The sequence below is a fragment of the Pinus tabuliformis genome, chromosome 3_2 (genome assembly GCF_031772625.1).
Source record: "Pinus tabuliformis cultivar Carrire ecotype Pingquan chromosome 3_2, CPIR1, whole genome shotgun sequence".
Classification (NCBI taxonomy): Eukaryota; Viridiplantae; Streptophyta; class Pinopsida; order Pinales; family Pinaceae; genus Pinus; species Pinus tabuliformis.
In genome coordinates this window covers 214,241,141-214,313,229 of record NC_142302.1, presented here as the reverse complement: position 1 = coordinate 214,313,229, position 72,089 = coordinate 214,241,141, and positions in this window count along the sequence as shown.

Sequence of the window (72,089 nt, the reverse complement as noted above, 5' to 3'; positions counted from 1 at the left end):
CAGCCAAGTATATCAAAGGAGAAAACCAAAAAGAAGGACGTTCCAGCGAAAGAGGTAGAGAAAACTTCAGTTTTTAACTTAGAAAATGAAATTGCTAAGTTAAAAGTATCCATTCCTTTGACTTAGTTGATGAAGAACAACAACTATAAAGGTCAAGTATCTAAGATTTTGAACTCAAATCCACTATATGATATGGTGAACATGGAAGATGATAGACCTGAGTTGATCTTTGGTCTAGCATTGGAAGGTCAGTCTCAAGATAGTGATGTAGCTCCTTTTTATATCAGCCTTAGGGTGCATGACTATGTATTACACAATGCTATGTTCGATTCCGGAGCTTCTCATAATCTTATGCCTAAGGCAATCATGGAGAAATTGGGATTGGATATCACCAGAAAGTATCATGACCTTTACTCTTTCAATTATGGTAGAGTAAGATGCATTGGTCTTATCAAAGATTTGGTGATCATTTTGGATCAGATTCCGGCTAAAAATGTTTTGATGGATGTGGTTGTGGCAGATATTCCTCCTAGATTTGGCATGCTTCTTTCCAGATCTTGGGGAGCAAAACTTAAAGGGACATTGTAGCTTGATTTCTCCTATGCTACTATTCCCGTGTTCGGTTAGATGAGGAAATTATACCGGGAGCAAAATATGAAGTACATGATCACTAGTAAGGAGAAACTGGTAAATCATCTAATCAACTATGTACATACTAATTTAGAATCATTTGTTTTGTATTCAAATAGTTTTAATGATGTAAATAACCAAGTAGCTGAAGTAGAAAACATTTTAGAGATCACTGAAAATTTCAGAGAGGTATTAAAGTAAGAAAGACAAAGACTTGATAATACCGTTGAGCAATTAGCCTTCCGACAGCAGCAACATATTGATGGACAACAAGGAAAAGTGATAGAGCAAACAGAATTTCAGCATTTGGAGGAGGATGAAGCCGGCCTGTGGAGCATGGATTTTGATGGTGCGGTAGGAATGGAAGGTGCTAGAATTGGCATTTGGATATGCAACCCTGTTTTCACCCCAAAAAAAGTGCCAAGAAATGTAAGGGTCTCTTCTTATAAATTGGCTTTTGACTATTCAAACAATGAGGGTGAATATGAGGCTTTGATTGTTGGTTTGAAAATTCTTAGAAAGTTGAATGCTAAAAGGATTTCACGACTCCAAGTTGGTTATCAAGTAAGTAAAAGGGGAGTATCAAGCTAAGCATCCTCGAATGTGGGCCTACCACAATGCGGTATTAGATATCTTGAGAGTATTTCAGATTACACTTTGACATGTGTCCCTCGTGTTCAGAATTTCATTGCAGATTCATGATGAGCCCCAATTTTTGGTACAATTTGGGCTCATTTGGCCTACTTGCTCTGCTCAAACCATTCATTTTTTATTGCTTATGCATTCATTTCTTGGTTTATTCGTGTTGTTTGTAGGAAGAAGGGTAGGCATTCTATCTACGTGACTAATGCATGATGATTTCAGGTTTTTGGCATTAAAAGGGAGAAAAGACCATGAGAAAGGAGACAAGGAGACAATAAGGTGGCACTGCTGGTTTTTAGGAGAGGATGTCCAAAGTCTTGGGGACCTTCCTCGTGATTCCCACCATAGCTCCGAGCTCCAACCAATCTCCCCACCGAGCTTAGAGGCAGCCAACCGTTCTACAGGAACCGCAGTTACAACTGTTCTACAGGAACAGCAGTTATAACTATTCTACAGGATCAGCAGTTTAACCTTCAGTTGGACAGCCGAGCTCCACAAATCAAGGACACCTGTTGGATGATCATTTTGCATAAATACTGAGGTTGTAGCCTTGGATAGAAGCTTTTTGAACTTTTGTATTGCTCTTGTAATTTGGAAGTACGAGCTACAGCTCGGTGTTTGTTCCTTTTGTAAGCCAGTTTTGGCATGACATCAGATTTTTGGTTATGAATAAAGGCAGGCAAATTTTGATCTCATTCTGAGTTTATAAGGGAGCTATAGCTCTCAGGTTCGGGCCCAACTTGAGAGCAATAGATCTCCTCGGTGTTGTAATGTTATTTGCATTTCGTTCCAGCACTTTGAGTCTTTACTTTGACATGCAATTTCAATTTACAGTCTGTTAATTTAGTCTTTTTCAAGAGGATGAATAGGATTAGTTTATGGTGAATTTGCATTCAGTTGCTTAGACTCAATAGGAGGATAGTTATAATTTATTGGAGCTCCAGAAAAAGGTTGTTAAGGCTCACTGCCATCTCTGTTAGGGATTGGGGTGCAGTCCATATCAACCACCAAAAAGAAACACAGTTCTTCTCACTTCCATGCAAGCTGCAACATAGTCATTTTCGTTGAAGATCCGTCCATGCACTTTTGATATTGAACCATACTTCTATATTCCACTTCCATGCACGAGTTTCTTTTCTTGGTTTTCCATTGCTGTTCATAGGTTTAATGGTACAGGTATCATAGGTTAATGAATTCTCGTTGTTGATGCAAGACATAAGACATTTGTTTCATTTACGCTGCTCCATATCATTCCACTTCCTTCTTCTTCTTCTTAACCTCTCCTCAAGCCACCTACTCGGCCTCTGTCCAGCTCATTTACCCTCCAACTCATCCATTGCCACGTAGCTTCATTTACTTGACCTTTCGTGATCCCATCCTTCCAACCATCAACCCACTGCATGCACTCTTCCTCCATCTGATTTCTCTGCTCCTGATCCATCTCCATCTCACCTATCCTCCCACACCACTCCAACACTTCACCATCTCCCAAAACTTCCGCGGTCAAACATCCTGTAGAATTGCACAGACTTCCTGTAGAAATCCCTGAGTTTCCTGTAGGATCCCCTGCAGACTTCCTGTAGAAGCCTGCAAACTCGGTTGCTGAGCATCCGAACGTGGTAGACTTCTGTGGACTGATGCTAGAGACCCTCTGGGACCTCCCCTAGCCATCCTAACCTTGCCCATGCTTTCCTTCCATTCAAACCGCTCCTGCACAACCAAACCCTAATCAAAAGCATCATCACAATAAATCCAACCACTTAATGAAAAAATACAAAAACATGTCTTTTCAGATGCAAGTAGCTTAGATGCATGTATTTCAGTTCACTGCAAGTAACGGCATCATTGGTAGAAGTTTCATTCACAGTTTTGCATCGTAAGGTTCTAGCTAGTCAAATTAGGGTTTACTAGGGTTTTCATGCTTTGTTGACTTTCAGTTTCTTTTTGCAAATAGACTAGTCTCCTTTGAGTTAGCTTTCGTCCATCATTCATAAAGCTTCTTCTGTGAGCATATAGAAGTTGGCTTGAGCCCTAGCGGACTTGTGCCAGCTGACCAAGTGACAGCTGCGACAAGAGCTAGTACTTGTGCATACAGCACTGTCGCTTCCAAGTTTGTACGAACTACCGTGTTGATAAAATTAGAGATAGGAAGCTCCAGGAGTTGTAGCATCATTGCTACAATACTGGAGCCCACCATCTTTTTGGCGTCGTTGCCGGGGAAGCGTCAGAGTATTAGTCATTGTTGCTTTTCTTCTACTTTCTTACTCTTGCCTTCTACTAAGTAGTTTACTTCATTTCCATTCTGCAAAAGTAGCATAGACATTTCCTTTCATAGATTAGCATTTCCTGCTTTCATAGATTAGCATTTCCTGCTTTCATAGATTAGCATTTCCTTTCTGCAAGCGTAGACTAGCATTTCCATTCTTGCAATTTCATTTGAGCAAAGTAGATTAGTTCTTTCCTGCTTTCAGTTTAATTCTGCATCTTTCACAGTTAGTGTAGATCAATCTGTCTCAGTTTTGTAGGTACCAAAAGAAAAGCAAAGAAAAAACAATCAAAAGAAAAAGAAAGTCTTTTCCATTTCATGCCTCATAGGAACCGAGATAGATCAGGCAAATTCCTACCAAACACCCCCACCACATCACTGAGTCACCCTTCTCTCTTCTTTGGTGACAGTGACCCAGAAGAACCTATAGGTGAACATCCTGAGATATACAAAGATCCTATAGTAGAAGAAGAGTTAGAGACCACTCCATCTGAAGCTATGGCTGACAATAGAAGAGAACATGAGAGAATAGAAGGTGCCTTCCCCATCCGAGAGACCAATGGAGAGATGAAAATGAAGAACATTAGCCCCTCCGCCTTACCTCACTTCCATGGGCTGACTACTGAAGATCCGGATACCTTCCTGTTTGAGTTTGCTGTCCTTTGTAGAACCTATGACTATACTGAAGATGAGCAAAAGCTGAAACTTTTCCCTTCCACTCTTAAGGATGCAGCACTACGCTGGTTCATGGGCTTACCTGGGAATAGTATCACCACTTGGGCTCAGATGCAGCAAGCTTTCAATACCAAGTACCGGGATTACTGTAGGTCCAAGGAAACAAAGGGGGAAATCTTTCGGATGACCATGGGAAATGATGAGTCCTTAGAGGATTATGAGGAGAGGTTCCAACTAAGCTATAAGCGGGCCAGGTGCACACTTGACCCTGAATCCCTCAAGTTGGTCCTGCTCCGAGGAGTCCCTGAAGACCTCTTAGATACCCTTCACATGTTAGCTGGGGGGGACATTTACCAACTGCCTTATGAGGACATCAAGACTGTGTTTAGAAACCACTCCAGGGCAGCTCGGAAACGAGGTAGAGGAAACCACCTCTCAACTAGTGTCCCTTTCTCCAAACATGAGCTCGCAAATCAATTAGAAGATCTTAAGAGTGAGGTGAGACAAACCATTGCCATGCAGCTTGACACATTCAGGATTCAGCAAAAGAAAGAAGAAGCTAAGAGAGCCTTGGCTATCTTCTGCCCTAGGTGCACAAGGAGACACCCTAAGAACGAATGTCCATTGCATTCGGTTGAAGTGTGTTTCGTTTGTGAGGAGGACCATCCCACAAATCAGTGTCCAACCTTACCTGGGTTTAAAGCCATGTACCAAGGGACAGAAGCTCCCACAAAGCCTCTCTATTACCTCAACCAAAGGAGGCCACAAGGATCTAGACCTTATTAGCAGGGGATGCAAGGGGCATCTCAAGCTTATTACAGCCCCAACCAATCGACTCCTATGCCTTCCTGGGCCCCCCCTGCTCATCCTTCATGGTCCATGCCTCCTCCATGGTCTTATCCACCTCAGTACACCACTCAACCTACTTCTCATTCATATCACTCACATGCCCAGCCACAGCCTCAATGGAATGCACCTCAGTCGGGGTGGAGGCCCCAATACAGCACTCCTCCTGCCATCTTGCCTCCACCACCAGTTCAACCTCAGCCATTACCTCCTGCTCCTCCAAGGCAACCTCAAATGCCTGCTCAACCGAACCCGAACCCCAACAATAGACAGGCCCAGCAGGTATACACTGGGGAGACCTCATGTCCTACCTATGCTGTGGAGATCCAGGAGATCAATCTTCGATCTGGAAAGACTCTACCAGATCGCCAACCTCCTCCCCCAGAGGATGAGGAAGATAAATAGGAAAGTGAACCAAAGGCTATTCCACCCTTTCCTGAGAGACTAACAGCCACCACACAACCCAACCCAGAGGAGGATGAGCTTCTGGGTGAGCTCAAGCAGTTGTGTGTAAAAATTCCACTTCTCCAAGCCATCAAGGATGTGCCAATATACAACAAACTGGTTAAGGAGAAGTGTTTCAAACACCCAGCCATACGAAAGAAAGATGCCTCAACTATCAATGTCATAGGACAACTGTCTGACCTTATGTTAGGACAAGTCATCTGCCCAAAGTACCTAGATCCTGGAAGCCCTGTAGTAGATGTTCACATCAATGGCACCATTATACCTCACACTTTGATTGATCTGGGGGCTGCCATTAATGTGATGACCAGGGATACCATGCTTAAACTTAATCTTCAGGGTTCCTTGAGGAAGACCTCGACAGTACTGCAATTAGCAGACCGCTCCACCGTGACTCCCGAAGGGATTGTGGAGGATGTCTTGGTCTCTATTGACTCTTGGGAATACCCTGCAGACTTCCTGGTTCTGCAACCAAAGGCCAAGCTTACTGGATATCCTCTCATTTTGGGAAGGCCTTGGTTAGCTACTGCAGATGCTTACATAAGTTGTCGTGCAGGAAACATGACCATTAAAAATTGTCCCATGTCCAGGCAGCTAGTCCTATACCCTCCTGCCCAACCCTCCTTAGAGCATGACTTACCACTCTGGTTGGAAGAAGGAGAGGAAGACGAGGTGTACTCAACACCTCTGTGCACCTTAGATACTACTAGAAGAGACCCCCCAACCGAGGATGACTTGATCAAGACCTTGATCCAGAATCCACCTTCCAGTGCACTACCCTTAGAGAGATTGGTGGAGGATGCCCAAGCCAGCACCTTAGTGGATCTTTGTACAACCAACCCTGTTACTCCCAAAGTCAAGAATGTGCAGTTCGGCCCTGAGAAAGCATTGAAGATCAGCCCCTCCCTATCTCCTTCCCAAGAAAAGGAGCTGTGTAGTCTGTTGGCGAATCACTTAGATGCTTTTGCTTGGAGCTATAAGGAAATGAAAGGAGTCCATCCTTCGGTCTGTACCCATCATATATACATCAAAGAGGATTGTAAACCTGTTAGGCAACCTCAGAGGAGAATGAATCCAGCCCTTAAGGACATTGTCAAGGAAGAATTGCAAAAACTGTTGGATGCCGGATTCATCTACCCCATCTCAGATAGTGAATGGGTGTCCCCTCTAGTGTTGGTTCCCAAGAAAAATGGGAAATGGAGAATCTGTGTGGACTACCGAGAACTGAACAAAGCTACCAAGAAGGACCATTTCCCTCTACCTTTCATAGATCAAGTGTTGGATGGACTGGCAGGAAAGAAGTTCTTCTCTTTCCTGGATGGGTTTAGCGGGTACAACCAAATCCAAATCAGCCCAGAAGACCAAGATAAGACCACCTTCACTTGTCCTTGGGGTACCTTTGCCTACCGAGTCCTTCCCTTTGGGCTATGCAATGCTCCTGCTACCTTCCAGAGAGCTGTCTTGAGCATCTTCTCGGAGCTGGTCCATGATGCAGTAGAAATCTATATGGACGACTTTACTCCTTATGGGGCCAACTTCCAGGAAGCATTGTCCAACCTGGGAAAAGTCCTAACCAAATGCACCAAGATGAACTTGTCCCTTAGTCTTGAAAAATGTGAATTCCTAATGACTGAAGGGACCGTGCTAGGCCATACCATTTCTTGCCAAGGGTTGCAGGTGAATCCTAACAAAATTGCTCTCATCAAGAGGGTTCCACCTCCTCAAAAGGTAAGAGATGTCCGGAGTTTCTTGGGATTATCAGGATACTACCAGAGATTCATTAAAGATTTCAGCAAGCTAGCCTCGCCATTGTTTGGCCTATTGGCAAAAGATGTGGAGTTTAATTGGACTGACGACTGTCAGAGGGCTTTAAATGAATTAAAGGACAAATTGGTGTCAGCCCCAATCCTGAGAGGTCCAAACTAGGCCCTACCTTTCCACATCCACACTGATGCCTCTAACAAAGCCATAGGTGCAGCTTTATGACAAGTTGAGCAAAAACTTCCATATGCCATTTACTTTGTTAGCAAAAACTTGTCCAAAGCTGAGCTGAATTACACTGTAACCGAGAAAGAATTCTTGGCTGTGGTCCATGCACTGAACAAGTTCCGACACTATATTACTGGTTACCAGACCTTTGTACATACTGACCATGCTGCAATTAGATATTTGATGAATAAAACTGATGTGAATGCTCGTATTATTAGATGGTTACTTTTATTGCAGCAGTTTGATTTGACCATTGTTGACAAACCAGGTAGAGAAAATGTTGTTGCTGACTTTTTATCTAGATTGGATTTTTCTGTAGATGAGGATGGAACAGTGGATGACCAGATGCCCGATGAACATCTGTTTGCTATTTCAGTACTCTCTCCATGGTTTGCTGATATAGCAAACTATCTTGTTTCAGCACAGTTCCCTCCACACCTATCTTCCAGAGAGAAGAGCAGAATCATCAGAAAAAGTTCCTCATTTACTTGGATCGGGGGCAATCTATTCAAGCTTGGCCCCGATCAGATCTTAAGGCGTTGTGTAAGGGAGGAGGAAGTCTTTGATATCCTCCTCACTTGTCATGATGGGCCTTGTGGAGGACATTTTGCAGCAAAGAGAACTGCCTTCAAAATCCTACAGGCAGGCTACTATTGGCCCACACTTCATCAAGATGTCAGAAGATATGTCAGTCAGTGTGACCAATGCCAAAGAATGGGGAAACCGACCCAAAGGGATGAGATGCCTCTCCAACCTCAAGTGACTCTTGAGCCATTTGAGAAGTGGGGCATGGACTTTGTGGGCCCAATCAACCCCTCTTCGAGGCAAAGGACGTACATCATTGTGTGTACTGACTATTTGACAAAGTGGGCAGAGACCAAAGCAATCAAAGCAGCAACAGAAGAAAAGGTGGCCGAGTTCCTAAGAGAAAACATCTTCTATAAGTTTGGCTATCCAAGAGAGCTGGTCACCGATCAAGGGAGCCAGTTCACCTCCAACCTGGTTGAAGATCTACTAGCTCATCACAAGATCAAGCATAGGACTTCCACCCCTCATCACCCTCAAGCAAATGGGTAGGTGGAAGTCACCAATAGAGCATTAGAAGGGATCTTGACTAAGGTGGTGAGCAACAGCAGAAAGGACTGGGCAGATCGCCTGGTTGAAGCCACATGGGCTTACAACACCACTTGGAAGACCACCACCGGCTTCACACCGTATGAGCTGGTCTATGGGAAGAAGGCTTTGCTGTCCATTGAGTTTGAATACAACACTTTGAGGATGGCAGCTCAGCTGGACCTAGATCTCAGCCATGCACAACAAGAAAGGCTACTGCAGCTGAATGGCCTGGATGAGCACCGAATGCAGGCCCTCCTTCACTCAAAGTGGTTCAACTTCAGAGAAAGGTGTGGCATGACCAACATCTCCATGACAAGCAATTTCAGCCAGGAGATTGGGCTTTGTTGTATGACTCCAGATACAAAGACTTCAAGGGGAAGCTGAGAACCAGATGGCTAGGACCATATGCAGTGGAAAAATGCCATGACAATGGATCTGTCCTCATTCGAACCATTGATGAGGAAGCCATTCCCATGCTTGTCAATGGGCATCGTTTGAAGATCTACAGGAGACCTCTCTCAAGACAAGAGTTCATCAAAACTATGGAGAAATCTGTATTGGTCATAGAGAAGGGTTCTGCCTCTGCTTTTGGCATACCCTGAAGGATATAAAAAAAAAAAGGGAGAAAAAAAAAGAGAGAAAAAATAATAAATAAAGATCCTTGGGTGAAAACCTCTCTGAGGCGCCCAAGGCAGGTAGTAGGGGTGAAAACCTCATTGAAGCGCCCCTATTGTCTCTAAAAAGAAAAAAGAAAAAAAAAAAAAAAAAGGTTTGAAAAAGATCCTTGAGTGAAAACCTCTCTGAGGCACTCAGGGCAGATGGCACGGGTGAAAACCTCTTTGAGGCGCCCATGTTATCTTTCAAAAAAAAAAGAGAAAAAAGAAAAAAAAAAGGAAAAAAACAATAAGCAAAATATGGTAAAATTGCATGCAGGTTGTAGATGTTCTATGGAGGAGAGGAAGCCTTCAACTCAAAGCCAAGGGTCTTTATCATGCTGTCAAGGGACCTTACCAGCACCTCCTCCAAGGGTACCCATGTTTTTTTCAAGGTATGTGAAATTTTATCATGGTTTGAATCCTCTACAGGAAGATGCAGTCTTTCTACAGGAAGATGCAGTCTTTCTACAAGAAGGCGCGGATTTTCTACAGGCAAGTACAGACTTTCTACAGGAAGGCCGAACTTTCTACAGGAAGCTCTGTGTTCTACAGGAAACTTCCTGTAGAAGTTTGGGACGGCCCAGAATTCATCTTAAAAGGAGATTTAGCGACTATGGATTGGTTTGGATGCATGCAAGCCTCTGTTGGCACCCTTGCACATTGCTGTCACCTTGCTCCACCATCCTTGTCGACATGCAACCAAGTTCCCTGCACCAACAAAGAAGATCGATGAGTTCTCGCGGGAAAAGCCATTTTCGAAGATAAACAAATGCTGAGATCTCATACCACAGGCATCAGAAGCTCCGGGAACGTGATTGAAAGGCCAGATCCTCCGTCGTGCAGCATGCACCCAAGGAGGAAGAACTGTTACGAGACACCTCGCGTGAATCCTGTAACAGTTCAACCTGCTCGAGTGGATACCATTCACAGCACCGCCATCTGAAATGAAACGCGGGCGCATGCAACCAAAACATCCACTCCATCATTGGCAGCCTGTAACCACGAGCCTCCGGGTCTGTGTAAGTCGCATGCAGCAGGTAGATCCACTCACCATCGTCCAAAGACTGGAAAAGTCGTGTGCAGCCACGCAGGTAAGTGTCTCAACCCTTCCTTCCATCAAATCGCATGAATTTTACTTTGAATTGTTTGTATGGCGTAAAAGTGAATGGTTGAGCGGCCGTATGGCCAGTCGACTGGCCACGTCGGCTAGTTATGGTGTAATTGGATGTTTGGGTGGCGGCCACGACAAAGAGAATGTGCAGCACGCACGTGAGAACACTCCTGCCGGAAGCAAGAGTTTAACAGGAAAAGGCGGCGGCAAATCTGTGGGAATGGATGCGGCAGCAAGTGAATACGCAGGCGAATGATGGATGACGTCGCCCAACGGTCCGGCGGGGACAGCTCACCCCCCGCGCCACGGATTGCGCCGATTCAAAATCTAATCGGCTAGATCATGCGCATGCATTTATCAACCACCACTTCAAACTCGAGTGGCTATTCTGATCTCCTCTGCGCTTTGATACGCCGAGCTGTTGGCTACCAGAACACCGGTGAAGCACACCTCGAGCGTAGGCCGACTACAGTCCTCCCCGAAAATTGTGCACTGCTTCTACAGGAACGCAGTTCTACAGGAATGCAGTTCTACAGGAACGCAGTTCTACAGGAACGCAGTTCTACAGGAACGCAGTTCTACAGGAATGCAGTTCTACAGGAACGCAGTCTCTACAGGAACGCAGTCTTCTACAGGGAAGCGGGTGCCTCACGGAAAAAAGGTGGCCAATTAAAGAGGTAACCCTGAACTCTTCATGCAACTGGTTAGTAAGAGTGGCAAGACCATCGTCCACAGTCTGGTCATAAAGATATCGGTGAAATTGTTGTTTGCTGTGCCTATGCTGTCGTTCTACAGGATGTCAGTATAAGTAGACTGTGTTGAATTTTGTGGATTATGTGCATGCTCTGTCTTAATAGACCAAATCTCTTTCGCATTTGCCACCTTTAATTAAAACAACCGTGTTCATCATGCCGGGTGGATTTATAAGACGGGAACCCACTGATTTAGCCAAATTAAGGGAAAACCTGGCAGTGGTAGAGCTCTTTACACGAGCAAAGTGGATGTCTTTTTGTGATAAGCTGCAGGGTTACGATGATGAAGTGGCCGAAGAATACTTGCAGGCTCTGAAGCCTAAATCTCAGACACTGGCCACAGTGAACTTCAGAGGTCTAAGCCTCAAGCTCACCCCGCAACATATCAGCCGGATCACAGAACTTCCTATGGGTTTGCCGTGGGATAAGGAGGAAAGAAGGCTGAGCCAGCAGGCAAAGAAGGAATTCTTCCCACCTGAGGAAGAATTCTCGGAGGACAAAAATGGGGTGCGAAGAACGAGCCTGTTGCCACCTTGGAATGAAGTCAGTTTGCAAATCATGAAATATATCACTTGTGAAGGCCGTTTTAGCATCGTGTATGCATATCACTTTCGACTGCTCACCGAATTGAGGCACTGAATTGATCTTCCTGTAGAACAAAAACTGAGCATCCCTTATTACCTACTGCAGTCTCTAATGGAGTGTGCCACAAAGCTGAAAGAGGGCATACCAGATCAGATAGCCCACCATGGGTTGATCAAGCTTCTTGTGGAGGATGCACTGCACTCATATAAGGTCCCCCTCTCATGGGAATCCTTCCGGAATTTAACAAAAGATGGAGACATTAAAATGTTGATCGAAGAAACGGGTTCCTCCAGTAGTGAGGAACAAGAAGCAGTGGCCGAGGGACAGAGAGAAGAAGGCCAGAAGACCCCGACCACAGTACAGAAGAAAGAGCAAAGGAAGAAGAATGAGGAAAAGGAGGACAAAGAAAAAGGTGGCACACCTATCTTGTGAGCAAGAGAAAAGAGGATGAAGAGTAGAATGGACAAAGCTGAGGTGGTCCACGTCAGCCCAAGTACCTCAATAGCACCTGCAACCAAAGCAAAAAGCAAAACTCAGGCAGGCAAGCAAGCAGAGGTGGAGACACCTGTGTCTACAGGGAAGCAGAAACAGGCTTTTACAGGAAGCCCAAAAACAAAGACAAAGGCTTCTACAGGAAGCCCGAAAATCATTGAGAAACAGGCTTCTACAAGAAGCCCAAAAACAGAGACAAAGGCTTCTACAGGAAGCCCGAAATTGGAAAAAGGGGCTTCTACAGGAATCCTAAGAGTCATTGAGAAACAGGCTCCTACAGGAAGCCTGAAGACAGAGAAAGGGCCTTCTACAGGAAGCCCGAAGACTACCAAAGCAGGGGCTTCTACAGGAAGCCCGGGAGTGGCTAAAGCCGGGTCTTCTACAGGAAGCCCAAAATTGGGAAAGAAAGAATCTTCTACAGGAAGCCTGAAATCTGAAAAGGAGGGGCCCACTACAAGGAGCTCTGAGAGAGCAAAACTCAAGAAAGAGAAGGCTGGTATTCTAGAAAAGGAGGCAGCAGTGGCGCTGGCCACCCTCAGTACACCTCCAAAGCCAAAGGAGAAGAGAGAGAGGGAGACCCCTCTACCATCTGAAGCCAGAAGAAGCAAGAGGATAAACACGGGCAAGCCACAACCTCCACCCAGCAGCCAAACCATTTCAGGGGATGCCCCTACTTCACCCAGTGCAAGAACCCCCTCTAAAACATCAGCCACCCCCGAGAAGGGAAGCCCAAAAATAACTTCATGGACACGAAAAATAGGCCAATCGCCTTCCAAAGCCCGGCTCAAGGAAATGGGAAAGGCGAAGAAGCACCACCTTCGTCACCACCAGGGGCAGAAAAGGCAGGGCCGCCAAAAACAGGAAAGGAAAAACATGCTCCGGGCTCTAGTTCTCGGCCAAAGACGAGGAGCTAGAGCAAAGTTGCTCAAGGATGAGCAAATAGTTTAGCTGGGGGGTGATGATGAGCCCCAATTTTTGGTACAATTTGGGCTCATTTGGCCTACTTGCTCTGCTCAAACCATTCATTTTTTATTGCTTATGCATTCATTTCTTGGTTTATTCGTGTTGTTTGTAGGAAGAAGGGTAGGCATTCTATCTACGTGACTAATGCATGATGCTTTCAGGTTTTTGGCATTAAAAGGGAGAAAAGACCACGAGAAAGGAGACAAGGAGACAATAAGGTGGCACTGCTGGTTTTTAGGAGAGGATGTCCACAGTCTTGGGGACCTTCCTCGTGATTCCCACCATAGCTCCGAGCTCCAACCAATCTCCCCACTGAGCTTAGAGGCAGCCAACCGTTCTACAAGAACCACAGTTACAACTGTTCTACAGGAACAACAGTTATAACTGTTCTACAGGATCAACAGTTTAACCTTCAGTTGGAAAGCCGAGCTCCACAAATCAAGGACACCTGTTGGATGATCATTTTGCATAAATACTGAGGCCGTAGCCTTGGATAGAAGCTTTTTGAACTTTTGTATTGCTCTTGTAATTTGGAAGTACGAGCTACAGCTCGGTGTTTGTTCCTTTTGTAAGCCAGTTTTGGCATGACATCAGATTTTTGGTTATGAATAAAGGCAGGCAGATTTTGATCTCATTCTGAGTTTCTAAGGGAGATATATCTCTTAGGTTAGGGCCCAACCTGAGAGCAATAGATCTCCTCGGTGTTGTAATGTTATTTGCATTTCGTTCCAGCACTTTGAGTCTTTACTTTGACATGCAATTTGAATTTACAGTCTGTTAATTTAGTCTTTTTCACGAGGATGAATAGGATTAGTTTATGGTGAGTTTGCTTTCAGTTGCTTAGACTCGATAGGAGGATAGTTATAATTTATTGGAGCTCTAGAAAAAGGTTGTTAAGGCTCACTGCCATCTCTGTTAGGGATTGGGGTGCAGTCCACATCAACCACCAAAAAGAAACGCAGTTCTTCTCACTTCCATGCAAGCTGCAACATAGTCATTTTCGTTGAAGATCCGTCCATGCACTTTTGATATTGAACCATACTTCTATATTCCACTTCCATGCACGAGTTTCTTTTCTTGGTTTTCCATTGATGTTCATAGGTTTAATGGTACAGGTATCAGAGGTTAATGAATTCTCGTTGTTGATGCAAGACATAAGTCATTTGTTTTATTTACGCTGCTCCATATCATTCCACTTCCTTCTTCTTCTTCTTAACCTCTCCTCAAGCCACGTACTCGGCCTCTGTCCAGCTCATTTACCCTCCAACTCATCCATTGCCACGTAGCTTCATTTACTTGACCTTTCGTGATCCCATCCTTCCAGCCATGAACCCACTACATGCACTCTTCCTCCATCTGATTTCTCTGCTCCTGATCCATCACCAGCTCCATCTCCATCTCACCTATCCTCCCACACCACTCCAACACTTCACCATCTCCCAAAACTTCCGCGGTCAAACATCCTGTAGAATTGCACAGACTTCCTGTAGAAATCCCTGAGTTTCCTGTAGGATCCCCTGCAGACTTCCTGTAGAAGTCTGCAAACTCGGTTGCCGAGCATCCGAACGTGGTAGACTTCTGTGGCCTGATGCTAGAGACCCTCTGGGACCTCCCCTAGCCATCCTGACCTTGCCCATGCTTTCCTTCCATTCAAACCGCTCCTACACAACCAAACCCTAATCAAAAGCATCATCACAATAAATCCAACCACTTAATGAAAAAATACAAAAACATGTCTTTTCAGATGCAAGTAGCTTAGATGCATGTATTTCAGTTCACTGCAAGTAATGGCATCATTGGTAGAAGTTTCATTCACAGTTTTGCATTGTAAGGGTCTAGCTAGTCAAATTAGGGTTTACTAGGGTTTTCATGCTTTGTTGGCTTTCAGTTTCTTTTTGCAAATAGACTAGTCTCCTTTGAGTTAGCTTTCGTCCATCATTCATAAAGCTTCTTCTGTGAGCATATAGAAGTTGGCTTGAGCCCTAGCGGACTTGTGCCAGCTGACCAAGTGACAGCTGCGACAAGAGCTAGTACTTGTGCATACAGCACCGTCGCTTCCAAGTTTGTACGAACTACCGGGTTGATAAAATTAGAGATAGGAAGCTCCAGGAGTTGTAGCATCATTGCTACAATACTGGAGCCCACCAATTCACTTGCAACAGCAACAAGTAATTTGAAAATTCTGATGAATTCAAACAACAAGTTTGAAATTCATGTGAAACATCGCTCGACTGTCCCTGACAATCAAAGGTATTGGCAAGTGTTTCAAGATGATGAAGAGATCAATGAATTTCTGCAGAATGAAGGTAAGTTCAAAGACACTTCTATTGATGTGGAGTATGATGATGGTGAGACGGATATAGAAGTCAATCAGATGGAATTTTTGTAGCTGAAGGACAATGTCATTCCTAAAGGTCTAATACCTTTAGAGGAGTTGTTCGATCAAGATGATGTAGCTCAAAAACCGAGCTTGCTGCCAACCGAGAAAGGAGTTGAGGATGTGAACATTGGATCAGCAGAAAATCCTAGAATGGTGAAATTATCAAAGGCATTGCCTCCACAAGTAAAAGCAAAGTATATTAGTTTACTATCTTCCTTTACTAATGTATTTGCATGGGATTATTCATATTTGAAGGCATATGACACAAGCATAATTTAGCATATCATCCCAATCAAGCCAAATCAAAAGCCTTTTCATCAGAAGCTAAGAAGAATAAATCCAAAGTTGCTGCCCTCAATTGAGAAGGAAGTGAATCGGTTGTACAAAGCTGGTATCATCGTCCCCATAAGATTTTCAGACTGGATTTCTAATTTGGTGCCCATATGCAAGAAAATAGGTGAGATTCGGTTATGTATTGATTTTAGAAATCTGAATAAAGTATCTTTGAAAGATAATTATCCATTGCCCAATATGGATCACATACTTCAGCGAGTAGTTGGATCCCGCATGTCACTACTCGATGGGTATTCTGGTTATAACCAAATTCTGGTCCATGAAGATGATAGAGACAAAATAGCGTTCACCACTCCGTGGGGAACTTTTCACTATGCAAAGATGCCTTTCGGATTGAAAAATGCTGGTGCAACCTTTCAGTGGGCAATGGATATTGCATTTGCTAATGAAAAAGATGTCTTTCTAGTTGTTTATCTTGATGATTTGATAGTTTTCTCTAATTCATATGAAGAGCACCTTTATCATTTGAAGATTGTATTTCAGTGGTGTAGGAAGTATGGTATATCTCTCAATCCAAAGAAGAGTCTGTTTGCCATGGATGAAGGCAAGCTTCTCAGTCATATTATATCAAAGGAGGGCATCTGCATTGATCCAGCTCAGGTGGAAGCCATTCAAAAGGTTGATTTTCCACGAAGTAAGAAAGGAATCCAATCATTCAATGGTAAGATGAATTTCTTACGTTGCTTTGTGCCCAATTTTGCAGAACATTTAAGGGAAATCACAAACATGCTCAAGAAAGATAATGTAGTGAAGTGGACTGAGGAAGCAATTAAGTCTTTCAATTTGGTGAAATTGGCCTTTTCTTCAACTCTGGTTTTGATCAGGACGGATTATACTCAAGATTTCATTTTGTTTTCATTTGACTTGGATCATACTATGGCAGTAGTCTTGATGCAGAAAATAGACTAGCTTGAGAAACCAATTGCATTTTTCAGCAGAACCATAAGGGATGCAGCTTTAAAGTATAATATTATTGAAAAGCAAGCTCTTTCTTTGGTAAAGGCTTTAAAATGTTTTCAAGTCTATATTCTGCATTCTCACATCCTTGCTTATCTCCCTAATGCTGCTATCAAAGATGTCTTAGTGCAAACAAATCCAGAGGGGAGAAGAGGCAAATGGATTGTTGCCTTGTTGGAATATGACATGGAGATCAAACCAACAAAGCTCATCAATGGACAAGGGCTGGCCAAACTAATGGCTGAGTCAAATTTGCATGCCTTGGACATTAATCTCATTGTTGCTATATCCGAGGAAGATGAATGGAGTTCGCCCGCTCAAGTATCAGAAATTTTTCTTCTTTCTCCTTAGTATTCGGACATTGTTTATGTACCCCAAAATCTGTCACCACCACCCGGAATGGAAAAGAATAAAAGTAGAACACTGAAATTGAAGGCTGCCAAGTTTTGTGTCATGAATAATGTACTTTATTGGAAAGATCCTGGTGGTGTCTTGCTCAATTGTTTGGTTGAAGAAGAGGCAAAGTAGGTTATGGAAGACTCTCACAAGGGAGATTGCGGAGGTCATCTTTTCTGGAAGACAACAGCCAATATAATTTTGAGAGCGAGATATTATTGGCCAACTCTTTTTGCTGATGTGTACAAAACTATAGCAAACTGCCATGAATGTCATATTTTTTAAGGTAGGAGGAAATTTCAGCCTTTACCGCTCAAGCCCATTGAAGTAAGTGCCCATTTCAGCAGTGGGGTTTGGACTTCATTGGAAAGATCCATCTTACTTCTTCAACGCAGAACAAATGGATCCTCACAGCAATAGATTATTTCACCAAATGGATTGAGGCGATTCCCACGAGGCAGGCTACTGATTTGGTAATCATTTCATTTCTTGAAAACAATATTTTGTATCGTTTTGGCTATCCAAATAAACTGATCACTGATAATGCAGCAGCCTTTAAATCTAAAAGAATGATTGAACTTTCTAATAAATATCACATCACTTTGGGGCATTCAACTTCATATTACCCCCAAGGTAACGAATTGGCGAAATCCTCAAATAAATCCTTGGTCAATATTATCAAAAAGCTGCTGGAAACGAACAAGAAAAGTTGGCACAAAAATCTGGTCAATGCACTTTGGGCAGACCAAGTAAGTCAAAATAAATCTATAGGCATGTCCCCTTTCGAGCTTGTGTATTGTGTGGACATGATTTTCCCCACCTCTCTCGTAGTCCCAGTGGTTAAACTTCTGCAGGAAGCTGGTTGTGAGAATGATCAATTGCAGCGAAGAATCAATCAAATGATCCATTTATAGCAGACTAGAGAGGAGGTATTTCAGAACACTTTCAGGCTACAAGAGAGAATTAAGAAGATATATGATCGAAAAGCAAAGGCAAACAAGTTTCAAATAGAAGATGTAGAGCTGAAATGGGACGCAAGAAACAAAGATAAAGGTAAGCATGGAAAGTTTGAGAACCTTTGGAAAGGACCTTTTAGGATTGCTCTATATCAGGGCCAAAATGCTTTCCTTTTGAAAGAAATGAATGGATAATATTGTCCAGGTGGGCCGGTCAATGGTCGGCTTCTCAAATGGTACTATTTTTGAATTGTTTTCTGCTGTCATATGTATCATTGTACATACCGATTTGTTTAAATTCCATTGCAAGTGTGTACTGTTTTCATTCTTTTAGTTTGGGGCTTGAGGTGAAGGCTATAAAACTGAGGTTTGATTTCAGTTTTGGTTTGTTTTGTTTGATTCAGGTCGTTCAGTCGATTTCAGTCTTGAAATTGAGTCAATTTTGAGCTAGATTTCAATCCTGAAATTGAGTCATGAGTTTGGTTTTGGTTTCTCAAAGTTATTGACCCCATAGCCCAATGGACAAAGGAACTTCTTGCTTTCCCAAATATCTGTAGTTCTTGGCACCTCCAAGGAGCTACCATCCCCATTGGAGCCAATGTTAGTGTTGGTATCTTCATCCCTCCATCAGTGATCAATTTCTCTTGTTGCATCGCATGTTAGTCGTCTCACTCAATCAGCTGCATTCCATTAGGATCCTGGATCATTTGACAGTAGTGGCTTGTTGTACATTTTTCCCTCATGCCTTGTACCTACTGGCACATTACCATTCATCTAGATTGTCTGCAGTCATTTTTTTGTTTTTAAATCTGCAAGAGTCATTTTTAGGGTTTCAGATTCATTAGGTCTAGGGTTTCATCAAAAAGGTCTTCAAAATGTTCAATAATGGTCAACCAACACATGAGGAGGTTGAATAAAGTTCCAGTACCAATAAATTCCATAATCACATGCTCAGAAATGTATTTTTCCTCAAAACCTTGTTTTGAGGAAAAACAGAGTATTCTATGTTTTCATGTATAAAATTTGGTGTAATTTCAATTTTTCACATGTAACAGCTTCAGTGGCAACCCTGGTCACCTTGCCAAGCTTTAGCATCTCCATCACCTGCAAGGCAAACAAAAAGTTAAGTCATTCAGTTCATAAAAGGCAAAATGAAGCAAAACTGCCTAAAAACAGAGTTTAAAAAGAAAGTGTCCAATGTAAACATTACAAAAGTGGGTTTTATGAGTGAAAAATTAAAGTTTCTTGTATATAAGCCATTTCTTGTGTTTGAAGAACTCATTTGCATCCAAAAGATAAAGAGGAACTCAGAGCAAAGTCGTGGAGGGAAAATCACAGCAAACAGTTAAAATTTTAGGGGCATGGCGCATTGGGTCATTGGCACGGTGCATAGAGCTGGCGTGGTGCATTGGGCCATAGAGCTGCTAGCCATTTTCTCCCACGAAATCCATCCAAATGCTAAATTCGCTTGGTTGCCACCTATCCAAAGTAAGTCAAACAATCTTCCAATGCCAATCCTGTTTGTCTTAAGATGTTTATGATGATTTAGTGAAAAAAAATTCAAACCCTACCTCCTTCAAAAAAAATTCAAAAACAATTGCTTAGGGTTTGCAGTTTAAGTTTTTGCTACCAAGTCCACTTCATCATTCTCTCACCCTTTAGATTCCTTGATTTATTTCCAATTTCATCCCGATATCCCTAATTCCCATATCTCTAAATTCACTAACCCCTATCCCCAATTCCCATTATCCCAAAACCCTAGCTACAAATTCCTAAAACCCTAATTGCTATCCTAAATCCGAATAATTTTCCCCAAAACCCTTCTATTCCCTAAATTCCAATTAGCAACATTCCCAAAACCCCTCTTACCCTCTCCCTTCACAGTCCCTCATACATTTTCATACATTTGGCAGCAAAAAATCAAAGACACCTAAAATCTCTTCATACTCATCTAAGACAACTCAAACATTTGGCAAAAATGGAATTTGATCCTTCCTATGAACGAGATGAAGAGACACACAATGACTTTCCTACAGAAATGTCTGCACCAAGGAGACCTCACAAGGGTGGTAAACATATACGAGAGGAGCCTACTTCACTTGCCGAGCTATAGGCCTGCCCTCTTGTTGTCACGTGTTTTCAACACCAATCCTGTTATCAATTCTGTGAGATGGTAGAGAGGATCTAGTACTGTCATGAGTTGGCCAAGTTGTTTGTGCTCCATTTACATAACAACAAAGTCACTCTAGCAGGTGTGACATTCACCTTCACACCGGAGTCTATTTCTCTAGCAACTAGCATTCCAAATGTCGGTGAGCAGTGGAATAAAAGGCAGCAGATTGACAAAGAAAAATATGAGCCTTACATCAAGGCTAGTTGTTTGAGACATCTCAGTAGATTTTTTCCTTTCCGGTATCTGAAAGACTCATATTCTCCCTTGATGAAACTCATAATCAAGTATTTTATCTGTGAGGGCCGGTTTTCTTGCCTATATGCCTACCATATCAGATTGTTGATGCATTTCACCAGGGTGAGAATGATGAATCTCCCCTACTTTATTTGCCAGAACATTGAGAAGATTACCACCATAGTGCACAAGAAGACTCCTCAGCAGCAGTATAACAACATATATCATTTTGCACTAATCAAGATTGTGATCATGCATCAACTTGGTTTACAGAACATCTCGTGGGAGGATTTCATTGCCCATGAGGTCTTCATCGCTCCTCAAGTACCTCCAGTAGCTTTTCATGAGATAGGTGAACCTTCACATCAGCAGGAGCTTCATGAGACACAAATCGCTAGTGTGCCAGTATATGTCACCTACCAAAAGGGCACTAGAAGGTTGTTTACAGCAACAAAGCAAGTATTATCTCCACTTGGTGTGGAAGGAGTCTCACTTCCTCCATCAGTAGAGTAGGTTCAAGACAAGGGCAAGTGGCCATTATAGGATGAGGGGCCTTCCGAAGAGCAGGAGATAGATTTTATTCTTATTCAGGATGATGACACCGATTTGGGATCACAGAGCTCAAAGCTTAGAGAGATCATCCAGGAGCAAAAAGCCGACATTCAGAATTTTTCCCTCAACCTACAAAGAGCCAAGTGGATTGTCAAATATTTGGAGCAAAGAAATAAACAACTAGAGGATCAGTAAACCATAATGGAGCTAAGAAACATATGAGAAAACCGACAAGCTGCCAAAAGGAGGAAAGTCAAGTTCACAACACTTGAGCAAGAAATCAGTGTTGATCATGAGTCTTGGTTGGAGAGGACTAATATCCACTTGGAGAGGATGCTGGAGAAGGCCATAAATGAGAAAAATATGTTGAGAAACATGGCATATCACTTTGTCAAGGAATATGGTGTGCCAAGCTAGAATCAGGAACTTGAAGGCCAAGTTGAAGAAGAGATGAAGGAGGCAAAAAGAGCAAGAAAACTTCAGATATTGGCTGAAGCTTCCTTGGCCTAGCATAGCACCTAATGGAGGACACTCAGCCCAAATTTCAAAAAATTTGGGGCACTTTTTGTAATTTTGGAAAATTTGCCTTAAAAAACAAAATTTTCTGCCCAATGCGTCGCGCCACCTGGCGCTTGTTTTTTATGGAGGCATAATTTTGAGGAAAACTCAACATATTTGGATTTTTCATGGAAAAATATTCATTCTCACAAATGGCCAAGAAATTTTGACAGGTTTTGGGTTTCCAAAAAGGTCAAAAACACCCCAAAAATTACCTTTTTGCCCCTTTTTTGACACACAGGAAGCAGTCTTGGGAAAACTCAGTTTTGGAGGGGTAAATGGAGGCCAAATTCAAAAATTCCATTGTGATGAAAAGTAGACAGACAAGCCTTTCCAAAAATCCCACTTGGAGCAAATTTGGACACTAGGAAGGCCTCCAAAAGCAGCTACAAAAAGGCACTACGCATAGGGAAATCAACGCAATGCATTGGAGGAATTTTGCCTAGTTTGACCAAAAATACTTTGTTTTTCGCCTAGTTTCTTGATAGTTTGAATTTTATTCTTCTAGATGTCAAAATATGATGTAATTTAATCCATAAAAAGGTAGTTTTCAACTGAATGAATCATTTTCCTAGTTTTTAGAGGCAAGTTGTTCCACTGCCTATTTTTTAGTTCTCAGTTTAGATTTTGTTGGAATAGCTCCTAATATTATGAGCTCGACCCCTAGAGGCTAGGATGAGTTTTTGGTTGCCTATATCTTGTAATTTTTTATTCATTAGCATGGTTGGACTTTTGAGAAAGCTTGGAGCTTCATTGTATACTCATTTCAGCAGTTTGGCTAAGGAATAGACCAGTGGTTTGCAACACTTTATGGGATTCATGTGGCATCTTGCTTTGGTATTGTGTTTCCTTCTGTAATTGTAAGTTTACATGTGTTTTGTGTATGCCATTATCTTATCTTTGCTTCATCTTAACTAAATCAAACAAGGATAAAGGTAGAATCCATTGAAAATGCAGTGCTCTACCTAGGGTTTGTTTAGTTATCTATGTTTTCAGCTGTTTGAGAAGGATCCCTGAGTTTTTCATGCCCTTTTCAACTCCTCACCTATCTAAAATCTCTCCATCTCACTCAATTTGAAGTTCCAAATCAGTTGCCTACCTCGCCCCATAGAGATCTCTGCAAAACTGAGCCTCATTCCCTAGACCCAAAATCAGCCTTTCCATTTGAGCCAACAAAACATCATCAAATTCAACCAAACTCTTCTGCATACATACTTAGCCTAAAATCAGTCTTCACATCAAGTCATCTCAAGCCTCATTGATTATTTTTGCTGAGATTGACCAGGAGAGATCCCTCTCCTGACCTGGTAGGGCTAGCTACCAAGTTAAGTGTGGTCTGATGTTACCCTAGATCCTGCCTTTCTCAGCCTGAGGTAGATTTAGGCACTAACATATACATTGAGTCAAAATTTTGAGAAGAGAAGAATCCAACATCCCTATCCCACATGGCCACCCTAATTTTCAAACATTTCCCTTTATCATAGGATCACATTTAATCATCATTCTTGTGCATTTTCAACCAATAAGTTTGACCTGAAAAGCCTCATGGAAAAAACTTGACTTCCTCTCCTATATGTTGTAGTGTTTGTGAAATCATAAATACCTTCCTCCTTTGGTTGAGGTTGCTTTGTCTTCTTACATGTATTGTATCTGCATATTCCAATGTCATATATTCTTCGGCCCACTTTCCTCTCTGCGCTTTTGTGGTTCTACATCATCCATGTCGTATGGTCATGGCATCCTATAGATCCTGTAATACACAATAATCACAATAATTTTTAGTGCACCAATCGAAATTCAGTTATCAACAATGAAAATAATAAGTGTAGGGGAAAATTATTGGTAGACTATATTTTTAATAGAGTATAATTTGTCCTTACAACATGAATATTTATTGAGATTAGCATTTTTTCCCCATATAACACACTTTACCACTAGTGTGTATATCAATTTTGTTTCATTCCTTGTTTATAACTTAGTTTATGGAATTATTTTAGAGCTAATTAAATTACTCTATAGTGAATGTAGTAGATCATTGACATTATGGTTATCCTATTGAATGTATTCTATTAACCTTTGATTTTATTTAAGAATAATATTATATTCTTTTAACATTTCTATGTCTATTTTTTTATTGAAAAAAATAACTTGAGGGCGCTAGATTAGGCGCCATTTTCGTTGACTTCTTTGCCCAAACATGATCACATTATTTCACCTGAGTTTGTGCTAAAGTCATCATTGGGCGAATTAAAATATTCAGCAATGGGCGAGTCAAAATTTTAAAATTCTTGTAGGACAAAGATTTGAAATTAAATACATGCCAACTATTGAACTAAAAAAAATTAAGACTCTTTCTTTCTCATCTGAGAATTTTTTTTTCACTGTTGATAGGTAGAAAAATGGGAAAGAAAAGAATAGGCTGCTTTGTTGCCACCTGGGTCTCAATCTGAGAGCTTTGAAGTCCACCTGTTTTGTTGCAGATGGACAATTTTGATTTTGCCTTCTTTTGCTTGGATTCGTGGTGGAAATTCGAATACTGCAAAACAAATTGACGAATTTTGATGATCTTAAGTGGATTTTAACGTATCTTAAGGACTTAGATGGAGCTTACATGGGATTTTTATTTTTTTCCCTTTTTGGTCCAGAAATTGGAGTTGCAGAATAAGCTTAAGGATTCAGACGAAACATACACTGGATTTTTAATTTTCTCCCTTTTGATCCAAAAAATAGAGATATAGAGTAACGCATTGTCAGTTCCATGAACAGAGGGTGGAATTAGGGTAAAATTTTGAGATGATTATTCATGTACTGGTGTTGAATGGTTTGATTATCATAAAGGTTTACTGAGAATTTATAGAAATTGTGTGTATGTGATGGTTTGATTGCTTATCTCAGCTCAAATCGTTGCCTTTCACGCCTATTATTTTCCTTCCTTGCATGCTATTTGATCTCCTTCCTTGCATGTTATTTCCCTTGGCTCACCTCCACTGACATGATTTTCTAGCCTAGCCTCAAAATGTCAAGCAAAGGGAATGGAGCAGACAGTGGAAAGAATGAGGTAAGTCAATGTGAGTTTATAGAGATGTAATTGTTTAAATTATTTCTTTGATTTTAGGTTTTTTTATTATTTATTTAGTTATTTTTACTTCCAAAATTTGAAAATAAAATTTTATTCTAAATGTCTAAGTACATGAGACTGACAAGGAGAAAGAGGCCTTGCCTTTGATATTGGGGATAGAGGTAGTTAACAAACTTGACGATGTGGAATTGAAAACACTTGCCAGATACATAGAAAAATGATCAAATAACACCACTGAAACATTGCAAGCATGTCAACCAACTCAAAGGGAATAAATTGATTCCCAAACCACTCCTAGATCGAGCAAAATATTGAGGAGGAAATCATTAAGCATAACCACTAAAAATTTGGAACAAGAAATAGATACTTCCAATGCCCAATCCACTCCTAGGACACAAATCTCTTCTTCCATGCCACATTATAAATCTTGCATTGGTAGCCATGATACAAGGACAAAATATGACATGGTTTTAGGCGAAATTCATAGATCAGATGCTAGGAAATTTTTTGTGAATAGGTTGAAGATTTCATGCCTTCAACGGTTCAAAGACCATCTCCATTATCCATTCTCAAATATATTGGTGCACCTATCAAAGCAATAATTCATGACATGGAGATTGGGTTTGGTGTAGATTGGTCTATAAAAAAGGTCAAACTACAAATGTCTCAGAACTACAAGAGATTTAGGTGCAATCAAACAAATAAGATCAAAAAACAAATGTCGCCCAACCAATAGAAGGCCAATTGATGTAAGTACAAAAGTATGGAAAGAACTTGTAAAAATGTATGAGAAGTTGGATGAACGAAGGAAGTTCTATGAGGAGAGTATCTAGGTATTTTAATTTGCTCATAATATTATGTCAAATTTATTAAACAATTTTTATATTTTACTTGTGCATAGTTAAATTCAATTAGTATATGTTTCACGACAAGGCCTCCAAGGTTAGGATTGAAAAACGAAGTGACACTCATTAATGTGGCCAAAATGGTCTACATAATTTTATTTGTACTTTCATAATTATATTTAATATGTGAAAGGATATGTTTTTTATTTCCTAGAAAAAAGTAAATGATTGCATATTTATTAGTTTAACTAGTACATGTGCCATGTTTTGACAGGAGGACAAATATGGTCGTCATCCAACAAACTTGGAAAACGACACATTACAAAACAAAAAGGGGACCAACTTTGTTATTTGGATGGAGAATGAGGTATTAATAGTTCACTTTAATTGATAAGTTAGTTGGATATTATTATGTTTCTATTCCAATTTGAATTTCTTGCAACATACACTTGTTTTCCATATTTATCCAATGAAAAATGTTGTTCATTCTAATTGTAAAATTGGTTGGAAGATGGTTGGAACATGATAGGATAAATGGCATCCTCCTAGGATAATATATCAATGTAAATTTTTCCACCATATCAATGGAATTTTGTCGGTTAGCACACAAAATAGGAAGTCCCTAAGGAAGGGAAAACCTAAAGGACAACTACTATATGAAGTGAACAATGACACAGTGACCCACTATCTCTTTAGTAAAAGTCCCCTACTCTTTACAGACTTTCACCGATGGGAGGAATCTCAAGACCATGCTATCAAAATCAGGGGTTTCCAAGTAGTGCCCTTCCTAAATATTTAAGCCATTAAGGGATATCTGGTGGGACTAGGATTGAGGATTAACCCCCCATTTAATGTGAGGGAACAAGACTACAGTCAAAACCCTTCCTTCTTCCAAGTCACCCAAAAATCCATGCCCAAAGTGCCAAGGGATAAACAAGCATAAGCACCTGATTGCATAATGAAAAATCATACATTTAGGATTGGAATTCCCACCTTGAAACACATGCTCTCGACAAATGAACAATGGAATATGTTGGGCATGGAATCTCCCCAATGCATGTTTTGGGGCTCAAAGCCCAAGTTTTGACCGAATCTTGTTGTAAAGCTTCGCGAATTGAGGGCACGGGGTGTGAAAGTATGATAGAGTCATAGGGTTGTCCACCCTAGTTTTGTAATGTAATGTCAGCTAGATAGACCTACCCATGGTCCGCGAACCATGGGATTGTATAAATAGAGAGAGGCTCTAAGAGTTAGAAGAAAAAAAAGAGAAGTAGGAAAAGAGTCTAAGTGATTGAGTCGCAACTTGAAGTGTGTCTTTAGGTCGTAGAGTAGGAGAAAGCTCTGCAACTGAGTCCGTAGAGGCCTAGTAGTTCGTAGATGAGTGCGTGGACCCCTGCAGCAGAGTGCACAGGGCAAGTCGAGTCTATAACCAAGGAAGGAATTAATAAAGAGAAGTTTTGTCATAATTCTGCGTATCTATTCTTGGGTTAATGCATGTTTGATATAATTTTCAAATATATTGTTTATTTACTATGCACACCTGTATGAATGGTTTATGTTGTTAAGTATAGCTTAAAGCACGCAAGTAGGCTAAAATAATCAACTAACATTGGAATACCAGTAAGGTCTTGGGTAATAACACAGAAGCACGGCATTCAACCCCTGGGTAGGGCTACATGATAGCAACATATCAGGCTACAAGGTACGGGAAAGTGCGCAAAGCAACCTACGTGCAGGGTCAAAGCATCGACCACTTGAACTCATCAGACATCTCCAGGGTGCGGAAACCTAGTTCTAGCACCCTCCCATACTAATTCAGGTGAGACCTCAGTCCGCGCTCCGCGGACTATTGCCAAAAGGGCTAGTAGTACTGGGATTTGTTTAGATAACTTAAATCTAAACCTGGGTCAGGCCCCAATAAGCCAACAAATGGTTCTGTTGTCTCGACCGTGATCTGCATAGAGATGTCTGATGTCGTATCACTAGAATCTAACAAAGAAAGGAATTGAACAGTGGTTGGACAGAAAGATTCACGAGTTCGCAGCGCAGGAAAATAGGAATCCATGATTATCAAAGGAAGAGTGGTTAGATTTCTACTTATATACGGAAATCCATGAAATTTTCTTTGCATCCTTCCCCTCTAAGTTGTATGAGTGGATCGCAAAGCTAGCAGATAGTCAAGGAAGGTGTAGGCTCGAAAAACTTATTATGTGGACTCCACAGTTGGTGCACAGACTGGAAGCATCGGAAGATAAGATCGTGCATGTTGTGGATCACTGGCTCGATCGAATTATAGGAGGATTTATCACCGAGTTCGCGGTAGATACTTCAGTCAGCTATAGTGAGGCGAAATGATGCTTCCTTAAAGGACTGCGAGGTAAGTATGTTAAATATTTGAACACTTGGATTAAGATGCTACTGTGTGAAAAGCGGGTTATGCGAATAAATTAATGTTTGTGGCTACGCGAAGTGGGAGGATCTATAGAAACGGAGGTAGCGCAGAACTATAAACTACCCCCTTGATTTCACCTCCATGAGAAAGCGAGGAAGAGCTTGCGAAGGTTTCACCAAGAAGTGTGATCAGTTTGATAAAACAGTGAATTCCGCGCATACCACCCCCACTTATGCCACCGCCAGTTTCACCATCTTCACCCCTTTCTTCACCCACACCACTCCGCCACCACCACAGTTCAATATGGCAAGCACGATAAAATTGTCGGTGTTCAAAGGAGTAGGGAATGGAGATCCGGACCAATTTTGGTTCGTGGTAAGGGATATATGGGAAGCGAAAGGAGTCACAAATGATAATATAAAGAAAGCAACACTGGTTAGTGCTCTACAGGATCGTCCACTAACTTGGTACATTAAGCATTCCAATGAAAATCCGAACACGGGGATCGTGGATATCCAAGTTGCACTAAAAAAGGAATTTAGCAGGAAAAAATCAGAGACATAGTCGATCATTGGATTTAAGGAAATCATGATGCTCCTAAGCAAGACCCCCTGGGAGTTGGATCAGAGACTGAAGTGTACAATTCGTGAAGCCAATATGACCTTGATGGATGGGTAACACTGCACATGGTTCATAGCATTTATAACACCGCATTTAAGGAATGCATTGTCATAGCAGAAGCTTACCACTCAGGTCGAGGCCTTGGAGATCGCAATGAGACTACACGAGACCCCGATACAAGATCCTAACCTGGGAGTTTAACAGATCCACATGAAGTTGAAAAAATTGTGCCTTGAGATGCAGAGTTTGAACCAAGACAGGACAACTCACCCAGAAGCGCGCAAGGAGGTATGGTGCATAAAGTGAAAAGGCCAGGGACATGACAAGGACCATTGTCCAGTCTTCACGAAATACCTGGCCGGAGGAGGACCAATGCCATTGATACCAGAGGCACAAGAAAGACCAAGCATAGCACCTGCATTATGGTGCACAATTTGTCAAATAGGAGGGAAGCATGCTACAAATAACTGCCACCTATTACAAAATTATACGCATAATTCCCAGCAGTTGTTCTGCAATTTCTGCAAGTCAGTAAGCCACAATGAGCGCACCTATAGAAGTTATGAACTAATGATGGATTGGACTCCTACCTACAGAGTTCAAACTGAAACATAAGCCCTCGATCAAAATGCAGGGATGGTGCGAACTAGATTCCAGGGCGCAGACGAGGTCAAGGTGGAATGGGACCAGGAAGAGGTCGCGGGCAACTGATATGTTACAATTGCAGATGACTGGGGAATTATGCCCACAATTGTACAAATCTGAGGAGACCATCATGCTTATATTGTACCTAGTTTGATCATGAGATAAAGGATTGTCCCACATTGATAGTGAGGTTTCACAATAAAGGAGCACTCCAACCTCCCCCAACTTAGAAACTGCAAATGATGAGGTCTGAGCTATGCGAGGAAGACTCGAATATAAATATTGTGCTCCGAAGTGGTATCACGACAAGAGATGAAAAAGGCAAGCAACCCAAAGAGAGTTCCTGGGTTCGCAAGGCTCCAACAAAGGAACTAAAATTTGATTTAGAGCGCGCTAAGGAGACATTCATGGAAGCTAAGAAGAGCTTTGCGAAGGCCTCCACTTCAGGGAGTAAAGACAAACTGGAACTGGAAATGGACCCATCAATGCTTACTACATTTTTGGAGACATGCATGAAGCTACTGCGTGACAGCAAGGCTGTAAAGGGGCTACAAGAACTCATAAATAGATATGCTGGGACTGCGCCAGGAGAATAATGCGTAGTCTGGAAGCTCAGAAAGCACACGACGCGAACAGGAAGAGAGATGAGATTGACCATGCAGATCAAGGAATACGAGATGGATCAAGTGATTTTGAATCTAGGATCGGACACAAACGTCCTGCCAAAGCAGATGCGGAAGCGCATGGACAGACTTGTGCTGCAATGGGCTCCTATTCAATTACGAATGGCAAACCAACAAAAGATCCTACCTACGGGAATATTGCAGGGAATAATGGTAGATATCGAAGGTGTGAGCACACTTGCAGATTTCGAAGTGATAGAGATTGTTGATGATAGCAATCCCTATCCTACACTATTGGGAATAGATTGGGCCACTGACATGAGTGGAGTAATAAATCTAAAGAAGCGCAAGATGATTTTCGAGAAAAAGTCACTGCGCATAGTGGTACCTTTAGACCCTGCAGAAGGATCGTGCTACACAGAGCCATTGCGTGACTATGATAGCGATGATGATCTAGATTGTATCTACAAGATAACCACATGGGAGCAAGACTAGGTGAACCCAATAGTGGATGGAAAACTCTCGTGGGAGCATGAAAGCTCCTGCACCTCAGATTTGAACAAGGAAATAGAATGATGGCAGTACTGGTTACACGAGGTAATCACGCTCAACTGCAACATGATGATAAGGTCACTGTGTTGCGTATCAACAAAAACAAGAGACCTTCCTACGGATGACGAGTTAAGTGAGGTAGAAGAGTTCCTGAATAAATTTGAAAAAGAAGTGTGAGAACAACAGTGGTTTGATTCTCTGAAATGGGTACTGCGCTCTACACCCGCAAGATGGTGGGGTATGCATCAAAGAAGTTTTGAGGACTAGTGCGAATGCAAAAGGATGATATGCATGCAGTTTGGAAAGCCTCAGATGCAGATGAAAGCCGAGTATGATAGACGAAATAACCCATGCGCCCACCTTTCTAGATGGGTACAAACGTATGGTGCGCAACCTGCACGAACGCACACATCCTCGTGATATGAAACACGACCAACAAGCAGGAGTAGGCAAGACAATGGCATGAACAACCCCTCTTTTTGGGACTAGGAGATATGATAATACCAAGCGCACAGAAGGTTATCCATGTAGAAGCCTTTGACAAAGTGTGTGAAGTACTGAATAGGGTTCACAATGTGAAACAGACTGACTGGGACCTGCGCGTAGCAACAGTTCTATGGGCATCTAGGACCACGTCCAAGAACTTGACCGCGTAGGCACCGACAAGACTGCAATATGAGACAAGCATTGTAAGCCCTCTAGTACTTGAAAAGCCTAATCTAGCACTGGTAGGGACGACGATTTTTGGAACCTTAGAAGCCGAAATCCAATAGGGAAACCTTAGACTCCAAGAACTTGAAGAAGAAAGGGTACGATTAAGAAAGAAAAGTGCTCTAGTGGACATGGAAGTCAAGAAGCTGGAGGACGAGATAAAGGAAGATTTTCTCAGCGAAAAAACTAGGATGGTAAGGTAAGGTGCGTACGATCATGCTAAAAAGTTTGAGAACTATCATCATGAATTGATTAGTCTGATGCCTTGGCTTGGACCGCATATTGCTAAGCATAGTGACTAGGGTAGCACGTTGCAAATGGTGAAGTGCACGATGTTGACCATAACAATAAAAGGTGGGGATTCTCCAAGAACCATGACAGAGGACAGGATGGAACTCTACACGGGTGGTGCGGCCACCTGACTAGCCAAAGGAAATACAGTCTTAGTGCTCCAAGTAGTTGAAAGGAAGCACGTAGCTACTCGATGCCGCTAGTAACACTGGTTAGAGTGCACGGGAATTCAATGGTGTTATTTGGAAGTTCGTGAGCGTTTCTTCATTTCTCCCATCAATCTTTGTTCATCAACCGTATCTTTGCCCCACTCACTTTGATGAGATGCAAAAGGGGGAGATTCGGGTGATGAAACAGTCATTTCAGCGGCCTAAGGGATGAACCTACGGGACACCTACGGGGGAACGGGGGAAACGAAGACGTCGGGATCGAATTGATCGAACGAATAATGCATCGTATAATAATGGCAAGTGCGTATTTCCCGTATGAATCGAGACTTAATTGAGTTAGGTTCTTAGATCACTACGGGGCACCCCATACCAGGTGCGTGTTTCCCGTATGAATCAGCACCCCATATGAGATTCAGTCCCCAGCAATAACATAGTGGCAGTGAGCTACTTTGTGTAGCGTGTGCTTCGACCATCTATGCAGCACAAACAAAATGCGATGGGCGCATCCTATATATAGCAATATCACACTTCTCTCTTGGATCAACAACTTGGAATCACACGTTTTTACCCTATCTATATAGCAGTTGCCCTAGAGCAGGAGAGCCAGATTATTGAGATGACGACCTTCGTGATCGAGCTTCAGATCCAGACCTCCGTGAGCGAGATCCATCCATATCCATATCATAGTATCATAGAGAGATATCCATATATAGTTATCAAGATGCTGACCTTCGTGGTGAGCTAGATCCAGATTCTCTCTTTCGTGGTCGTGATTCAAAGTCTGGTGCTCGTCGTGGTAGAGATCCAGTGCCAAGGTAAAAGCCAGTTGAAGCACGTGGTTTAACCTCTTTATCCAGCACCAGCAACAGTAGATCCTCCAGTAGCAACAGATCGAGACCTAGAAGCAAAGGTGCCTGTAGCATCTCTTCGCATGGTTCCTTATCCTTCCTCTCGGCCAGCGGTGTTATCCTTCTTCCTTATCACTTCCTTCTCTCGGGTCTGTGTTGAAGGTGACTCGGTTAGGTATCGTGGGGGTCTTCTTCTCTCGGCACCGACCTTCTTGCTATGACCGGCTGACTATGACCGACCACTGGCTCTCTCTCGGCTGAGCTTCAGGCACTAATCTTAAGGCAATGACTAGCGGCTATCAGCAAGGACCCCCCCCTCTGGAAGGACCAGCTGTCGATGATTGACTATCGGCTGCCCTTATGGCACTGACCGGCGGCTATCGATGATCTCCCGACAATGACTGTTTCCCGCCCAGTCGAGTAACCAAGCTGAGAAGTCCAACCGATCAGCCCAACCGTGCAGTCCAGCCCGAATACATTCCCAAGGTTCTGTAGTGGAAAGTGAGGAACTTTAGTTGCTCGACCCCCGGGAGAGGTTGAGGTCGAGTTTGAGGAAGTAAGAGGTTCTAGGTCTAGGTCGAGTAAGAGGGCTATGGGTTCTGTCGAGGTCAAGGGTCGAGTGACTATTATATGTCATTATGTTATCGGTTAATTCATTCCGATCATGAATGAGATATATTATATATGTCATTTTCCCAACTTCTATCTCTCTCTGACTAATCTCTCTTATTCATAGGCGAGAGTTCGACAAGCTCAGCCTCTCCTGCTATCCTCCTGGACACGAAGTGGATGCTCATACATAATGAAATTAGGCATCTTGCTTCCTCTTGATCTATCATTCCTACGAAGATGGATATGAAAGGAACGAGCGAGACCATAACTCGATTCATCAATGAATGAAACGACAAAACGAAGTGGATGCTCATACATAATGATATAGATGTTTTCGCGCATTCAGCCAGAAACCATACCGAGTGCTTGAGTGAGGTGGGCGGGTCACCGATACTGATCTGATTCTTTGATCACTTCTCCTGCTTGCTGGACGGGAAGGAGCCGACTAAGGAATGGGGACCGAAGCCCAGTCGTGTTAGTGAATTCACCCATACTTATTTGATTCTTACAATGATGCTGCTTGCTGGCCGGGAAGGAGCAAACTCATTGGACCGAAGAAGTCCAGTCGTATGAAGGAGGTCACCAATGAAATGAACCACCCTTACCCTCCCCTATCCCTCGTCCGTAAGACAGAGATGCAAGAGTAGGGATCAGTTGAACTAGAGGCGGGTGCCGATCAAAGAAGGTAATATCCGCCTACCTCTCCTTGAGAAGTTCATGGCAGGAGGGCCAGTATTCGACTAGACGGCGAGGTAATGAAATTGAGTAAGATTGACCGGGGAGGATATTCAGGCTTGTGCTGATGGTATTTAATCAAAATGACACCTATAAATCTTTTTATGTCCGGTGAGGGGTATTGATAGGACTTTTTTCGACCGCAACCAATTGGACTAACTCGGAGAAGAATCACTCAATAGGGTGCCTATGCCCCTCCATATCGGGGGATTCTAGCTTACTTGAATAGGGCCAGAGCACAAGCCAAGCCAGCCCATCGAGACAGCCAAAGCTTTATAAGAGTATACTGCTCGGGTCCACCCGATCATGAGAAAGACTGTAAAGCCACTTCACTCGATTTATGACTGGGGAGGCGGGAGGACACCGAGCCTATCAGTTTGGGAAATTAGAAGCTTACTAGTGGGGAATGCAAGCCGAGGGGATGAAAGGGTAGGAATATATCTCTTAAGGCCGGATACCACTAACAGAAGGTATGGCTGCTGCTCTGTTCTCTACCCAGAAGCTCCACGAGGTTGGATCTACACACAAAAACAAAAAGTCACAAGGTCTGTGACCGCACACGGGGGCTGTGCTACCACACGGGTTGGTCAGAAAGTGACGGTTGAAGTCACTATTCATGATGGGATGCTTGAATTGAGGACAAATGGAGTGGGCGGCAGGCATTTAAGACGCAATTTATGGGCAAGATTTGGGAAAATCTACTAGCGAGAAAGCATTAATGAACCGAAATTAGGGGCAACGGTCGAATTCGAATTCAAAAAGTGCTATAAAATACAAAGGGCGACCCAACAAACAAAACTTGGTCATTTCTGAATTGATCGATTGAGCAGAGCCCTAAATGTTGTGAGCCAATCGTTGATTGATCCCCTAAATTCACGAGTGATAGATTGCAGCACAGATATAGTGGCAACAACTAAGGATGGTATGGAGATAGTAGAAGTGACCACCAAGGAGGCCGCGCAGGCCCTAACTATGGGGGATGTTCCAAAAGGTGTCGGGATTGTGGCAGAAATCCAAAAATCACCACGAACGCCAAGATCCAAGAAGGACAAATAAGCAATGGCTCTCGTATGCGTGACCCCATGGAACCTGCTACGCAGCAAACTATTGATGGAGGAGAAGGGGAAAGCTATCACTATAGAAACAGATGATGAAGAAGAAGATTTGCAAGAGATTATCATCGCAGAAGAAGAAGATGGAGCCATGGAGGTGGATACTCAGCCTACAGACTCTGTGACAAAACTACCCACCTATGTCCCCCCGATAAAAGGGAAGGCCAAAGTGCCTAAGGACTTGGACGAGACCAAGAGCTCGCTCCAGACCCCGCTCCTCTTAGAAGACATTATGTTTGAAGGCATGCACCTGGGCTGCGTGCCGAGCCTAAAATTTAAATATTGGGACCTCAATGACCACAAGAAGTTCCCTCACCTTGAGACCAGAAACCTCATGAAGTAGAACACCATGGGGGTGGTGACAACATTAGAGCCGCGAAAGTGGTTGCGTGGAGTGTTAAAGGTCAGGCTGCTAAACCTACTCTAGGTGCCGCATTTCCACCGTGCCCCAATAACCATTTTCATCATCAGGTAGTTGCTCTGCCTAGTGCATGCTGGGTGTTTATGGCTAGAGGAGCTCATCCCCATCACGGGAGACTTGATCCATCGCGTCTCCCTACTTCCATACAAAGGAGAGGACCCCGCGACCATATCGGAAGGGAAGGGCAGTGATTTGGCTATTGCAGAGGCCATGAAGAAAAAGTACAAGATGGAAAATAAGAAGAGGGGCTACACCATCTCCATCATCAAGGACAAAGCAGTACGTGTGGCAACCCAAATCCTCACAAGGAAAGTTATGCGCAAGTGCCACGTAGATGAGGTATCTGCGATGGTGGTTGCACTGACTGAGCAGTGCATGGAGAGGGTCCAGTTTAACTGGTCTGAATTCCTCTACACGGAATTTTTAGAGAATTGCTGCAAAGCCCAAGAACAGGGCAAAACATTCCACTATGCATGGTTGTTGTTGTCCATAGTGCGCGTAGCTGGGGAATTGCCGAAGGATAGCCAATTCCCCATAATTGACAAAGATTTACTGGAGGTCATGAAGTATGCTTCGCTCTGGGCCACAAAGGATGCTAAAAGGATACGCGATAGCAAGATCTTTTGGGTGCTCATGGAGATGAACATTCGAATGTGGATCAACCGTAAGCTGTGGTTGTCACCCATGGTTTACAACATTCTGTAGAGTTTTGCAGAATTTAAGGTAGACATGCATAACATATATATCAGGGCGTATAAGGACCTAACTAAACAGTGGACAAAGCTACCCTTTGTAGCCGCCAACGACACGATTTTCAATTTCCTGGAGGCATGGCTGCCAGAATGGCACGCCCCAGACATTGCAAAAATCGAGAAGTCGGTAGTGCAAAAGAAGAAAGACGATGCCAAGCTGCACATCGCAATTTTGGCCGAAAAACGAAGGAAGGAAATAGTAGTAGCAAAAGTGTGGACAGAGCGAGACGTGGCATAGAAAGCAGCTGAGCAGGAAGAGGTTGTAGGAGCATCAACAGCACAGGTAGCAGCCGCAAAGGTGGGCGATGGCCAAACAACACCTTCGCAGGGGCAGGAAGTAGAGGAAGCAAAAACAAAAGAAGGAGGTGCGGACCCATGAACCGCGTCCACACAACTAAAGCACCAACACCCAATGAAGTGGGTAGGTTCATGGAAGAAGGTCAAGGCCTTGAAATTGTCCATTGACCCGATCACCCTAAGCAAGGGTGATCTACATGACATCATCAAGATGGTGCGCAATGTCACCAATGACACTCTCCAAGATTTCATGCAGGAGAACCAGATTGTATTGGGGACCCTCAAAGCGTAGTTGTAGGAATTCTAGGCACATCCCCCTCAGGTTGGTACCCTTTTGACCAACCTCGCAGTAGGATCCACGGCAGCAGAGCAGATGTTGCACGTGCGGATGACGAACACAATAATGTTGCTGCAAGGGGCACTAGAGACATCAAATGAGGCCAACAAGCCTTTGGTTAGCATGTTGAAAGGTCTCGGTGTTAATCTAGTTGCCCTCTCATGTGAAACATTATATGTGTTACAAGATGGGATAACTGGCGTGTTGCGAGCTAGGGAGAGCCGCGCGCTCCAAGTCCTAAGTAAGCAGAAAATCAATATGGAACATCTACGCTTACAACATGAGGAATTGGTGTCGTAAAATCAACAGCTGTGACGGGTGATAGACGATTCTTTCCAAAGTGTCTTGGAGCTGGCCATCCCAGTAGATATGCCAGCAGAAGTGCAGATCCACAAGTTAGCAGCAGAGGTTCGCAAGGCTAGGGAGGGAATGAAAAAGGTTCAACTGGAGCTGAATCTTCAGATTGCCGAGCTACGGATAAAGGTGCAGCCATCCACTCCCCCAAAAGTTAGGGAACAATGTGCTCATGCTATCAAAGCATGATTGGAGGAAATCGAAGGTGCAGTACAAGACTGCACCAGCATGTTGGAAGAATCACTTGAGGTCCTCACAACTCTGCAGGAGGACCCCAACATCCAGCGCTTAGATACAGAGGCACAAGAGCTCCAACAGCAGTATGACAATGTTCGAGGAACTGCGCATATGGTGGTCCCCACCTAGAGGCTTGCACGAATGCAGCAGGCTAAAGCACTGAAGGAGCAGGTGGACGTGGCACGACATAAGGAAGTAATCCTAAAAGCGCACATCCAACCTTGGATCGACGAGTCCTTCACCATCATGACAGACATCAAAGGCAAGCTTGCACACATACAAGGGATGCACACATTGATGCAGAGAAGCACTCCCAACACAGAGGTCTCGGAACAGCGTACGCAGATCCAACAAACAATAGCTCAGTGTGCTGCTAACCTCTGCACAATTCCAGAACAATTGGAGGGACTCCACGCAAAGATTGCCGCGCCAACAGAGTGACTCAAGATCAAGTCATGATGTTTGTGTTGGGGTCCTGTTGGGCATGGAATCCCCCAAGGCATGTTTTGGGGCTCAAAGCCCAATTTTTGACCGAATCTTGTTGTAAAGCTTTGCGAATTGCCGGTGCGGGGCAGGAAAGTATGATAGAGTCACAGGGTTGTCGGCCCTAGTTTTGTAATGTAATGTTGGCTAGATAGACCTACCCATGGTCCATGGACCATGGGATTGTATAAATAGAGTGAGGCTCTAAGAGATAGAAATAAAAAAAATAGAGGTAGGAAAAGAGTCTAAGTGATTGAGTCACAATTTGAAGTGTGTCTTTGGGTCGTAGAGTAGGAGAAGGCTCTGTAGTTGAGTGTGCGGACCCCTGCAGCTGAGTGCGCATGGCGAGTCGAGTTTGTAACCAAGGAAGGAATTAATAAAGATAAGTTTTGTCATAATTATGCATATCTATTCTTGGGTTAATGCATGTTTGATATGATTTGCAAATATATTGTTTATTTACCCAGTAAGGTTTTGGGTAACAATGCAGAAGAGTGGCGTTCAACCCCTGGGTAGGGCTGTGCAAAGGAAACATATCAGGCTGCGAGGTATGAGAAAGTGTGCGAAGAAACCTACACGCAGGGTCAAACCATGGACCACTTGAACTCATCATACATCTCCAGGGTGCAGAAACTTGGTTCTAGCACCCTCCCATACTACTTCAGGTAAGACCTCAATCTGCACTCCGTGGACTATTGCTGAAAGGGCTAGTAGTATCGAGATTTGTTTGGCTAACGTAACTCTAAACCTGGGTCAGGCCCTAATAAGCCAACAGGATATATGACTGGCTCAAGGTGTATAGATCAAATGGCACAATACATTGGCTACACTAGTGGTTGTCAGGGGCCACTAGCTACGATCTAAAGAAAAATATGCGAGAAAATTATCCTATGTGGTCATCCACTTTTGGTGGGTAACATTGCCCACCATACCTTGTGTTGTCACACTGGAGATAGTTCCTAGCTAAAAGGGAACTAGTGCCTAAGACTTCCACGAAACTTTTCCAAAACTTTTAAATCATTGTTAAAAAATTATTAAAATGTGCCCAGAGGTGATATATTCCCTTGTGTAATAGAACTTAATCTTGGAGATGAATCTTTATCCCCAAATTGACCTTATAAGAGGATACAGTTTATAACTTTAGCCCTTTAATAGAATCCAAATTTAAAATTCTAAAATGAAAGTTTGAATGATTTAGATTAAGAATGGAAGTGTAGAAGTAGTGGAGAGTGTAACACACTCATCCCACATCTAACAAAGTAACCGGCCAACCAGGGTAAATATGTGATGAGAGGCCACTTTAATGGGATTCAACCTCCTTGGTGACCCTAAGGAAGTGGAATCGACAGAAACACACCATACAGACCTTCCACATCAGCAACAAGACTCCCAGGATCCAACCCAACCACTCAGGTAACCAGCCCCTGAGAACACCTGAACCTTTAGACCACTAAACCCTTGGATGCCCTTGATATGGGAAAGCATGCATCCCAGAGGCTCCAAATGCTCTCATAACATATGTGCCCAGGGACTTTTCTGCCCAATGTTGTGTGTGCGTCTCCAGGATTTGAGCCACATTGTTAGGCCCATAGCCCAGGTCATTGCCTAGAACTCAATGACACTTTCAGAAATGAATTTACACAACATAACCATTATGCATTGGCAAAAACAAAGACAAGGTCTAGACTGGACCCCAACTAGCCATGACAGTAGTTTCGTCAAACATGTCACAAATATGTAATCTTCAGGTGTAAACAACAAATCTTAGCATAGGGGTATCATTCTTATCTGAGAGTCACTAAGAAGCATTATTCGCTTACATCATTAGCTGCATTATCATCTATTATGTCATAGATGCATTATTCATTTATTTACAAATAAAAACATGAGGAGAGCCATAAATCATGAATGTCATAATACATGATTATAACTAGCTTAATAACAATAGAAATATCAAGGATACATCAGCCATAGAATCCACATATACACTAGTACATTTACACATAAGTTATCATGGAAAGAACCTCTTATTGATGAATGCAAAAGCCAACCCCAAATGGGACCACCACATTCCACCTAACCATAGAATGGTTGAGATAATTCTCTCTTCAGTCATTCACCCCCCGTGTCATATTCTAATCATGAATGTGGGACTCAAACCGAAAGAGCCAACCAGGGCATCCCAATCCTAAACCACCTCACCCACATCAATAGAAACTGGGATTCACCACAATCCACACAGGATCACTAGGCTAAAACAATAAACATGTAATAACATGTTTTACCATGATCCCCACCAAATCACTAGGCAAAAACAAGCATGGATGCCACCATATTTATCCACCTACACCATGATGAATTTTCCTGTCTCCTAGTCTCTAATGTTTTATCGTAATCCACAGTCTGATCCAGGGATCACTAGGCCCTAAACTGAGACTCCACCCTCTAGGATTTGCCATACATTCTTCCAATCACTAGCAAGGACTCCTAGGCCTAATCAAGGGAAACCACCTCTAGGTTTTACCGTATATCCCACCATTCACCAATTGAGGATTCCTAGGCCCACCGAGGCACACAATACCTTGCTTTACTGCAACCCATAGTCTGGTTCAGGGGTCACTAGGCCAGTGGCTTTACTGTAATTCACAGTTCAATTCAGGGATCACTAGGCCATGTGTTCTTTCTTTCGAAGATCCACCTCACTGAGCTTCAAATCCATTTGGTGATCCATCTAAACCAAAACATGAGAATCCCATCACACCATGGTTATCTACAGATGGCAAGGCTAGGTTTGAAACAATGTCGCATCTGGGAGAACCGATGACATAACAGCGAAGAACCACATGCAATACCATGCATGACAAATCTAGTAAGGAAAACACACATGTAAATTGATACCTGCAAAGAATCCTATTGTAGCTGCTTAATCCTACTCTTCCTTGATTGCCCCTTCCTTCCTCTTAGCTTCTTTGCCTTTTCTTGATCCAATGCTAAAGTGGTCCAAGAAAACTCTAAGTGTCCAAGAGTGGGAGAGAGAGAGAGAATAATTGGAGAGATCCAAAACTAAACTAGCAAAAGGTACCAACTGATCTCAGAAACCTTTTTATCAATTTTCCCTCTATTTTCTTCATTTTCTATTATTTTCCTTCATTTTCCTCCTCACATGCAACATGTGACCTCTCACCTTCCTTTTCTCCTAATTTCCAATATTTTCATAAATAAATATGCCAAAAATGTCATTTTCCTTCCCAAAGCCTTAGCCATTTCCTTTGCCAATTACCTTAGCCATAATAAACCAATGAACACCCACACTAGGATGTTTTGCCCAACATTCAGCTTGGAATAGGTGGCTCGTCAACCGTGGTTATTATTTGGCCTTTATTAACTTTTATTACATGGAATTTTCACTAGGGTTGTTATAGAACCCTCCCCCTTGGGGGACACCATCTTTGGTGTTTAGCCACACCTATACCTCAGCAAAACCACTAAAAAAAACATACTGCCCATGGATCTTTATAACATAGCTTAATGCAGTATTTACAATGATCACCCTGTTGAAAAGGAAACCAACATGACAACATAACAACATGACAACTATAATGACATGAAACCCATACCTCTTATTGTAGATTTATGACATAGCTCATGGCAGTATTTACATCCATATACATATGTACATATACCAAACATCACCCAAACATGTACCAAAAACATATACCAAACATCATACCAAAATTGCTTTGCATCAACAAGCAAACAATGAAGGATACATAGCCCGCATCTGATCCGCCATATCCCATGTAGCTTCATCAGGTCCAAAGTGTTTCCACTGCACTTTAACTTGCTCGATTTCTTAGTTCCAAAGGATGATAACCTTTCTTTGCAATATACACTAAGGCTCTGGCTGGAATTCTCCATCTAGATTCACTTGCAATACAAACCACTCAATCACATGATTAGCACATTTAACATACTTCTTGAGAAATGACACATGGAAAACATCATGGAATTTCAATGTCAGAGGCAATGTAAGTTGATAGGATACTTGTATGATCCTCTCAATAACCTTGAAAAGTCCACAAAACCATGGTGCCAGCTTGGCACATGACCAAATCCGCAAGGATCTCTTCTTCGATTTGATGCACAAGTACACATGTTCCCCAATATGGAACTCCTTGAACAACCTTTTATGATCTGAATAGATCTTCTTCCTATCCTATGTTTCTTTCAAATTCTTCTTGATTACCTACATTTCCACTAACATGTCTGGTCCAATCAACACCCTATTAACCTGATCACTCCAATTGATGGGATTATTGCAATTCCTCCCATACAATGTCTCAAATAGACTCATCTTCAAAGATTCTTGACATCCATTGTTGTAAGAAAACTCTACCAGTGGAATATACTCTTCCCACTTTCATTTTTGATGCATTACATACATCCTCAACATGTCCTCCAATATCATACTGATCCTCTCAGTCTATCCATTTTTCTGCGGATGATAAGTTGTATTGAAGGCCAAATTTGTGCCCAAACTTGCAAACAACTCTTTCCAAAACTTGGAAGTGAACTTTTCATCCTTGTCTGACACAATATTCTTTGGAACACCATGCAATCTAGCCACATCTCTAATGAATACTTGTGCTAGATCACTAGCTGAGAATGTAGACTTCACTAGAATGAAGTGTGCAACGTTTTTCAACCTATCCACAACAATCATGATGGAATCATGTTGTCTCACTGTCCTCAGAAAAACCATGATAAATTCCATGAAAATGACCTCCCATTTCCACTCTGGAATCGCAATCAGTTGTAGCATTCCACCTAGGTTCTTATGCTCTGCCTTCACCTGCTGACAATCCAAACACCTAGCCACAAACTCTACTACATCCTTCTTCAGATTTGGTCAATCATAAAACTTCTTCACTCCAGTCAGTGTCTTCTAATAACCTGCGTGACCTAAATATGGTTTCACATGAAACTCCCTCAAGATCACCTTCTTCAGCTCACTGTTATCTGGCACATATATCATGTCTATAAACCTGACCAATCCATCTATTGTAAGACAATAGTCCACATCTTGTGCACCACACATGTACCTGTACCTGTACCAATACCATACTTATACTACTACCACTACCTGTACATGTACTTGTACTCTTATGCAACCTATGCACGATCTCCATATACCCAACATCCTACTGACCTACCTACAAGATCCTATCCTATAGATTTTTCCCATAGGAACTCATAGCTACTATATTATTTACTTGTATCTACCTGCTAAGAGCATCTGTGACCCTATTCTCCTTTCCTTTGATATATCTAATCTCAAAATCAAACTCACTAATCATGGCCAATCATCTAGCTTGCCTCAAGTTCAGATGCAACTTGTCAAACAAGAATCTCAACCCATTGTGATCACTCATCAGTACAAACCTTCCTACCAAAAATATGGTGCCTCCACATATTCAATGCATGTATGACCACTGCTAACTCAAGATCATTCATCATATAGTTTTGCTCTTGCTGATTCTGTTGTGGGGAAAAGTATCCGATGCGGATGACCCTATCCCTACTCTAAAGGTGACAGTCTTTAGCAACAACTGAAAGTAAAGCTTTGATGATTTCCTTTATGAAAGTACAGAGAGAATGAAAAGAAGGCCAACCAACCTGGTGTCTTTCGCTTAGTCGATCCTTGTCCTCTCTCCTTGTCTCTTGTTCCCAGCTCCTTGCTCTCTTTGCCGGTCCAGCTACACACAGATCCTGCACAAAACAAGAGAGGAAACTACAAGATACATGTACTCATAACTGAAGCATGGATTAGGGTGAATCAAATATACATGTAAATACAATACATCAATGCAATACAAGTATATAGGAGAACATGCAAAACTTTATTGATAGAAGTAACAGGGTTCTGAGAAGGTTACAACCAATGATGGCTCCAATCCAGCAGCACCTCCCCAGCAGCAAGAACTCTCCTCTTCACCTCTAGTAAAACAATCACCCAATAGCTCTAACTGTAAACCAACAGCACCTCCTTGCTTTACACAAAATTCCAGCCTCCTTAGACCTCATAGAAGAGCTCTATATATAGGAGAGAAGAAGAGAGGATGAGTCAGCTTGAGGCTGGCATAGAGCTGACTAGTGTCCTCTCCCTCTTCAGTTAATCTTCAGTTCTTGAGTCCACTTGGAGATCCTTGCTTACACATGGTGATCAAGTACCTCTTACTCATCACAGGGCGAATCTCATGAACCAAGTGTCAGTTTGGAAGCTTCCTGGGCAGTTGACACCTTGCAGAATGACTGTGCCACTTGGCCAATCTCGCCCAGCGCAGGTAGCCTTCATTAGATTTGACTTCCAGCGCAGGTACAAGGAGGAGCAGTTGCATTCCAGCGCAGATGCTCAGTGGAGCAGCTGACATGATCCACAATTAGCCTGTTTTGAAGTGTTTTCAGGTGGAGAACTGATTGGAAGTGTTGTTGTTTGATGACCTTGTTCTTTTAGGGGTAAGAACAACATGTTTAGGGACTGAGGATCCCTGTAATTATTGACATTTCATGCTCCATGTCGCGAGGCACAAAAATGTCTATAACAGTTGCCCCCTAAAGTATGAGGCCGTTTATCGGGTGAAATGCTTTATCTAGAGGGTCCGAAGTTCATTCCAGTGCTGAGGAGGCGCCCTGTAATACAATACAATACAATACATTATTTTTCATTCTATTTTCATGATCTAGCTGAGGCGGGCATCCCCATGCTCAGCTTTTATAAATACATTTTGGTACATATGACAGACGATCGTCTGAAGGTAGACTGATAATTTTCTGCTGAAATTATCATCCTTTGAATAGGATGATCATCTGCTGCAATGATGTACATGGCAAATGCTTTTATATTTCCTGAATATATATCGCAGCCCGGATGGATGAAACTAGATCCGGGGTCTTCAAACTCGTTCGATCTTCACTCTAAGTACAAGTCGATCCATGTGAGAATTTTGCTGAAGTCGAACATGGAAAGACATCGCTTGATTACCGGTCAATAATGAAAACCGTTAACAAGCGCGAGAGGAATCACCAATAATGACGATGACCCTCAAGGTACTGCAGTACAATTCACGTGGCGTGAATAAAGGACTTGGCGTCGAACGCCACGCAAAATCTTCTGGTCGAAGGTCATTGATGTATACCTGTCGCCGGAAGTGAGAAACTTGCCATTGAGGCATGCAAGCTTCAAAGTACTGATGGGGGTGTTCCTAGATCAACTTCTTGGATAATGAGCTGAAGTCGACAAGAAGCGATCCGTCAAAGGAGGGCCTTAATGAATCCCACATCAATGACACGGAACGGAGCTAATGATTTTAGTGGAGGTGAAAACAAACTGTGATATATGATTCAGGGTGGCGATCATGAATGGATGAAGGATAATGTATGGTAGTGGATGGGACACGGTTGACACTTTCAGAATGACCCCTCTTGAACATATAACGACACTGATGCGATGGATCGGTAGCATTACCCCAAATGTGGATGGTTTGGCGAGGACCATGGTGATGAGACCGGTGAATGAAACAACCCAACCCGATGTGGTATGGAGGAAAAGTGTCATGTTCAAGAGTGACTTGCTACCATTAAATTTTGATGTTCTCCCAATTTTTTCCCCAGTCATTTCTGACCAGTACCTCTTTATTTTTGTCAAGCTTGAGGAGGATAACATATGCTTGTTCTATAACCTGCCCTTCGGGCAAGCCCATCGCTAAGATTTAACGAGCCTAGCGATAGGGAAACTTGTTCTCGTCTAAAGACAAGTTTGTCGCTATTTAATCATTTTAACGAGTCTAACGACAAAGAAAACTCGGTCCTTTTCATTTTTAGAGAGTCTGAAAAGGTACAGAAAGTCAACTCCATAATTGCTTTTTCGTCATCTAATCCCTTAAGTCCGAAAAAGTATAAAACAATACAGAAGGGATGGGTGTTCGGTACTTTTAACGAGCCGAACAAGACAAGCGCTCGATCTTTTTGTGTAATAATCCCTCAGGTCCAAAAAGATTAAAGTCTAAATGAGGGATAGCATTCCGGTCGTTTAACGAGCTGGAAGGCCAAAACTCGGCAAACTTTTCATATTTTACGAGTCAGTGAAAAGAGCTCAAAGAAGACTCGTCTTTTGAGGAACGAGTGATAAACAGGGATAGCAGCAGATTCCAGGTACAAATTGGAATTTTCCAATCACGGTAGTGTCACAGGGATGGCTAGGTGAAATGACTCTTTGCAGCTGTTCCTCAAAATGGGTAAACACACATATGGGGGTGAACGACCGGCCAAATGAAATGGAGGTGATGGATGAAAACACGACCAAGGCTTTTAAGGCTGATAAATTTACGATCGCAATGGTTATTTACCGAGATAGGTTCATTTTTTAATGAGCTTGAACTCTGGTGGAAACTTTTGCTCACACTTTTCTATTTTTTAACGAGCATAAATTCCGTGGTAAAACTGCTCGATTCATGGTCAAATTTAATTTTTTACTTTTACTAGCTTTTCTCTTTTCAAATGTAGTACTTCATCTTCAATTGCTGCAACAAATTTTGTTAGAAATGGACAATATTTGCATGAAAACGAGATTATAACCCTAATATTCAACTTTAAACTGTGTAAAAAGTCATAAAAAGGGGTTTTTACCTCTCATTTACCATTTCATTTGCATTTTGCTTGTTGGAGCTCTGGAGGTGCCTCTTCTTCCTTGATTTTCACCAGCTGATTCCGGGAGATTCTGTGGACGATTTTCGGCGCCGTTTGGACCAGGTAGGAGCTAAACCTTAGCCCTTCACTTTCATGGTTTCCTTTTTTAGTTTCATGCACATTTTTCAGGGTTTCTGAGCCCCAGGGGTTTCATCAGGGCGCCCTGGCATCAGCGCAGGTTCCCCTTTCGAAACTTGCGCTATATTTCAGGCAGCCTTATGGCAGACTGATTCTCAGCGCAAGGGGAATACTCTCTGCCTGCGCTGGACCTAGAAAAGCTGACCTTGCATGAGTTTTTGATGATTTTTCGCCAGATTTTCATCAAAATCAGGAACTTACTCCTTCTCTTGTTTGATTGTAGGGAACTTTGAACAAAATGTCCCTTACATGGCGAGAACGAGAACATGAAGCAGAGGACATGGTTGCACTCCATGACCCAGTCACGGTGAACGCGCTTCGGAACTGTGGCCTGCTGAAGTTCTTCCGTATCTCTAGCATGAGAGCACAGATTTCTTTACTGCAGTATATGCTTGATGCTTGGGATCCTGTTAACCAAGTATTCCAGATTAGGGGGAAAACCATCCCCTTGACCATAGAGGACATGTACTTCTTGACTGGGCTGTCAAGGCGGGGTGCCCCCATTTCTCTGTCAGGTACGGTCCGAGGGACTAATTCCACCAGGGACTACATTCGTCAATATTGCCGGGAAGGTTCACAGCCGAGCAAAGACGGCAAGATCAATATCCGTGACATCACTGACAGGTCTCTCAGGTCCATTCTGTTTACCATTGGTAGGATGGCCGGTAGCACAGCTTTACATGTTGCCAACAGATCTTATATGCAGCATGCCTTGGAGTGTCTCCAACCGAAAGTGTTTAACTGGTGTGATGCAGTACTTGTTCAGATGAAAAGTCAATTGACCAAGGTAAAGGACGGGGGGCTGAAGAACTTTGGATTTGGTTCTATTCTGACTGCCTTTATCTTGGAGAAAATCCCATTGATGCAACCTCAGTACATCATGCTTGATTTGCCTTCTCCGACCGAGCCACGTATGCAGAGGTGGGTTGACCATATGTCCCGGCATGCTGGTCAACCTCATATCACTTTCACTGAGTCCTTCTTTAGGTGGTTCGAGCGTCAGGAGATGGCATTTTCTGAGTATCCATATGTGGGTATGGACTACCGAGGTTGCATCAATGGGATTTTCTCCAAGATAAAGGCAGTCAGAATAATAATTACTCTTATTATTATTTACTGGGGATAATAATTACTCTTATTTTGGACCTGAGGGATTATTACACAAAAAGATCGAGCGCTTATCTTGTTCGGCTCGTTAAAAGTACCAAACACCCATCCCTTCTGTATTGTTTTATACTTTTTCGGACTTAAGGGATTAGATGACGAAAAAGGAATTATGGAGTTGACTTTCTGTACCTTTTCAGACTCTCTAAAAATGAAAAGGACCGAGTTTTCTTTGTCGTTAGACTCGTTAAAATGATTAAATAGCGACAAACTTGTCTTTAGACGAGAACGAGTTTCCCTATCGCTAGGCTCGTTAAATCTTAGCGATGGGCTTGCCCGAAGGGCAGGTTATAGAACAAGCATATGTTATCCTCCTCAAGCTTGACAAAAATAAAGAGGTACTGGTCAGAAATGACTGGGGAAAAAATTGGGAGAACATCAAAATTTAATGGTAGCAAGTCACTCTTGAACATGACACTTTTCCTCCGTACCACATCGGGTTGGGTTGTTTCATTCACCGGTCTCATCACCATGGTCCTCGCCAAACCATCCACATTTGGGGTAATGCTACCGATCCATCGCATCAGTGTCGTTATATGTTCAAGAGGGGTCATTCTGAAAGTGTCAACCGTGTCCCATCCACTACCATACATTATCCTTCATCCATTCATGATCGCCACCCTGAATCATATATCACAGTTTGTTTTCACCTCCACTAAAATCATTAGCTCCGTTCCGTGTCATTGATGTGGGATTCATTAAGGCCCTCCTTTGATGGATCGCTTCTTGTCGACTTCAGCTCATTATCCAAGAAGTTGATCTAGGAACACCCCCATCAGTACTTTGAAGCTTGCATGCCTCAATGGCAAGTTTCTCACTTCCGGTGACAGGTATACATCAATGACCTTCGACCAGAAGATTTTGCGTGGCGTTCGACGCCAAGTCCTTTATTCACGCCACGTGAATTGTACTGCAGTACCTTGAGGGTCATCGTCATTATTGGTGATTCCTCTCGCGCTTGTTAACGGTTTTCATTATTGACCGGTAATCAAGCGATGTCTTTCCATGTTCGACTTCAGCAAAATTCTCACATGGATCGACTTGTACTTAGAGTGAAGATCGAACGAGTTTGAAGACCCCGGATCTAGTTTCATCCATCCGGGCTGCGATATATATTCAGGAAATATAAAAGCATTTGCCATGTACATCATTGCAGCAGATGATCATCCTATTCAAAGGATGATAATTTCAGCAGAAAATTATCAGTCTACCTTCAGACGATCGTCTGTCATATGTACCAAAATGTATTTATAAAAGCTGAGCATGGGGATGCCCGCCTCAGCTAGATCATGAAAATAGAATGAAAAATAATGTATTGTATTGTATTGTATTACAGGGCGCCTCCTCAGCACTGGAATGAACTTCGGACCCTCTAGATAAAGCATTTCACCCGATAAACGGCCTCATACTTTAGGGGGCAACTGTTATAGACATTTTTGTGCCTCGCGACATGGAGCATGAAATGTCAATAATTACAGGGATCCTCAGTCCCTAAACATGTTGTTCTTACCCCTAAAAGAACAAGGTCATCAAACAACAACACTTCCAATCAGTTCTCCACCTGAAAACACTTCAAAACAGGCTAATTGTGGATCATGTCAGCTGCTCCACTGAGCATCTACGCTGGAATGCAACTGCTCCTCCTTGTACCTGCGCTGGAAGTCAAATCTAATGAAGGCTACCTGCACTGGGCGAGATTGGCCAAGTGGCATAGTCATTCTGCAAGGTGTCAACTGCCCAGGAAGCTTCCAAACTGACACTTGGTTCATGAGATTCGCCCTGTGATGAGTAAGAGGTACTTGATCACCATGTGTAAGCAAGGATCTCCAAGTGGACTCAAGAACTGAAGATTAACTGAAGAGGGAGAGGACACTAGTCAGCTCTATGCCAGCCTCAAGCTGACTCATCCTCTCTTCTTCTCTCCTATATATAGAGCTCTTCTATGAGGTCTAAGGAGGCTGGAATTTTGTGTAAAGCAAGGAGGTGCTGTTGGTTTACAGTTAGAGCTATTGGGTGATTGTTTTACTAGAGGTGAAGAGGAGAGTTCTTGCTGCTGGGGAGGTGCTGCTGGATTGGAGCCATCATTGGTTGTAACCTTCTCAGAACCCTGTTACTTCTATCAATAAAGTTTTGCATGTTCTCCTATATACTTGTATTGCATTGATGTATTGTATTTACATGTATATTTCATTCACCCTAATCCATGCTTCAGTTATGAGTACATGTATCTTGTAGTTTCCTCTCTTGTTTTGTGCAGGATCTGTGTGTAGCTGGACCGGCAAAGAGAGCAAGGAGTTGGGAACAAGAGACAAGGAGAGAGGACAAGGATCGACTAAGCGAAAGACACCAGGTTGGTTGGCCTTCTTTTCATTCTCTTTGTACTTTCATAAAGGAAATCATCAAAGCTTTACTTTCAGTTGTTGCTAAAGACTGTCACCTTTAGAGTAGGGATAGGGTCATCCGCATCGGATACTTTTCCCCACAACAAACTGGCGACTCCGCTGGGGAGCCTAGTATCTTGTTGGTGTTTGTAGTATTTTGCTATTCATTTCTTGAAGAAAAGAGTACCAAATCGAAAAGCTTTTGACTATATCAAAAGCGAAGTAGAGGGACTGCTACTCTTACTCATTTGCTGAGCAAATTCAAGATTTAAAGAGCTTATCTACAAAAGACTCTTTACTCTTTGTGATAGATCTTCATCCTCTTGATCATCCCTTAGCTTGTACTTGACCTATAGCTTTTTATTTCAGCAAAAACAGTGCATTTTTGAGCTTTTTATGACCCGGAAAACTTTGTAGACGTAACTCTCGTGTCCCAGAGCAGGCTGTCCACAGGCAGTCTGCATTACAGCGTAGGTGCTCCCTTCGGGAATTGCGCTGAGAGTCAAACTGACAGACCAGAGCCTGCGCTGGTCCAGTTAGCCATTGTCTTGCTCAGTTTTCCCATTGTGTCTGAGCCCTGTTTTCACTGATTTTTTGCTGATTGCTTGCTGGTCATTGTACTTGCTGTAAACCACTTTTCTCCTTGACATTATTCCGCCTCAGTTGTGTGATGAAACTGTGATTGTTCTTTCAGTATTTCTTGTTTCAGTTACAGTCTCCCATTGTGAAAATCAAACCGGTATAGCTGTGGCCTCTTAGTTCCTGAACTGTAAAAGTGTCTTTGTGATCTCAAGAGCTAGTTTTATTACTGTTCATGGCTGTTTGAGTTTGTTTGTTTTTCATATTATGGTTTGAATTCATATATTTTTAGTGTTGAAACAAGTACCTGTAAGGTGTCTTTTGATTTTAGACGAAACTTGTTTGTTTACGCTTCAAATTGAATTCGAAAATTATACAACAATTTCCTTTTGTCTACATCAACATTAAGGGAAAAGAAAAGAAATACATGCATCTTGCATTTGCATTTTGATAAGTTTGCGTGTCTGATCTAGGAGAAAGTGCATTAGTTTGTGCTTTGTGCTCTGTGTGGAAAGATATTGTTTTTTCTCTCCCCTCAGTAGTTAGGATTTTCAAAGCTAAAAAGATTGTAAAAGCTTGCTTATCATTTTAGCTGCATTTAGGAATTTGTACCAATACATCTCGTGGTGATCCTGAAAGACAAACTGATAAACAAGATCAACTTAAAATATATTGAATGAATCTAAAAACGCATTGTAACATAACGCTCACAATAGAGGTCTAGGTAGAGACGTGTTCCGGCGTCGTTAAACGTAGTGACTGTCGATCTCTACGAAGGTGGGTGATTCCTCCTGAGGGACGATAGCACTAATACGGACTTGTGCTCCCGCGTACCGTCGCGTATATTGGGAGACCCCTATAGGCAATTATCCTTTATCCTTAGGAAGCCGTGTCGACCGCCCTACTAATCGCGATGCAGTGAACATAGCATTCACGAAGATCGACCACCCGTACCGTAAAACGTATTCTGTGGTTTCGCGAAAGGTTTGGCACACCCTCTGCCTAGATCTCCAGAGCAGTTTCTTTTGGCCCTTTTCAAACTCTATAACTGAAAAGGTCCAACCGAGCATTTGTCACTTCGGGCTCGTTAATACATTGAAGGCGACTAGAGTCATCTTTAGCTTTTTCTCGACTCTTAAAACATGAAAAAGCAAAGTTGTGTCTAAAAGCGTCTAATAAAATTCATTCAATACGGAAACATAATTCCCCCTTTTGTATTTTAGTTGATCAAGTAATCCGCAACCGTGGAGGAAAGTCAATTAAAACTCCGTCGTTCGGGGAGACTTGCGAGTCAACCACCTTTGTCTCTGGAATCGAGAGTAGTACGGACAAAGCGAACTCGCTGGACCAGGTCAAAATCTCCTTTTAAAGTTAGAACGGAAGTTCCAACAACATCTGAGATTCTGGTCACTCCCAATATTTCTGGAATCCCTGCCTCTATTGAAGAAGTTCAACAGCAACAGAAGGACAGTGGTACTGATCCTAGTCTGAAGACAAGTACTTGCATAACTGAACCAGTTCCATCTGAAACCAGTCCACAGAGTCTTGTTGTTCAAACGACTGTCGCTGTCGAAGCAACCCCTTCTTCGGCACCAGAAATCTTTTACGGACCTGACGGTCTTCCTCTTCCTCCTGGTCTGATTGCAATAGAGGAAATCGTAGAGGACCAGCAAGAAAATACTCCAATTCATTTTGGAGTAGGTACCCCTCTTTTTCCTTCTGCATCAGAAGTTTGTCTATCGCCACCAGAAGTTCCTGAAGAATCGTTAGGAAGTTTATTGGATAGACTTAAAATGTCTGAACAACCGTCGACATCTAGGACTGTGCCAAATGACACAGCGATAGCAGAAGCTCCTGCTGTCACTCCAACGATGTTTGCCGGCATACCATCTGTCCCAACTAGTTCTCATCAGCTAGAAGGAGTCCACCCAGGGACTATTATGACAACTTGGTCTGTTCCAGTTTGTTCTCCCGGTATAATACCCGGTAATTCTTATGTTGAAACTAGACAAATTGATCCCTTTGGGAATCATTTTGGGCCATCCAGTCCTCAAAGGCCATCTATACCTTTGAGCTCCGGATTGTTACCGTATGGGGGGCAATATGCCCTTTCACTTCCCCTTTCGGGGGGATACCCATACAGCAGTTTTCAACCACATTCAGGTTTGACTGAAGTAACGACGAGTGGTTGGGTACCTATGTTACCCCAACAACCAAGAGTTGTATATTCCATGCAACAATGTGTACCTATGTCTAGTATCCCGACGACGCCAGCAATTGTAACCGTGTCGCAAGTTCAATCGATGCCTGTTGTATGTCAACCCCAAGTTGTAATGCAACAGCCTATTGACCCTGCAACACAACCACAATCGCCAATTGCCGGGACGACACAGATACAAACGGGAACCATAACCCCGCATCTTGGTCCGTTGGTTAGTGTCGCACAGCAAAACATGGCTTCACAACCATGGATGGTGCAATACCAACAACCTCAGTTTCAACAGGTGTACCAGGGATCTGAGCAACAGATCTTTGCGAATAGTGGGCAACCCTATATTCAGAACGGGTTAAACCAACCACTTTACAGTGGCCAAGCCCACCAGCCGTATCAGTCATATCAACATCAGTTTCATTATGCTGGTATGCAAAGACCTACTGCTCAGGCGATTCCATCGTATCCTGGGTACGCCTCGCCAAACCTGAATCAGCAGTTGCCATTCGTGGCGACCCTAGAATTACCAGATTTACATCGATTAACGAATGATCCAATCGCCTATGCCCATTGGTGGCCAGCGATTCCTCACAAACTTCCTTCGGACATTCCTAAATTCAATGGAAATCCGGGCGAAGACCCGTCGAATCATGTGATGACATTCCATCTGTGGTGTTCGTCGAATACCTTGAATGATGATTCGATAAGACTTCATCTTTTCCAGAGGACATTGACTGGTCCGGCGGCCAAATGGTATATTGAATTACCTAGAGCCTCTTTCGACAATTTTAGTTCCCTAGCCACGACTTTCTTAACACACTTTCAGTTACCTATAAGGTACGAAACTGGAACAGAGATCTTGACCAATTTCAAGCAGACAACAGCCACACATATATCTGATCATATACATGAGTGGCGCCGTCGGCGCAGAATGGTAAAAACCTATGTTCCAGATCAGCTTTTAGCTGAGTGGTTTATAAAGTCGCTTCTGCCTGCTATAACAGAAGATGTGGCCAAGGGAGGCGTCGTAACAGAGGAGCAAGTTATTGCTCGTGCTCAATATTTGGACTTAGTATATTCTCAGTCGGGCACGCTCTATGATAAGATACCTGACGCCCCCAGACCAGAATTTTCAATCCCTCCTCCTCCCGGATCGAATAGTGACTCTCATGCCGGTGATGGCGTGATTGGAACTGCAAACGCTAAGTCGACAAGGGATTCGAATAAGAAAGCCCGTAAGACTTCGAATCAAAAAGCAAATCAAGAGATTCTTGCTTCGGAGGTAAACGCTGTATCTACGGATAAAGACAAAAACTCCAATCAACCAGGAAGCAAGAAGAAACAAAACAAAGGGAAGAAGAAGAAACAAGGTGGGTCATCCCCTCAAAAAACTTCTTCAAACCCTCCTGGGCAAGGGAAACAATTTTATCCATGTCAAATATGCGATGAAAATCATTTGACAAAGAACTGTCCGTTCAAAGCTGAGTTAAAGAGGTTCTTTAAAAGTTCCCAAACTTCAGTTGTGTTAACTGATCCATTTCCCGCCCCAGGTCAAAATATGGTTGATAGTGGAAATGCTTCCCCGTCTCAAGTGCTTATGTTGTCGGTTTCTAAGCAAAATGATGCTTTGATTTCGACCAGGAATAAAGATTATGGAAATCCGCCGGTGTCGAACGACAAAGGGAAAGATCAACCCAGTAGTTCGACAACAACTTCGGCAGAAGTTGTACCCCCCCTCACGCATGAATTAACAATAAAGCCACCTAAGGGAGTAGTACACAAGTCGACATTTAACCCTCGCGCCAGAGCGGCGCAACACTATAATATAGTGGAGGATTTGGCCCAATCGCCATCTGCTATGTCGACTCTTGAGGTACTGCAAAATTGTCCATCCCAAAGGCAGGCATTGTTATCAGCAATTGGTGGAGTGGATCCTAAAGATTCCAATCTTGTATCCTTTGATCACAAAGGATATGATCCTCAGTTACCAGCGCAATTAGCTTTCCTTATTCAAGTGAAAGCACTCAACAAAACTGTTCATAGAACGATTATTGATGAGGGTGCATCGACATGTATCATGTCGATGAGTTGCTGGAAAACTCTTGGATCTCCAACCTTGTCGCGATCTTCGACAACATTGAAAGCATTCGACGGTAGGTCGTACACTCCGTACGGTATCCTAAATAACTTTAAGGTTGAACTAGGAGGAAAAACAGTAGAAATTGATGTTGAAGTCATTGATGGCAATCTTGACTATAACATCCTACTGGGAAGACCATGGATATACGCCATGGCAGCTGTAGTGTCGACATATTTTAGGAAGATCGCATTCCCGTTTGAAGGAGGGATTACGATCGTCGACCAACAGAATTTCCTCCCTAATGGTTCACAAGTTACTGGAAGCATTCCCCTGATCCATGGGAGCGACCATTCAATAAAAGATATCGGAGTAGGCTTGCTAAAAGATCCCACAATGATGGGAACTTTTGCGTTGCCACCTCCTTTCCATGAAGGAAATATCCCATTTGTAGCAACATGCAATATGGTATCTTCATCGAAGGTCGCAGAAGACAAGGTCGTCATGGATCATCAAGTGGTTTTGCCACCTAGCCCTATTGAAATATTGTAGCAATCAATGTTTCAGGCATGGGAGGCGAGCCCAAATCAATGCTCGTCAAGCGTTTGGGTAGATAGGTCTGGGGAATATGGTACCCCATTAGATCCATGGTCAAAAGTTCATGGGACTGACGAAGGAATCTTACAATCAATGATGATTGAGGGGGCACCATGGAATGATCACCACCATCGTTCCCTTCTTCCAGAATGTGAAGAAGAAACTCAGCACGACCTATACCACCCTTCAGTGTTTGAATTCCTAACAAATACTGTAAATACGGTGGATTCAGAGAGAAACCTATCCAATATTGAAGAGACCGTAGCCGTAAACATCTCGACAAAATCTGATGTTGTGGAGAATGTCCATGTCGGCAAAAGTTGTTCCCCTTCAGAACTGGAAATATATAGTGCTCTCTTTCGCGAATTTAGAGATGTCTTTGCATGGTCATATGATGAAATGCCAGGCATTGACTCGAGCATAGTTGAACATGAAATTAAAATGTATCCTGATGTCAAACCAGTAAGACAACGGCTTCGACAGGTACATCCGAAGAAAGCCGCTGCCATTAAGGCGGAAGTTGAAAAACTTCTCCATGCTGGATTCATCTACCCGGTTCCTCTAACCGATTGGGTATCGAATATTGTCCCTGTTATGAAAAAACAAGGGACGATAAGAGTGTGCGTCGACTATAGGGATGTAAACCAAGCTTGTCCAAAGGACAACTACCCTACACCCTTCATCGACCAGATAATTGATGAATGCGCCGGATGTGAAATCTTTTCCTTTATGGATGGATTTTCCGGGTATAATCAAATAAATATCCGCCCACAGGACCAGTCTAAGACTGCATTTATTTGTCCGTGGGGCACATTCGCTTATCGAAAATTACCCTTTGGTTTAAAGAACGCAGGGGCGACGTTTCAGAGGGCAATGAATTATGCCTTCCATGACATCAAGAACATCGTTCAACCTTACCTCGACGATCTTCCGGCTCATTCGCGGAAGCGGACTGATCATCCGCGACATTTGAGAGCAATATTTCTACGTTGCCGACACTACAAGATAAGACTCAATCCACACAAGTGTGTGTTTTGCGTCGGTTCTGGTCGTTTACTTGGCTTTGTAGTCTCTAAGGATGGGATTTGTCTCGACCCTTGTAAGGTTCAGGCAATCATTAATTTGCCTCCACCTTCAAATTTGCTTCAGATTCAGAAACTCCAAGGGAAAGCAAACTTTCTGAGGAGGTTCATTCCAAATTACGCAGAACTTGCCAAAGGTTATACTCGTCTTTTGAAAAAGGATGTACCTTTTGTCTGGGACCAGGTTGCGCAAGCTTCCTTTGACGCTCTGAAAGATTCTCTAGTAAGAGCATCATTAATGTACGCCCCGGACTATCAAAGAGATTTTAACCTGTATCTGGCTGCAGCAGATACAACCATTGCGATGGTCTTAGTGCAAGAAGTCGATGGAATAGAACATCCTATTTATTATTTAAGTAAAAACTTAAATGACACAGAAAGTAAATATTCCTATGTTGAAAAACTAGCGCTTGCTGCTGTTCAAGCGATTCAAAGGTTTCGACATTATGTCCTCTTTAGGAAAACTACCGTTCTGTCAGATTGCAATCCCATGACATATATACTGTCGCGACAGTTGCTTGGGGGCAAATATTCAAAATGGATAGCAATCCTTCAAGAGTTTGATTTAGATTTTGTAAAATCCAAATCGAAGAAAGCTCTAGTTTTCGCGGAATTATTATGCGATCTCCCATCGTCATCCAACGATGAAACATCAGAAGAGTCAATCGTGGATGAAAATTTGTTTCTGATATCAGTAAGCAATGAGTGGTATGGAGACATCATTGTTTATCTCCAAACCCAAAAATTTAGGCCTAATACCTCACACTCGGAACGGAAACGTATACGATACCAATCTAAAGACTACATGATCGTCGGTGATACACTTTACCGTCGTGGTGTCGATACGGTTCTGAGGAGGTGCCTTACCCATGAGGAGGCCGAAAAAGCCCTGAATGATTGTCATTCAAGCGCGTGCGAGGGACATCAATCTGGATATGCAACAGCACAAAGAATCTTACGAGCAGGATATTTCTGGCCAACTATGTTTAAAGATTGCATAATAGCTGTCAGAAGTTGCCATGCATGTCAGATCTTTGATAGCAAAACCAGAAGACCGCCCGCACCCTTACAGCCGATAGTTGCTGTTGGGCCCTTCGCCAAGTGGGGCATCGATTTCATGCAATGTAACCCCACCTCGACCGGGGGGCATGGGTATATTATAGTCGCTGTTGACTATTTTACCAAATGGGCCGAGGCGATGCCTACATTGGATAACACTGGTGAAACAGCTGCCCTTTTCTTTTTTAATCATGTAGTCGCCAGGTTCGGCGTTCCGCAAGCTATAGTGACAGATCATGGATCGCATTTTCGCAATCACATGATGGTTGAATTAGCTGCCAAACTAGGGCTATCTCACGACAGCTCTACCCCATATTATCCACAAGCCAACGGACAAGTTGAGGCAATCAACAAGATCCTGAAGCGTATGTTGCAAAGGATGATCGGGGTTCACAAGAGAAGATGGCATCTAATCCTGTACTCAACATTATGGGCTTACCGAACCTCGGTAAAAAACGCCACTGGGTTCACACCATTCCAATTGGTGTATGGCCTGGAGGCAGTATTACCGATCCAGTGCGAAATTTCGTCTCTTAAACTCGCAATTGACCTCCTCCCCGGAACCTCAGAAGAAGAGGCTCGTTTCTTGGAATTGATCCAGTTGGATGAAAACCGTCGTGACGCCGCTTTGGCGAACGAAGCCCATAAGAAACGAGTCAAGGCGCAGTTCGACAAAAATGTCAAACCTCGTATCTTCTCTGAGGGTGACTTGGTTTTGCTTTACGACCAAGAATCCGACAAATTAGGAGCAGGAAAATTTCAGTCCTTGTGGATGGGTCCCTATATTGTTAAAAGGGTGTTAGCAAAAGGAGCCTACGAGTTAATGGATTATGACGGAATACCACTGGCGCAACCCCATAACGGGTTGTACCTCAAGCGTTACTATGCCTAAATAGTAACCTGAGTGCTTTTGTTGTATTTTGTTTTCGCTAAAATGTTTGTTTCGGTTAAGTAATCCGCCCTTCTCATTTGTTGCAGATGTCGAATTATTCTGAGACATATGTGGGATATGCTGACGGAGCGAGTCGTAGTACGCGGAATTTGTCCTCCGCAGCCTGGGCCATTTTTGATCCAAGCGGCGAGTTAGTGAGTTTCAGAGGTGTGTGTATTGGGCGGTCAACGAACAATATCGCTGAATATAGCGCGTTGATTGAACTCCTCTCTGATACCATCGCTCATGGTATACGCCGACTAATTGTTAGGCTAGACTCACAACTTGTGATACTACAACTCACTGGTATATATTCAGTCCGCAATCCAGCTATTTATCGTATGTTTCTAAGGGTTAAGATTTTGGAAAGAGAGTTTGATTTAATTCAATACCAACATATTTCCAGAAACTTGAACACATTAACATATTCATTAGCAAACTATGTATTAGATAGACATTTACGACATATATAAAGAGATGCATCGGTGCTATGCAAATGGATCACAAATAAACCGAAATAAACTCCGAAAATCAAAATATATAAAGTTGTTTATAGTTTATACATAATGTGCTATAATCAAAACAAAATTGGTCATACGACCTAGAACTCAAAAAGATGCTAGGGGGCACCCTAGCCTAGTGGTGCTCATGAAAGTACGTCACGGTCTGTGCGATCATGCGCAAGAGACGAGTCCATCGTCTAGGCACGCCAATAGTGTGCCGCTGCAACTGTAAAGGTAACTCGTCAATCTGTACATCCGGAAGACCACGAGTAAGGCTCTCAACCTGCTCCTGCACAGCTACAAGTATCTCAGTATCACCAAGGTCGCGAATAACAACTCTCCTAGCAGGCTCTGCTGCTGGGGCAGCAACTGGCGATCGTGGACGAACTACTGGACGAACAGGACCAACATCTGCATGCACCCAAGAGTTTGATCAGTTTTGAACAGTAACATCATGAATAAAAACAATAAACAGTGATATGGTCAGAGATTTTACCAATAGCGCCCCATTGCTCGCCATCCGGGAGCACCAAGTCCGGATCACCTCGGTAGTCCATACCCACATATGGATACTCAGAAAATGCCATCTCCTGACGCTCGAACCACCTAAAGAAGGACTCAGTGAAAGTGATATGAGGTTGACCAGCATGCCGGGACATATGGTCAACCCACCTCTGCATGCGTGGCTCGGTCGGAGAAGGCAAATCAAGCATGATGTACTGAGGTTGCATCAATGGGATTTTCTCCAAGATAAAGGCAGTCAGAATAGAACCAAATCCAAAGTTCTTCAGCCCCCCGTCCTTTACCTTGGTCAATTGACTTTTCATCTGAACAAGTACTGCATCACACCAGTTAAACACTTTCGGTTGGAGACACTCCAAGGCGTGCTGCATGTAAGATCTGTTGGCAACATGTAAAGCTGCGCTACCTGCCATCCTACCAATGGTAAACAGAATGGACCTGAGAGACCTGTCAGTGATGTCACGGATATTGATCTTGCCGTCTTTGCTCGGCTGTGAACCTTCCCGGCAATACTGACGAATGTAGTCCCTGGTGGAATTAGTCCCTCGGACCGTAGCTGACAAAGAAATGGGGGCACCCCGCCTTGACAGCCCAGTCAAGAAGTACATGTCCTCTATGGTCAAGGGGATGGTTTTCCCCCTAATCTGGAATACTTGGTTAACAGGATCCCAAGCATCAAGCATATACTGCAGTAAAGAAATCTGTGCTCTCATGCTAGAGATACGGAAGAACTTCAGCAGGCCACAGTTCCGAAGCGCGTTCACCGTGACTGGGTCATGGAGTGCAACCATGTCCTCTGCTTCATGTTCTCGTTCTCGCCATGTAAGGGACATTTTGTTCAAAGTTCCCTACAATCAAACAAGAGAAGGAGTAAGTTCCTGATTTTGATGAAAATCTGGCGAAAAATCATCAAAAACTCATGCAAGGTCAGCTTTTCTAGGTCCAGCGCAGGCAGAGAGTATTCCCCTTGCGCTGAGAATCAGTCTGCCATAAGGCTGCCTGAAATACAGCGCAAGTTTCGAAAGGGGAACCTGCGCTGATGCCAGGGCGCCCTGATGAAACCCCTGGGGCTCAGAAACCCTGAAAAATGTGCATGAAACTAAAAAAGGAAACCATGAAAGTGAAGGGCTAAGGTTTAGCTCCTACCTGGTCCAAACGGCGCCGAAAATCGTCCACAGAATCTCCCGGAATCAGCTGGTGAAAATCAAGGAAGAAGAGGCACCTCCAGAGCTCCAACAAGCAAAATGCAAATGAAATGGTAAATGAGAGGTAAAAACCCCTTTTTATGACTTTTTACACAGTTTAAAGTTGAATATTAGGGTTATAATCTCGTTTTCATGCAAATATTGTCCATTTCTAACAAAATTTGTTGCAGCAATTGAAGATGAAGTACTACATTTGAAAAGAGAAAAGCTAGTAAAAGTAAAAAATTAAATTTGACCATGAATCGAGCAGTTTTACCATGGAATTTATGCTCGTTAAAAAATAGAAAAGTGTGAGCAAAAGTTTCCACCAGAGTTCAAGCTCATTAAAAAATGAACCTATCTCGGTAAATAACCATTGCGATCGTAAATTTATCAGCCTTAAAAGCCTTGGTCGTGTTTTCATCCATCACCTCCATTTCATTTGGCCGGTCGTTCACCCCCATATGTGTGTTTACCCATTTTGAGGAACAGCTGCAAAGAGTGATTTCACCTAGCCATCCCTGTGACACTACCGTGATTGGAAAATTCCAATTTGTACCTGGAATCTGCTGCTATCCCTGTTTATCACTCGTTCCTCAAAAGACGAGTCTTCTTTGAGCTCTTTTCACTGACTCGTAAAATATGAAAAGTTTGCCGAGTTTTGGCCTTCCAGCTCGTTAAACGACCGGAACGCTATCCCTCATTTAGACTTTAATCTTTTTGGACCTGAGGGATTATTACACAAAAAGATCGAGCGCTTGTCTTGTTCGGCTCGTTAAAAGTACCGAACACCCATCCCTTCTGTATTGTTTTATACTTTTTCGGACTTAAGGGATTAGATGACGAAAAAGGAATTATGGAGTTGACTTTCTGTACCTTTTCAGACTCTCTAAAAATGAAAAGGACCGAGTTTTCTTTGTCGTTAGACTCGTTAAAATGATTAAATAGCGACAAACTTGTCTTTAGACGAGAACGAGTTTCCCTATCGCTAGGCTCGTTAAATCTTAGCGATGGGCTTGCCCGAAGGGCAGGTTATAGAACAAGCATATGTTATCCTCCTCAAGCTTGACAAAAATAAAGAGGTACTGGTCAGAAATGACTGGGGAAAAAATTGGGAGAACATCAAAATTTAATGGTAGCAAGTCACTCTTGAACATGACACTTTTCCTCCGTACCACATCGGGTTGGGTTGTTTCATTCACCGGTCTCATCACCATGGTCCTCGCCAAACCATCCACATTTGGGGTAATGCTACCGATCCATCGCATCAGTGTCGTTATATGTTCAAGAGGGGTCATTCTGAAAGTGTCAACCGTGTCCCATCCACCACCATACATTATCCTTCATCCATTCATCATCGCCACCCTGAATCATATATCACAGTTTGTTTTCACCTCCACTAAAATCATTAGCTCCGTTCCGTGTCATTGATGTGGGATTCATTAAGGCCCTCCTTTGACGGATCGCTTCTTGTCGACTTTAGCTCATTATCCAAGAAGTTGATCTAGGAACACCCCCATCAGTACTTTGAAGCTTGCATGCCTCAATGGCAAGTTTCTCACTTCCGGCGACAGGTATACATCAATGACCTTCGACCAGAAGATTTTGCGTGGCGTTCGACGCCAAGTCCTTTATTCATGCCACGTGAATTGTACTGCAGTACCTTGAGGGTCATCGTCATTATTGGTGATTCCTCTCGCGCTTGTTAACGGTTTTCATTATTGACCGGTAATCAAGCGATGTCTTTCCATGTTCGACTTCAGCAAAATTCTCACATGGATCGACTTGTACTTAGAGTGAAGATCAAACGAGTTTGAAGACCCCGGATCTAGTTTCATCCATCCGGGCTGCGATATATATTCAGGAAATATAAAAGCATTTGCCATGTACATCATTGCAGCAGATGATCATCCTATTCAAAGGATGATAATTTCAGCAGAAAATTATCAGTCTACCTTCAGACGATTGTCTGTCATATGTACCAAAATGTATTTATAAAAGCTGAGCATGGGGATGCCCGCCTTAGCTAGATCATGAAAATAGAATGAAAAATAATGTATTGTATTGTATTGTATTACAGGGCGCCTCCTCAGCACTGGAATGAACTTCGGACCCTCTAGATAAAGCATTTCACCCGATAAACGGCCTCATACTTTAGGGGGCAACTGTTATAGACATTTTTGTGCCTCGCGACATGGAGCATGAAATGTCAATAATTACAGGGATCCTCAGTCCCTAAACATGTTGTTCTTACCCCTAAAAGAACAAGGTCATCAAACAACAGCACTTCCAATCAGTTCTCCACCTGAAAACACTTCAAAACAGGCTAATTGTGGATCATGTCAGCTGCTCCACTGAGCATCTGCGCTGGAATGCAACTGCTCCTCCTTGTACCTGCGCTGGAAGTCAAATCTAATGAAGGCTACCTGCGCTGGGCGAGATTGGCCAAGTGGCACAGTCATTCTGCAAGGTGTCAACTGCCCAGGAAGCTTCCAAACTGACACTTGGTTCATGAGATTCGCCCTGTGATGAGTAAGAGGTACTTGATCACCATGTGTAAGCAAGGATCTCCAAGTGGACTCAAGAACTGAAGATTAACTGAAGAGGGAGAGGACACTAGTCAGCTCTATGCCAGCCTCAAGCTGACTCATCCTCTCTTCTTCTCTCCTATATATAGAGCTCTTCTATGAGGTCTAAGGAGGCTGGAATTTTGTGTAAAGCAAGGAGGTGTTGTTGGTTTACAGTTAGAGCTATTGGGTGATTGTTTTACTAGAGGTGAAGAGGAGAGTTCTTGCTGCTGGGGAGGTGCTGCTGGATTGGAGCCATCATTGGTTGTAACCTTCTCAGAACCCTGTTACTTCTATCAATAAAGTTTTGCATGTTCTCCTATATACTTGTATTGCATTGATGTATTGTATTTACATGTATATTTGATTCACCCTAATCCATGCTTCAGTTATGAGTACATGTATCTTGTAGTTTCCTCTCTTGTTTTGTGCAGGATCTGTGTGTAGCTGGACCGGCAAAGAGAGCAAGGAGCTGGGAACAAGAGACAAGGAGAGAGGACAAGGATCGACTAAGCGAAAGACACCAGGTTGGTTGGCCTTCTTTTCATTCTCTCTGTACTTTCATAAAGGAAATCATCAAAGCTTTACTTTCAGTTGTTGCTAAAGCTTTACTTTTAGTGTTATTATCCCCAGTGGAGTCGCCAGTTTGTTGTGGGGAAAAGTATCCGATGCGGATGACCCTATCCCTACTCTAAAGGTGACAGTCTTTAGCAACAACTGAAAGTAAAGCTTTGATGATTTCCTTTATGAAAGTACAGAGAGAATGAAAAGAAGGCCAACCAACCTGGTGTCTTTCGCTTAGTCGATCCTTGTCCTCTCTCCTTGTCTCTTGTTCCCAGCTCCTTGCTCTCTTTGCCGGTCCAGCTACACACAGATCCTGCACAAAACAAGAGAGGAAACTACAAGATACATGTACTCATAACTGAAGCATGGATTAGGGTGAATCAAATATACATGTAAATACAATACATCAATGTAATACAAGTATATAGGAGAACATGCAAAACTTTATTGATAGAAGTAACAGGGTTCTGAGAAGGTTACAACCAATGATGGCTCCAATCCAGCAGCACCTCCCCAGCAGCAAGAACTCTCCTCTTCACCTCTAGTAAAACAATCACCCAATAGCTCTAACTGTAAACCAACAGCACCTCCTTGCTTTACACAAAATTCCAGCCTCCTTAGACCTCATAGAAGAGCTCTATATATAGGAGAGAAGAAGAGAGGATGAGTCAGCTTGAGGCTGGCATAGAGCTGACTAGTGTCCTCTCCCTCTTCAGTTAATCTTCAGTTCTTGAGTCCACTTGGAGATCCTTGCTTACACATGGTGATCAAGTACCTCTTACTCATCACAGGGCGAATCTCATGAACCAAGTGTCAGTTTGGAAGCTTCCTGGGCAGTTGACACCTTGCAGAATGACTGTGCCACTTGGCCAATCTCGCCCAGCGCAGGTAGCCTTCATTAGATTTGACTTCTAGCGCAGGTACAAGGAGGAGCAGTTGCATTCCAGCGCAGATGCTCAGTGGAGCAGCTGACATGATCCACAATTAGCCTGTTTTGAAGTGTTTTCAGGTGGAGAACTGATTGGAAGTGCTGTTGTTTGATGACCTTGTTCTTTTAGGGGTAAGAACAACATGTTTAGGGACTGAGGATCCCTGTAATTATTGACATTTCATGCTCCATGTCGCGAGGCACAAAAATGTCTATAACAGATTCAGTTTTTGTGACTCATAGCACACTACCTGTCCTTCCTGCATAAGGACTCCACCATGTCCTTGTTGGCATTATGAAACAGATTTGGCACTATGACACAGGTGTTGTCCTAGATGGCAACTCACTCAGATGACAGAACACTGTTCAACAGGTTAACAACATAGAGTTACATATCAGACTTCACAGAATGAGGAAAGTGAGGTATACCCAGGTTCACCTTGACAAAGTAGCGTATACACGCGGGTTAACAGACCAAAAGGAGCGTATACGTACACACACACTTTCACAGAATGAAAGGCACATATATCTTGGAAAACTAAGTTTTGGTCCAAGGTATTTGGTCCATGGTATTTTGGTCCATGGTATTTTGATCCATGGTATTGATCCACGATATATGGTCTGAGGTATTTGGTCCAAGGTATTGGTACTAAGTGGTTTTGGTCCATGGTATTGAGTAAGGCCTAAGACTATAAAAGGAGGAGAAGATCATTAGGAAAATGCACTCAAGGATTGAATATCTGATGAAGAGGAAGATCTAGTATACAGGTTATTAGGTTTTGGTGCATAGCTAGATCTGAACCAAGGATGAACCTTAGCGCTTGATGAAGGATAAGATCTAATGATGGGTCAAAATCTTAAGGCTTGAAGTGAAGTATCTTTATGTGGTTTGATCATTTATCTGAATAACTAATGCATGTTGTAGTCTGTAAATATGATTATCTAGGTATAACTAAAGCCTTGAATTGTTGTAATGTTTAAATCATCATTTACAGATCTGTATGCAGGTTCACTTTAGAAAAGGCACATATACACGCTGGTTCTGCATATCAAAACAACGTATACATCTTAAATTTGATTTGCAGATCTATACGCAGGTTCGCCTTGAGAAAAGAGCATATGCACATAGGTTCGACACATTGAAGTAGAGTATACCTCATAAAATATGTTTTCACTACTTCAGTTTGCTATTGCAGTGTTCTGGGTTCTGGCTTGGGTTCTAGTTACTGTATTCTGGTTACAACATTCTGAAAGATCAGATTGAAGGGTTGTCAAAGTGATTGATTGATTCAATTGTAAAGGAGATTGGTTGATGTAGATATATTTGATGATTGAATGATGTTATTGATGGATCGAATCTGAAAATTTATGAAACGTGGTCCCTGGAAGAAAAGAGAAGGTTGTAGCCTTCTGTAGGCCGGCACCTACGTACTAGTAAACATATCAGCTAGTACAAGAGCTAGGGGTTGTAACTCCCTTCCAAGAGAACTTGGAGAAAGAGAGAAGGTTGTAGCCTTCTGCAGGTAGAAGCCTACGTACTGGTATAAGACTGCACCAATACAAAAAAAATTGTAAAAAGAAGTTTCTTGTTAAATAGAAGATAGAGACGATTGCAGTAGGTTGTTTTCACCCACATTGGGTTTCCACCTTATATCTTATGTTCATGTGTGTGATTTTCTTTTCTGTTTTTACTACACCTGGTTACTGTTTATATGGTTCTAATGCACTGATTAAAGATCAACATATGATGAATTAATTGAACCATAAGTTTGTAGGATATACGCTAGTTTCCTTAAACAGAGTTGTGTATACATGCGAGTTCCATTAACTGAAGTAGCGTATATGAATCTGATTATGGAAATGAAAAATTATTGACTTTCTAATACTAATTCACCCCCCCTCTCAATATTATTTCCAACAATTGGTATCAGAGTAGGTCCTTCAGAATAAGCTTGATCGCTTGAAGGAAGATCCATCATCATGAGTAATCAAGAAAGAGAGGGATCCGTCAGACCACCAATCTTTGATGGAAGCAACTTCATTTATTGGAAGGTAAGAACCACAACCTATCTTCAATCTCTTGGAACAGATGACTGAGAAATCGTGGCAGGAGGATATACATTTCCATCAGCAATTCCTATAGATGCAGTAGGTAAAAAGCAATATGAAACCAATGCCAAGGCTGTCAATACATTATTGGGAAGTCTGTCACAATCAAAATTTGTCAAAGTTATGAAACTCAAATCTGCCAAAGAAATATGGGACAAAATCATTCTAAGCTATGAAGGAGACTCCATGTAAAACGTTTAAAACTACAAACTCTCAGAATTCAATATGAAACTCTCAAAATTCACAATGATGAAAGCATAGTTAGTTACTTCTTACGTATAGATGAGATTGTTAATTGCATGAAGAATTTGGGTGAAGAGATAAAATAAGTTACTTTAGTTGAAAATGTTTTAAAATCATTGTCTGCTAAGTTTGAATCAAAAGTATCTTCCATAGAAGAAAAGTAGGATCTTCAGACTATTACTATGACATAACTGCACGAAATCTTAACTGCTTCCGAGATGAGAAAAGGAGGTCCATCAGATATGAGAGAAGTTGCATTTAAAGCTTCAAGAAGAGAAGAACTCAATGAATTAGGACATATTTCAGAAGGAGAGGAAGAAGAAAACTTTGTCAAGAACCTTCAACGAGGTTCCGAAAGATTCAGAGGTAAACTAACTTTCAAATGTTTTTCTTATGGAAGAGTCGGTCATTATGCTGCCAAATTTCCTCATAAAGATAAGCTTGATAAAGGTGAGGAATCGGCAAAATGGATCAGAAACCTTAAATGAAATTATCAAAGTGCAGCATTCTCCTTTGATAAATATAGGTCTTGGATATACTGAAGAAGCATCTCAAGCACAGAAGCCGTAAACCTCCACTAAAAGCTATCTTGATGCAACGAAGAGCAGTGAACAATTTGACAATCGTCAGCAAAGGCATAAAGCAAATCACCAGGTAAATCAAGCTCAATTTACTTCAAGGATGAATAGAAGCTACAACCAACCTCAGGTAAATCATAATCAATCCGTTTCAATAATGAATATCAATAGAAACTACAATTACCAAGTCAGTAGATTCGATAATCATAGGAACTTCTTTAATGGCCAATGTTTTTCATGTCATAACTTTGGACACAAAGCTGCTCAATGTGTTTCTTACATGACCATCATGACAAGAGAATCACAAAATCAAAGGAATGTGATAGGGATCATAAAACGGACCTACAATAACTTTTTCTCTTCTTGACAATGAAATAGAATGCTCTATCTGCAACAACTTCGGTCATGAAGAATCTGAATGCAGGAGTAAATTTCGACAAACATTTTAGAAGGAGAAAACTCCATTAAGTCCCAAAATATGGAGAAAGAAATAACCACAAACAGAAAGATGTGGTATAGCCTTGTATGCAGAAGGACAAGAAAATCAGTGGTACATCGATAGTGGATGCTCAAAACACATGACAGGTGACAAAGAAAAACTTCAGTCATATAATGCCTTAGAAAAGGAAAATAAGGTCTCATTTGGAAATGACACTCCTGCTGTCATAAAAGGTAAAGGCTCTGTTCTCTTAAAAGAAAAAGTTAAAGCTAGGAATGTTATGTATGTTGATGGTCTAAAGCATAACCTATTGAGTGTCAGTCAAATGTGTGATCAAGGAAATGAAGTAGTATTTCGATCAAATGTATGTGTTGTTCATGAGTTTGATACCAAAGAAACCGTGATCAAAGGTATAAGAACTCCAAACAACTTATACATAATCAAGGGAGGACAACAACAGTGGTATATAAGCAAAAATGATGAACACTGGCTATGGCACAGAAGATTGGGGAATCTAAGCTTCTCTCAAACAAGAAAAGCATGCAGATTCCAAGTTGTTCGTGATCTTCCTAATATCAGCATTCCAGAAAATACAATATGCAAATAATGTCAATTTGGTAAGCAAACTAGATTGCACTTCCCTTTAAAGGAAGGACCAACTAGTAAGCCTCTTGAACTTGTTCATACTATTTATGTGGACCATCAAGGAAAAAGTCACCTCGTTGAGAAGAATACTTTATATTTTTCACTGATGATTTTTCCAGAATGTGTTGGATAGGACTTCTAAAGCATAAAGATGAAGCATTTGAAAAATTCAAAGCCTTCAAAGCTTTGGTTGAAAATGAATCAGATCGCAAAATAAAATGCCTCAGATCTGATCGAGGAAGGGAAATTACCTTGGATGATTCTTTGACTTTTGTGAATAACATGGAATAAAAAGGCAATTCTCCACTATAAGGACTCCTTAGAAAAATGGAGTGGTAGAAAGGATGAACAGAACTATTCAAAAAATGGCTCATGCTATGCTAGATGAGTCTGGAACTCTTGCAACCTTCTTGGGTGAAGCTGCATTCGCTGTCATCACTATTCTCAACCAAGCAAATGTTCGGGTAAGCAGCACTCAAACTCCACATGAACTTTGGTATGGTAAGACTCCTTCTGTAAAATACTTCAAAGTTTTTGGAAGAAAATGTTACATCAAAAGGACTGATGAAAAACTTGGTAAGTTTGAACCTAGAGCAGATGGAAGGTATTCTCCTTGGTTACTCTTCCCGAAGTAAAGGATATAAATTTTATAATAAAATACTTGGGAAAATTATTGAAAGTATTGATGTTGTGGTTGATGAAGCATGCAAAAATCCAAAGCAAATAAAAACCGAAGATTGTGAAGAAGATGAGGATTATCCTCCTGTTGTGCCCTACAACAACCCCCCATTTCATAACATTTTTATCACAAACAATTTACATATGAAATGGGTCCCTTTTAAAATTTTAATTGGCATTAATAAACTTGTTCAAATAAGGTATGATAATCAAATGAATTTATGCAAAAAACCCTTGTTGAGCAAATGATAAGCAATTTTTGGTTAAGTCCAAAAAAGTAATCGCAAGTTCGGTTGCCATCTTGGTTTTTCCCGATGCGATATCGCTATCGGCCATCGGCAATAGCCAATGCACACACAAAAGGGCACATACCTTTTCCCCGATGCGACGCAATATCGGCGATCGGCTATCGGCATCGCACTATGTCTTGTGAAAAATGTTTTAACACTCCGGCCCGATGCGATATCGCATATCGGCAATCGGTACAATCCTACGCATTTTCATAAGACGTTTATATCCTTTCCCCGATGCGATATCGGCTATCGGCATTCGCTAAAAGCAATTGATACACATTAGGGGGTTATGTTCGCGCGCCGAATGCGATATCGCGATCGGCGTTCGCTAAAGAAATTTCCCAAGTGATAACGCCACACACACACTTCCGATGCGATATGATGACACTTAATGATGACCTCAGTTCCAAAAGGTGATTATTTCAAAGCATTAAAGTTATATTTAAAATCGATTTGACAAAATCACAGATTTCAAAATGCCGTTAAGTAAAGGGATAAGGTAATGCATGCGTATTTAAAGCTTTGCCCCTTCGAATTAACGAGCAATTACGATTAGACCTTTGAAAAATCTATTACACGCTTTAAGGGGTCATTCGGTTTAATAACTTAAGTAATGGTCATTTATGAAGCTGCAGGCCGTAAAATCAACATCATTACACCTACGGTGCCTTCTCAAATCATTAGATCCGCAGCCTCCTTTAAGAATAATCTCGCCACGCTTCAAATCATATATTTATCCCGTTATGGATTGTCATTGTTATTTCTTTGTTACGATTTCTCTTGCACTTGTGTAGAATTCGACTAACGAGAGAAGTCTGAATATGATGGGAAAAAAGTTCAAGAAGATGGCAGGTTCTACTGCGACACCCGCCTCAGGCCAAGCTGCTACACCTTCAAGGAAGGGCTTAATCTCAGATACTACATGCACTGGTCTTACTGGTACTACATGGCAAGGGACATACAATTTTCTAGAAGGAGAACAACCAGAAGTGACAGTAACGGAGGCAAGTGTGGATGAATTAAGAAAGTCTGAGGCAACTCTTAAAGATTTGGCTGACTCTTTTCTGCACAGAATAGCAGCCAGGGAACAAGTCTTGCCTTATACTGATGTGGTACGTTGGGCAATTGAAGAAGTTCCTCTCACTAATAGAACCTTCATTTCTAAGGATGGAAGGATTTTCGGCTCCTTCAAGCCTGACGACTTAAGACGAATGTATCATTTGCCCAATCCCGAGCAAGTCTATAACAGAGCATTTGTGGAAAAATTTGCCAGAGAGAATGAATCACCAGCCGAACCACTCCGAGATTGGAGGCAAAATCCAGCAAAACACAAACAGGATATGTCGGGTAAGTACTCCAATGCCTCTCTGGCTTCACCTTACTGCTATGCTGGAATTATGATGTGTAGATTGTGGGGATTTCATGATTCTGCAAATATCCATGTTGATATGGTTCCCTTAATGGAAGCGGCCGTTAATAGTATAATTATGGATTTGGCCACTATCCTGTCTGATAAGTTGGTCTTAGCTATTCGTGAGTTTAGGGCCAAAACCAGAGTCACTGAGAGAAAAATCCCACCTTTTTATTACTCTGCATACATTATGGATGCCCTTTGTTTTAATTCTGAGTTTCCTGTCCTTGGTTGGAGATGGACAACCCATGACCCAACACCTATTCATTTGTATCATCGTAAATTGTGGAAACCTTCTCACAAAGACCATTTGTACCAAATTTGCAATGGTTTTATGGTTCCCGTTCACTATTCTATTTTGACAGACCTATCCCTAGGATTTCCTATGAAGCCTCTTTTGACCTACCAGCCGTAGCCCATTGGTTCGGCGAAGAATGTTTTTCTTATATCAGAGTTTTTGGAAGCAAGGCCAGGCCACATGTTCTTCCCGTATACATGCCAGACAAACTGTTAGCCCGAGAAATCTCTTATCAGATAATGTCTGAAGGTGTTACCCAAACTCTCAAAGAGGAGAAGAAGAGAGGATGGCCATCGT